Source organism: Pithys albifrons, chromosome 4 (assembly GCF_047495875.1).
Source record: "Pithys albifrons albifrons isolate INPA30051 chromosome 4, PitAlb_v1, whole genome shotgun sequence".
Taxonomy (NCBI): Eukaryota; Metazoa; Chordata; class Aves; order Passeriformes; family Thamnophilidae; genus Pithys; species Pithys albifrons.
This window is the reverse complement of record NC_092461.1, coordinates 37,779,345-37,851,433: the sequence shown is the minus strand read 5'-3', so window position 1 is coordinate 37,851,433 and position 72,089 is coordinate 37,779,345.

Below are 72,089 nucleotides of genomic sequence, written 5' to 3'. Positions count from 1 at the left end.
AGCAGCTCCGCCCCCCTCAGGCTGGGTGTGAAGTGATAATGGCTCCCTGGGCAGCTGCTGCTAATGGCCCATTGTCCTTGGGGAATGAATAGAGGGGGTGGAATACACAGGTTTGATCACCACCACACAGGGTTAGCTGGTCCCTCCAGCTGAACTAGGACATTATCCACCCCTTATTCCACTCCATCTAGTCATTCCCAAATTAACCCCCTTTTTACCTATACATATATATACACATGTATACAATGAAACATTACAAACTCTTCTCGCTCAAAATTAGGTCCCCTTGTGGTACACAACGTGTCTCTCCATCTTTTTGCATTACCCACCAAGTGCAACCAGGTCCTTGAGCAAAGACAATCCCTCGGGTGGGTTTGCCTTTGTTTGAGGTGGGACTAACCCAAACAGTCTTTCCTAACATACCTCTCATATGGACCACAGGGACTTTATCTCCATCTACAGTATTCAAGAGTTCTGATTGGGCAGGGCCAGCTCGATTGATGGAGCCCCGGGTGTTGACCAACCAGGTGGCCTTTGCCAAATGCAGCTCCCAGTGTTTGAAAGTTCCCCCACCCAACGCCTTCAAGGTTGTTTTCAGCAGTCCATTACATCGCTCAACTTTCCCGGCAGCTGGAGCATGGTAGGGGATATGATACACCCACTCAATGCCGTGCTCTCTGGCCCAGGTGTCTATGAGGCTGTTCTTGAAGTGGGTGCCGTTGTCAGACTCTATTCTTTCTGGTGTGCCGTGTCTCCACAGGACTTGTTTCTCAAGGCCCAGGATGGTATTCCGGGCAGTGGCGTGAGATACAGGGTATGTCTCCAGCCATCCAGTGGTTGCCTCTACCATGGTCAGCACGTAGCGCTTGCCTTGGCGTGTTTGGGGAAGTGTGATGTAGTCAACTTGCCAGGCTTCCCCATACCTGTATTTCGACCACCGTCCACCATACCATAGAGGCTTCACCCGCTTGGCCTGCTTGATGGCAGCGCATGTGTCACAGTCATGGATAACCTGTGAGACACTGTCCATAGTTAGATCCACCCCTCGGTCACGAGCCCATCTGTATGTTGCATCTCTGCCTTGATGACCAGAAGCATCATGGGCCCATCGGGCTAGAAACAATTCACCTTTATGCTGCCAATCCAGATCTACCTGAGAGACTTCAATTCTGGCAGCTCGATCCACCTGCTCGTTGTTACGATGCTCCTCATTAGCCCGGCTCTTGGGTACATGAGCATCTACGTGACGGACCTTCACACTCAGCTTCTCTACCCGGGCAGCGATGTCCTGCCACATCTCAGCCGCCCAGATGGGTTTCCCTTTGCGCTGCCAGCCGGCCTTTCTCCAGCGCTCCAGCCATCCCCACAGAGCATTGGCCACCATCCACGAGTCAGTGTAAAGGTAGAGTCTTGGCCACTTCTCTCGTTCGGCGATATCCAAAGCCAGCTGAACAGCTTTCAGCTCTGCGACCTGACTTGATCCACCTTGTCCTTCAGTCGCTTCTGCAACTCGACGTGTAGGACTCCATACAGCTGCTTTCCATTTCCGGCTTGTCCCTACAATGCGGCAGGAGCCATCTGTGAAGAGAGCATATCGCTTCTCCTCTTCTGGTAGCTGGTTATATGGTGGGGCCTCCTCAGCTCGTGTCACCTGCTCCTCTTCTTCTTCAGAGGACAATCCGAAACTCTCACCTTCCGGCCAGTTGGTGATGATTTCCAAAATCCCAGGGCGATTAGGATTCCCTATCCGGGTTCGCTGCGTGATCAGAGCGATCCACTTACTCCATGTGGCATCAGTGGCGTGATGGGTAGAAGGAGCTTTTCCTTTGAACATCCAGCCCAACACTGGTAGTCGGGGTGCCAGGATGAGCTGTGCCTCAGTGCCAATCACTTCTGAGGCAGCTCGAACTCCTTCATACGCTGCCAGGATCTCTTTCTCAGTTGGGGTGTAGCTGGCCTCAGATCCTTTGTATCCCCGGCTCCAGAATCCCAGCGGTCGTCCTCGAGTCTCCCCAGGTACTTTCTGCCAGAGGCTCCAGGATGGGCCATTCTCCCCGGCTGCAGTGTAGAGCACATTCTTCACATCCTGTCCTGTCCTGACTGGCCCAAGGGCTACTGCATGGGTAATCTCCTGTTTAATCTGCTCAAAGGCTTGTTGTTGTTCAGGGCCCCACTGGAAATCATTTTTCTTCCGTGTCACAAGGTAGAGAGGGCTTACAATCTGACTGTACTCAGGGATATGCATCCTCCAAAAGCCCACGGCGCCTAGGAAAGCCTGAGTTTCCTTCTTGCTGGTCGGTGGGGACATAGCTGCTATTTTGTTGATCACCTCTGTTGGAATCTGACGACGCCCGTCTTGCCACTTCACTCCTAGGAACTGAATTTCCTGAGCAGGTCCCTTGACCTTACTTCGTTTAATGGCAAAACCAGCTCTTAGGAGAATCTGGATTATCTTCTTTCCTTTCTCATAAACCTCCCCTGCTGTGTTCCCCCATACAATGATGTCATCGATGTACTGTAGATGTTCTGGAGCCTCACCCTTTTCCAATGCAGTCTGGATCAGTCCATGGCAAATGGTGGGACTGTGTTTCCACCCCTGGGGCAGTCGATTCCAGGTGTACTGCACCCCCTTCCAGGTGAAAGCAAACTGCGGCCTGCACTCTGCTGCCAACGGAATGGAGAAAAAGGCATTGGCAATGTCAATGGTGGCATACCACTTGGCTGCCTTGGACTCCAGCTCATACTGAAGCTCCAGCATGTCCGGCACAGCGGCACTCAGGGGGGGTGTGACCTCATTGAGACCACGGTAATCCACCGTCAGCCTCCACTCTCCACTGGACTTTCGTACTGGCCATATGGGGCTATTAAAGGGTGAGTGAGTCTTGCTGACCACCCCTTGGCTCTCCAGCTCACGAATCATCTTGTGTATGGGGGTCACAGAGTCTCGGTCAGTGCGGTATTGCCGACGGTGCACTGTGGCTGTGGCCAGCGGTACCAATTGTTCTTCAACTTTCAGCAGTCCTACAGCAGAAGGGTCCTCTGAGAGGCCAGGCAAGGTGCTCAGCTGTCTGATTTCCTCTGTCTCCACAGCAGCTATGCCAAAGGCCCAACGCAGTCCCTTTGGGTCTTTGAAATATCCATTCCTTAGGTAGTCTATGCCAAGGATACATGGGGCTTCTGGACCAGTCACAATGGGGTGTCTATGCCATTCCTTGCCAGTCAAGCTGACTTCAGCTTCCAGTACAGTCAGCTGTTGGGATCCCCCTGTTACCCCAGAAATAGAGATGGATTCTGCCCCAACGTATCCTGATGGCATCAACGTGCATTGTGCGCCAGTGTCCACTAAAGCTTTGTATTTCTGTGGGTCTGATGAGCCAGGCCACCGAATCCACACAGTCCAATAAACCCGATTGTCCCTCTCCTCTACCTGGCTAGAGGCAGGGCCCCCCTAGTTCTGGTCATGGTATTCACTGCGCTCTCCCTGTGAATATGACCGGGAGGTTCCTTCAAGAGGATCGGGCATAACATCATCATTGCTATACTGTCTGGAGCCTTGCCCACGAGAGACCGGAGCAGCCTTCAACCTTGAAGAATTGCCTGTGTTAGTTGTGCCTCTTTGCAATTCACGTACCCGAGCTGCTAAGGAAGAGGTGGGTTTCCCATCCCACTTCCTCATATCTTCTCCATGCTCATGGAGGTAAAACCACAGATTGCCGCGTGGAGTGTACCCTTTCTCCTTAGCTGGGAGACGCCTGCTTCTGATGGCGGAGACTCTTGTTTGTTCTGGAGAGATATGGAAGAGTCCTTCCTTAATCTTCTCTTCCAGTTCAGCCAGTTTTGTTTCCACAGCTGAGACATGGGCTCGTAATGGAGCAGTGACAGTGTCTTCATAAATCCTGAGTTTGCTGACCAGTGCACCCACCTTGTCTTCTCCCTCTCTCCACTGCAATGTTGCAAGGTAGCGAGAATACATTTCTGGCCCAAGTCGTGCAAATTTTAACCACATCTGGGATGTGCACTGGACACCATCTGGACTTTTAGGGAATCTCTCATCCTCTGAAAAGATTATCTCCAGTACGGCTAATTCCCTTAAGCACCGGATACCTTGTTCCATCGTGTTCCACTGTCCTTGCTGTACGTGGAGGTCCTCCTTACAAAGATATCTCTCCCTCACGCTTGACAACAGTCGCCGCCAGAGGCTGAGAGTTTCCTGCCTCTTTCCAATGCCCTGATCAATGACAACGTCTCGAGACAGGGATCCCAGCTGCCTTGCCTCACTCCCATCTAGAATTGTATCATTGGCTGCAGCATCCCAGATTCGAAGTAGCCAGGTCAAGATGGACTCATTTGCCTGTCGTGTGAACTCTCTCCGGAGCTCACGCAGCTCTCCCAGGGATAGGGACCGGGTGATTATTTCTGGCTCCATTTCTTCTGCTTGAGATGAAGGTCCTGACTCTTCCTCGTCATGCACTATACGAACTGATTTGGTCTTTGATTTTCTTTTCTGGACAGGGGCAACTGCTATCGGTTTCTGTTGTCCTTCTGGCTCCTCCATGGTTTGCGTGGACATGGTGCTGGTTGATGTATCTCTCTTCCTCTCTGGCTCAGTCATGGTCTGGGTGGACATGGCGCTATTTGATGTATCTCTCTTCCTCTCTGGCTCAGTCATGGTCTGGGTGGACATGGCGCTAGTTGATATATCTCTCTTCCTCTCTGGCTCAGTCATGGTCTGGGTGGACATGGCGCTAGTTGATGTATCTCTCTTCCTCTCTGGCTCAGTCATGGTCTGGGTGGACATGGTGCTGGTGGGTTTGCTCCTTTTCTCCTCCTCCTGATGATGCTGTACCACACCAAGCAGTGTGCGGTAGGCAGTGGCCAGGGCCCAGCAGGTTGCTGTGAGCTGCACATCTCTGGGACTACCAGAGCATCTTCCTTTCACATAGCTTAGCATTTTGGCAGGGTCCTGCAGTTGTTCCGGGGTGAATTTCCAGATCATTTGAGGAGAGAAGGTCTCCAAATACTGGCCCATATCTTCCCACTTCCCGTGCCACTCAACATCATCCGCTCCCAGGGCAGGCCTCCAGCAAGTCTCCTTAGAGAGCCCAGTTCTGACCCTAAACATGGTGTATACAGTACAGAGGAGACAAAGCGACACTAACAGCACTAACAGTAGGATTATGCTGTCCCTAACATCAAAAGGAAGCTCAATATTTTCAATGATTGTTGTAGCAGAGGTGAAAAGGTGGAAGTAACCATCTCCGCCTGTTTTCCCCACAGTCTGGGTGCTATTTTTAATGAGACCCCAGAGGTAACAACCCAAACCAGGACAGGCAGACCAGACTGAATATACATTCACAATGAAATTCATTGCTTCTGATGTTATGACAACATAAACATAGTATATTAATAAAGCAATTTTGATCCTTCTCCCTGGTATTAAAGAGAGCATCAAAACAGGCACATGGTTCCCCATGTGTCGAAATATGAACAGGCCCAGATACACCATCCACATGAATACATCAAGCAACATGGTAGTCAGGGAGTTTCTGTACCCAAATACACAAAATGAAATTGTAGTTCTGACTTCTCTCTCGTGCCCCACGTTGGGCGCCAAAAGATGTGCTGGTTTGAAGGTGAACCAGCAGGGGAAATGAACTCACCACGAGAGAGATTATAAGTCAGAGCTAAAATTTAATAATAATATTACAATAACAACACTGATACACAAGGGAAATTGCTTTCAACTCACAATACCCCAGCAGTATAACCCAGTGTCCTGGGGCACAAACCCAAGGGGGTTTGTTTGCCCTTCTGCTGAGACCCCTGTGGCTCCCCCAAGTCCAGAGCAAAAGGAAAAGAAAAACCTGTTGGTGCAGGCGAGGGCTGTGGTCTGGGCGAGAGCGGTGATCTCCTGCTGTCGAGGTCCTGCTGCTGCTCTGGATCCGACGAGAAGGTCCTGAGGTCTTCTTACCCACCACTTATGTACCCTCAGGGAGCACTCAGTCCCTCCCCCTGGGCGGGGACTCACACAATGGGTGATTAACTCTGGGAGCCAGGGGTTGTTGAGCTGTTGATGGCCCATTAGCAGCTCCGCCCCCCTCAGGCTGGGTGTGAAGTGATAATGGCTCCCTGGGCAGCTGCTGCTAATGGCCCATTGTCCTTGGGGAATGAATAGAGGGGGTGGAATACACAGGTTTGATCACCACCACACAGGGTTAGCTGGTCCCTCCAGCTGAACTAGGACACAGGGGATGCCACCTTTCTATTGATAAAGTAAAATATTAAAACCAGTGACTTTCATCTGATACATGCAGTCATCTAGGTGTGAAAGCAGTCATGCACAGGGGAGACCAGACTGTAAAAAGAGAGTTGGCACTAGAAATGGCTGAGGTTTGATTTGCATACAGCCAAGTAGAACAGACTAAATAAAACATGTATGCAAAAGCAGTGTTTGCACAATAAGAGAAATATAAAAGTCTGGTTTTGCAGACAAGTTTTTTAGGGACGGCAAAACTTATTACTAATAAGTTGTATCACTGTGTATCACTATGACACTTGCTGATTCTGAACTCAACACAATGAACACATTAGTCTAGTTTGTGGATCAGTGCCCTTTTCTATGGATGTTTTGCAAGTTCCTATTAAAGGACATATTACTATCCCCACACAAGCTGGTCACTGTGGCAAAACATGGAAAAGGAACTCCAATAGTACCAGAAGCTGCATACAGTAGTCTCAGGGAGTTTCTAGTTTTTAGGTTCAGTCGTGCCTCTGGTTAATGGGACCATATTTAGTTAAGCCAATTAAAGAGGTCTTCTGACTGTCTTCCTTGTACTTCCTTTTCCCTTGCTTTGCAAGTGGCCTCCTACTAGGCATCTTGTTGCTGCCTAATTTCAGCTGAAGCATCTGCATGGACACAGCGGGACACAAGTCTCTGATTTCCATTCACACACAGAGTTCCTGTTTTTAACAGTGGGGTTTGTGAGATCTTGAACCTCAAAGGAAGAACAGAGGGCTACTTCACAACTGAGGAAAGGGCAGCAGAAAATGTGGTCTGAATTACCATGTCATTCCAAAACACTGGCTTTGGTTGCTGTCAGTTCATCAATACAGCAGTGCCCAGCAGTAAAAAAGGTTCATCTATACTTAGACGAACACATTTGTTATTCATGCTGCCAGGCTGACATCCATCATTGTTTCTGACTGCCACTGCACACGAGGCCCGACATCAGCCAGGCTCCGGTGTTTCATTAATGTTTGATCAACAAAACTATTGATTTTATATTGTATGTTGACTCTGGAGGCTTGCAGTGAAAAAAGTCTCACTTCTACAAGAAACTTCCCACAGTCTACCTAAAGTAAATGCACGTATGGAATAAGGGAATTTTCAGATCTGCTGCTCCACTTTCACCTGCATCTACTGCATCTAAACCATCATACTACATTGCAGAATTAGGTCTCTACAATTTGTTGAACTGAGTTTAGGCCAGAAATTTTGAAACATTATGAGGTGTTTAACAACATGGTTCTCACAGTCCACACAGAGTAAATAAATCCTGCATAGATTTCATATTTGCATGCAGAATTATACATTATGATGTATGAGACATCTGATACCATCTTTACTGTTACAGCACCTTTAAAAGGCATTGAGTTTATGCCCATTTCTCCTAAAGTCCAAATTTGGGCTCTTTGCATCAAGAAAATACTTTTAAAGAATGTGTGGAAGCTTCTACAAGAGTTGTTAGTTTTATTTCCTGGAATGTCTGCCATTAACTGGCTTTTGCACTTGACTTCTTATTTTACACTTAGGAAACTAGACCAGATACTCTTTGTTAATGTTATCAATGTATCTTCACAGTGCTCAACAGCCTATACTGGACAAATATGGAAGAAAATTCAGGAAAAATTGAGTCTTTCCTGGAAAATAACCCAGCTAATCACAGCTGACTGCAGCCTCCTCATGTTTTATCCTGTGGGATACATCACTTGACCAAAGCTGAAAAGATATGCTGGTACACCATTCATGCAAGGGAAACATTTATGCTCTGTTTGTCCTTGGCAAAGACTCTTCTTTCTAGCAAAATAATTGATGCCCACATAAATGCTGACTTGTAATTGTAAAACACATGGTCTTAAATGTCATTTCTAAGTCTGGGGTTACTCATAAGTTCTAGAGACTTTCAGACCATTGCCCTGAGCCAGATGCAAGGCCCAGATTCTTTTAATGTTAAGTGTGATTGAAGGAGAGCATCTACCCTGTTACTGGAGCTGCTAAAACCAATTGCACAAGATGCGGTGTTAGGCATGTTTCAAACATTTCAGGAAGGGATTAGTTAAATGGTATGCTGGGTTTTTTCCTCCAGCTGGGCCCATAAGTAGTGATAGTAAATCCAGACTTTTCACTGACTTTTAGTTATTAGGTCTGCCTTACTCCCAGGAGATAGTTCTCTGCAGAACAGATTATTACAGTTCAGCTTCTGTGTCCATGGGTGGACTCAGTCAGCACGCTGATTTCAATTACAGAAATTAAGTGCTATTGACTTCTCCCAGATACAAGAAGAGGTAGGCATGGGAGGTAGGAGCCAGATAAGAAAGCAGATTGCTGAGTTAACCTTAATCTTCTATCTCCTAAACAAAGAGGTGAAGACACATTTCTTTATTTCATTGCAATCAGCTGAACCCTTATAAATTATGATTTGCAAAAGAAGAAAACATGGTGTGCTTTTGTTCTAGTTTTCTATCATATGAGATGAGAAAATACAAATGTTTTGTCTCAGCAATTAATGTTCTGTCTTACCTACCTTAAAAGGCTCTGTGGTGATGGAGGACTTATTAAGTTGTAACGTTATGAGAGAGAGGCTGTTGTTTAACAAGTACAGGAGCTCAGGCAGCACTAGTGCTTTTCCATGGCTTTGTTTCCCTACTCCTGATAACATATTCCCATGCTGTTAGTACAAAACACTGCACCATAGACGTGATGGAATATAGTCCTCTTTTTTAAGTACTTGGCCATAAAGAGGCCATTGCCTCCTCACTGTGCCTTGCAGTTGGCCAAAATGACAATGTATTTGTTCTCCTTGACAATCTCAGCCCTGCACATGTTTGTGGCTATCTACCTGTTTCTTTGGTCACTACCTTCTCAATACTGATGGATAAAAACAAATTCACAGCTTAATAACTCTTAGCAAAGCAGCAGTGATATGAGAGGTATGAGTGATCACTTAATAGGTAAAATACTTTCTGGAGATTTGCTTTCTACTGTGTCCAAATCCTGTTGAAAATGAGTAGAGATTTATTTCGCTTTCACAGTGATAATCGAAATGTTGATGTTGCTGCCCTCTTTGCATCTATCAAGAAGACTCATAGATTCCTACGTGGTGATGTGTTCTATAGCATTTCTTACACCATCTATTCAGGAGGCAACAAAAATGTTCTCAGAGGGGTTCACACAGTCTATATAACAGAGATGGTAAGGACAGATGTAGAGAAGGGGTTGAGAATATTTAGTGCACACTGTTTCCCTTTGTTGCACTGGCAGAAAAGCCAAACGTTTTCTGTTCAGTGACAGCAGAGGCTGCTGAGCAGGTGGAGAGAGATGTGCAGATGGGGCGATCACACAGGTTTCAAGAGCAATTTCACATCTGTGCTCAAGGCCTTTCTTTCATCACAGCATTTATCTTTTCTTTTGAGCAACCTGACTGCAGAAGGGTTTTGTTTTTTTTGTGGCTCAAGAGTATGATCAAATAATAATGCTTACCATTTACCTCTTCAAAGTCACATCCAAGCAACAGTGACTTCAGTCTCACAACAGTTCTGTAAAGTATGTGAGCTCTTTCTGTATTGTTATTTGCAAAAGATAAAGGAATAGATATAAAGAGGTTCAGTTTCCTCAAAACATTGAGCCAGTTATTGTCATAATCTGGGCTACAGCTTGGCAAATATAATTTACATCTTTATAGAGTATTGCATCATGGCAGAGGTCAGAAAGCTGAGTAGTGGGTGGGTCTGCAGGAATTCTTGTGGAATGAAGAGCTTAAGCAGGTTGTAAACTGTGCTGAGAAGACATCCTGGTGCTCAGCTCCAAAGACAGGTTTGGATCCTGCTCTCCCACTTGAAGGACAAGAAAGCAGAGACAGATATGGGTGTGCGCAGGAAGAACTGGCCTTTGAAGTTCTAGTGCACAGCACAGCTGTGGAGGCTGTAGTGGACTGGAATATTTGGAGGTGGGTTTTCTGAAGTTAGTGGCTACAACTTGCCTAGATCATACTTTTGTTACCTAACTCACATTTCAGATTTTCACATTATAGATTTACTCCACTGTCTGTTAGTATTAGCATTTATTTTCATTCAGAATTTTGCTATTCCCTTATTTAATTGCAGTAATACCAGCTGGTGCTCAGACATGATGCTACTTCTGCCCGGGTGATCCAAAGTTTCTGGTGAATAAAGAGTCTGAAATTTTTTAGAACTTGTTACTGGCAGACAGTCTGATTATAAAGTGATGAAAATTTAGATTAGTTCCAGTGTTTACAAATCAATTTATGCACCTGTGACAAAGCTACAAAATAAAGTCTTCTCCTCGGCATGTGTGTGAATTTCTTGCTGCTACCAGAGATTTTCATGTGCTCAGCTTCTGTACACAGTAGGGTTTCAGTCACTGCAAAAGTTGAGAGAATTCAACTTACTGAAAGCTAAAAGAAAAAGTAAGCTTGATAGAGTGCTATTTTCAAAAACAATCAGGTAAAAAGTAAAGAAAGTTTATGAAACTCGGGAAGCTGTGCCTGACAGCTGAAATACACCAAGGCATTTCAGTTCAACAACTGAGTTATTAGAAGTTTCTGGTATATATATACATGTACATCATGAAAGTCCTGCTAAACATTCCTTTTGGAGGTAAAAGCATTTGCCATTTGCATGTAAATATATTACTCTGTCATGATATTGCTATTTCCATATATATGGAAGCATATATATATGTGTATGTATATGTGGAGATAGCAATATTCTGGCAAATTTTCCCCCAGTACTCTATAAGTGTATAGGAATATATGTTTTAGAAAGGGTAGAGCAGATTTGTATCCTGCCAGTTCCCCAGCAATACACAAAGTAAAATAATGTGATGAAGTGCAAAGATAACAAATTATTATAAATTATGTGGCCAGGTGTATTCCAAATGCCAGTTTAACTGTGCCTGATTTGTTCATGATATTTGTCTCCTGTATTCTTTAATACTTCCTTGTGGTGCAAACTTCATAATTTCCATAAGCAAGCTATTCCAGAACTTCACTTCCCTTACTGTTACAAGTCTTTTTCTGTTGCCAACCCTAAATCACTGTCTCTGATTTAAGACATTTACTTTTTGCAACATCCCTACTGGGCAACAGCAATAATTCATTTCTTTCCTGATGTAAGAGGAAAGTGGGTAGTTCTAAAATAATATTAATTCTTCACAAAAGAATATGAAATTGTTTTCAGCTTTCTTGAGATCTCCTTGGAAATCTCTTTGGTCAGTCAACTGAGTGCTCCAGGAAGAATATTTTTAAGGAATAGGTAAGAGGTACCTAACTCACATGTAAGTCAGTCCAGCAAGTTCATGCAGAGTCATAATGAGAATTTAGGAAAAAAAGCCTCAAGTCCTCTGAGCTTCATCTCCCAGTCATTTTCCCTGTCTATCAAGTATCATGCCAACATTATTCCATCCTCTCCCAAAAATGCATTATGGGATATTGTGCTGCATTCAGTTGCCATTGGATCTAATGTTTGTCTTTGCTTTTCTGATTTTTTCCTGATTTTTCTTCCATCATGTTTGTTCTCGTTCTCAGGAACTTTGCTTTTCTCTGTTTGATTGTGGGGCTCGAGTTCTTTGAAGAACAGGCTTCGAGTTTGACTCTCTCTATATTTCCTTATTCTTTTTAGTTGCACAGCTTATTGTTGGATCTATAATACCTTTCATTAGAAAACTGCAAATTCTCTCAAACACATATCATCTTTAATTCTGTTTCTCAGGCTGTGTTCCATGTCCATGAACAACAAATGACAGGTTGCAGCACTACAATGACATTACTGCCATTTTCTTCCTCACACCATAAACAGACCATGTTCGAGCACTGATTTCTGTGTCACAAACCCCGGTCTGATTCCAGCCTCACAAAATGTAGGTAATATCATGACAAAGTCATATATACTTTGCTTTCTGCAAGTCTCTTTAAAATGCTTCATGCTTGACAGGTGATAAAGGTGACATAGTCACTGATGCTGACTTTTAGGAGATACAAGAACTATAGCAGGCAATTAAAATTTTCAGGTATTGTAGCTTCTGAACATTTACCCAATTCATAAATTCTTACTTGATCCATATCCATTCCTATCACTCCTAATGATCAGTATGACTGAAGTTACTTTCTGCTAAGCATATCTGTTATAAATTAACAGTTCCTGTTTCAAACTGTTTCCCAGCATGCCTTGTCAAAAGCAGAAATGTCTATACTGCTATAAATTACAAAATTCTTTTTTTTTTCCTGTATTAAAGATGAAATCTAAAATACGTCTGCAAATAAATCCCAAGAAACTATTTCAGGAAATCTTTTTTGTTTGGTATTATTCATCTATTAAAATCCAGATTTTGAATATAAGAAAATAGCTAGCTTACTATTGCAGTTGGTGTCCTAATGTCAGAATAAAACTGAAATTATTTAAAACATATTAAGTATACTCTGTGCATGAATTAAGAAGAAATAGTCATCACATTAAAATGAAAAAGCCAATTCTCTTTAATATTGTTTTCTACTTCAAATTATCAAAACTGATAGTGTCCAATTAAATGCTGTAATTTTTATGAAAGTGACTTTTTTCCTGTTGAGCCTAGTCAAACAGTTCATCATGCCTCTTTACATTCTAATAGAACTGATAAAAAGCAAGTGAGATAAACAGGCAGAACTGACTCATCAAACATAATCAGTTGGCTGCAATTAGGCAGTTAAAAATGACTATTATGGTATTTCTCCTTTACGACCTTTTGTTCCTCCTCCTCTGTGTACACTATGTACACTTATGTTCTTCATTCATAGCTGAGGACCTCACTCTTTGAGTTCAGATTTCATTCCACACTAATCCCCTCCTGATGCTGACTGAAGATGACGAGTTTATATGAAGGTAAACAGTTAATAGAAAAACTAAAGATAACAGAAAATGGATTTGGTCAATTGAGCAGAGGTAAAGCAGTAGTGTCTTGCTCTATCACAATTCTTTGGTATTCAGAGGTCTGTGATTTTTTGTTTTATTTTAAGAACAAACATTTGGCATCATGTAAACACACTGACCTAATTTTGTAGTAAGTTTCTGTCAACTTTTGAGATTCTCACCTTCTTTTCTCACTCCTTGATCAGCTGTTATCCAGAAGAGCTTGGGACTATGGTCAGTACGCAATTATTTCCTCAAAGGTGCCCATTTAAAAAAAAAGGAAAACTAGGAGACTTCAAACCCGAGTAACAGACTTAGGGTTCTAGATGATGATCTTTGTATTAAAGACTGGCACTATTGATAGACCCTTCTGTATAACCTGAACCTTGCAAGCCCTGTCCATTTCCCTGAAATCAGTGCTGGACACTTACTATTTCTGTTCAGTTGAGGGAAGCATTGAGATTTGCTTAGATTTGTGGTCAAGTCTCAGTTGCAGAAAAAGAGTAAGTTGTAATGTGGGAGTTTAAAATGGTCTCTTCCCCTTCCTGTGTAACACTGGCTTTTCTTGAGCAGTTGTTTTCATCCAGATTATGTATCCAGGTACTGGTACCATGGAGGCTGGAGGGAATGGCTGAGAGGGGCTGGGAGAGACTGACCACAGCCTCATCCACACCCCTGCAGCACCCCTAGAGGGAGGCAATTCAGGAATGAAGGGAAGAAGCTTGGAATGGGAATAAAATGTGGGGAGATGGTGTGAATTATTTTATTTGTTTGCTTGTTTCTCACTATCCAAACCTATTTTAATTGATAGTGATTAAATTAATTTTCCCCAAGCTGAGCCCCCTTTGTCTGTGATGATAATTGGTAAGTGATCTCCTCTGTCTTTATCTTGATGTAGCTTTTTCATCCTCTTTCTCCTCTGCTGTCTTGAAAGAGCAGCTGGCTGGGCATCTGGAACTTGTCCAAGGTCAACCTGCCACATTGGTTTGCCATAATGTTATATATCTATATTCAGAAGCATCCCTAGTTTCTGTGTCATTATTGCTTTGCACAGAGTTCAATTGCAGCATGTCTTTTAGATCCCAAAGTTACTGGCTGAGAGCTGTACCCTGCTCCTCCTTATAGTCAAAGGAGAGGAGGACAGTCCTCCAGAATGGATCTGGTGATTCAGTGCAACCTACTTCAGATATTCTGAAGTGACTTCCAGAGGAGAGGAAGTGACAGAGAATATATTTCTCTGAACTTCATGCAGAAGGAAGCATTCATTCCCACATTTAAACTGTTTAGAAGATGTTTAATGCCAGATAAGGTAAAAAAATGCCTCTTAAGCTATGACTGTTGGAAAATTTACCATTCCCAGCACCCTCCCCGGTGCAGATATTGAACAACGTGAAAGACTATAGAGCTATTTTCTTAAACTCCCTTATCTTTTTAAAACAGTGCGTGCTGTATTCTTTTTGTTCCCTGAACAATACACAGCATTGTTTAGAAAAGCCTGGGTTGACTTGGGCCAATGTGATGCCAAGGGCCATTCTAACAGTACAGCAATATCAGCAATCGAGGCCCAGAGCACAGGAATGCACCCTCTTACTGTTTGATTTACTAATAACAGGTTTAACTTCAGAGTCAAATTTAATCCCTGAATCAAATTTGCATAAATGTGTTGAGTCAAAGAGGTTTTGCAGGAGACTGTAAAGGTGGGAGTCCTACACGGGAACCACAACACAGGTTGCCCTGCAGGCTCACATCTCCTATTCTGGGGCCAGGCTGCTCAGTTAATTTCTTCCAAGTGGGTGAGTTCCCCTTGCAATCAGCATCTTCCTGTCAGAGAAAGGAAGGGATCCCCACAATTCGGATATGCTATGTTGTTTCCTTCAAAAAACTGCTCCTGATTTGCCCCTCACATCTTAAAATGTTTTTGACATTAAAGCAGTATTTGTAATACTGGGTAAACCTTGTCATTTCAAAACTTTCTCGACTGTTTTCAAACACCTTCAAGTTTCACCCAGAAACTAATCAGAATCTACCAAAAAAGCTTGAAAAATCAATTCTATCCCTGTAACAGAACTTACTTTCATTCGGTATGGGAAGAAGCATGAAGGTGATTTACTGATTTAGGAACTGGGTGGAGTAGACCACAAAGATATAAAATGAAAGCATGTGGTGTGAATTATTTGCAAAAGAGGAGAGAAAGAGGGAAAGAAATGCCTATAGATCTCTATAGATAGATCTGGATATATAAATATATAATGTACCAGTGAAACAAAGCACAGATGATCAGGCCAAACCAAACATTCGCATTAAACATTGCATTTGGCCTCCTTTCAAAACAGGCAGCAGTAACAGCAGGGAGAGATGGCTTGCCAAAATTGCATCAGACACACATTAGGGAAGGAGGAAATGAGTTTACTTGGGCCAGCTGTGACATCAAAGGGGTTGGTCTTGAAATGGGATTGTGGGAAAGGGTTCCCCCTTCGGTAAAGTTTGCAAAGTTCAGCCAAACCTTTATAAAGAGACCCAACTCTAAGAAACACTTGAGTCTTTTTTTAACTTTTCCTTTCCCAAAGAAAAACCATTCTCAGCCAGAAGTGTGAGACTGGGGACTAATATAAAAGGGAAAAGCGTGGATAAAAGGTATAAAGGTTTGTTCTGGAAGAAGAGGATTGTGTCCTAGTTGGAATGCTTCTCCCTCTTACAAATGTACTTATTAGTAACAAGTATTGCTCTGCACTGAAGTGACCGCAATAGTTTTTCATTAGGAACAGTCTCACTGAGATGAATTAGGAAGGCAAAAATATGAGAAAGTATCCACGGGTTCAATAATTTTCCTGAACTGCAGCCAGCCTAATGGAAACTGTAGAGAGAAATTAGAAAACAAATTAAGATGAGCAACTTCTGGCATTACTGAGATCAATGGCAAAAGTCTCACTGGCATGAGGGAGACAAGAACATATATCAGTCCACCAACTGGTCACTCTAAGCCCTTCTCCCACCCACCTTCTTTAAGGCCTGTTGCAAGTTTTCACAGCTATAATTACTTCACAAGGACGTCCAGCTAAACGAAGTCCCTGACTCAGTCTAACTTCACTGATGCCAGAAGATGCCTCAAGCAATGCACTGGCCACATGGCTTCTCTTTGGTACCCTTCAGGTTTGAAGGCACATGGAAAACAAGCTGTATCCAAATACTGTTTTGCCATGGGGCTTGTTTAGTCTTTAACACCATAAACAACTTAAACCCATCTCTGATATATCGCTATTGACTGTGTCCTGGAAACTGAAGCTGTAAAAGTTGCTCATTTAATGGAACATATTCCAATTATACAAAATGTTTTTTCTTGGTTTTCTTAGCACTAATTTTCAAGATATTTATGATGACAAAAAACCTAACAAAACCAACTCATGCTATTCAGAAAACTTCATCTCACTCTTTTCAAGGTAAATTTGGTCAAAATCTGTAATAGTTCTCTCTTTATGCTTAAATAGTATTTAATTTTGGTTTTTGACAAATATTTTCATAAGACCACTTTACTTTGAATCTGCCTAGCTGTACTGTCCTGATGGAGAAGGTATCAATGTATCATAACAAGACCATGTGCAATACACAGTATAGTAAACTCACCAAGTTAACTCAGAAGAGAGCTATAATTTAGGTTTCCTCACTATTAAAGGGTTTCATGTGTGCTGGTAAACTATCAAGTGTCAGGGCCTGATCTCCAACATTCAATCTCCATCACCTGAACCGCTAAATGATTTCAACCTGGATCAGCAGCCACTTCCCCATGTGGCTCTGGATGTAGCTGAGTGTTAGCCCTGGTGAGAATCACTCCCAGTGTCAAATTTAGTATTGTGTTCCCAGTGACAGACAGGATACATACACACTGTAGCATATGGCAGTCTCAAATTCTGACTTGGGATATTTTGAAGGTTCTTTTCAGAGATCAGAAGAAAACGTAACTGTCCCCAAACTAAGACCTCTGAAATTATTATGCTTCAAAAAATTTCCACTGTGGTCTATGCTCTCTGAAGTATTTCAATACAAGAGCTACAGCCTTTCTTTGAGAAGAAGGAAGACACCCACATGGTATCACAACTTCTATTCATCTTTCTTTCCTAGTAGTTGAGTTAAAGACTGAAAGAGGTCTTCCTTCAGTCCTGTGATTCATGACCATCTTCTCTGGTGTTCTAAAGAATTGGCAGGTTATGACTGACTTTTACTGGAAACAGTGTAACATTATCTTAATATTTATATATAAATACATATATATATATATATATATATATATTATTCTTTCTAGTTTCTCCATGGTGGTTATAATCACTCACCCTACTATCTTACAGAAGTCACTTGAATTTTGCTGTGACTTAAGGTCTTAAACATCTCTAACCACAAATCCCTATCAGCCTTCTTGCAGCAGCTGGACCTCAGGGTCCCTCTGCTTCCTCCTTTTATCTCAGATCCTTATGTTAGGTGGGACCAAATGCTGTTTGTTACTCTTTCAATGTAGAGTGTGCGACAAATTTTGTGACCTCACAAAGGACCCAATTATAGAGATTATTCAACATTTATAAAGTGCCTTGATATTTTCAGAGGGCAACCATTATAACACTGTGCACTAATACTTAATTTTACTAATATTATAAATCTCTCCTGTCAATGTTATATCAGTTAAATACAAAATTATTTCAGGTGCCAACCCAAGGACAGTAGCCAGCACTGGTAATTGAAAGTATTGAAACTATTATAATAAATATAAAGAGAAAGGATGAAACTATATAAATCAAACATGCAATGTGGGGAGGTCAGAATAACCAATTTATTTTCACTCAAGGGATATAGCCTTGTGTAATTGGCACTGATGGTTTCTCTGCACTTCACTACTCGTGAATTTTGTGGTCACCCCTCAGTCACAAAGACAAACTGGTCTACCACCATAAGTAATAAGTGAAGTTTAAAATTATTGCTAAACATTTTGTTTCCATTATTGTAGTTGTACTTCAGGTCTTGCGGTAAGAACTTAAAAAAAATAAAGAAAGCCTGGAGAGGGATTTCCCTATTCCTTATCTGACTGCATAATTCTAAATAATTGTCACATTTATCTTGCTCAGTTTTTTCTTTTAGACTGTAGTGGATCCATGGTTGGTCTCCCCTGTGAGAAACAAAGCTCTTGTGCCTTTTGGAGCATGAAATAAATAAACAGCAAAGTATACTGGTACTATATTATCTCATGTCTCATTCTCCAGCTCGGCACTCAGCAGCAGGCTCTGTGTATTTCTGTGTATTGGGAGTTAATTTCTTCATCTGTATTTTCTAATAGGTCTCCTTTCCACGACTACTTTGGGCCGCAGCTTCTGGCAACATAGTTGTGCAGAGGCAGACACCGCAGTTGTTTCTTTGAGAATGACCTCACCATCTTAATATAATAAGTTGGAGAAATACTCATGAAATTCTATGCCCTTCAGCTTTTTTCTGGTATTTATTTTTACAGAGACTTTTGTTTTAGGTTCCACTTTCTTACTGAGAAGCAGGACACTAAATTTCCCAAATAGGCTATTTACATGAAACTGCATTCAAATGGGAAGAGAGGGTCAGTCTTACCTTTTAATATTAAGACAATCAGAACACTTAGTAATGTGCTTTCTTAAGAAACAGAAAGACGTTTTAAAATACTCTAAAGTTTGAAGTTCATATTTTTGAGTCCTTTCCAAATTTTAAATATTGCTGCTTCTCTCTGGTTAAAATTAGGTAAAGTAACTTTGCATTTGCCCTCAGTTGAATAATTAAGTTGTTTTTTCCACTCCATTTAGTAAGCTTGGAAGCTTGGTGTATTTGTTAAACAATTTAAATACAATGATGTCTATAAAATGTATTGCTTGAGTGCATTCCTCTAATCATCAGGGTTTTGAGTTAGAACTTCAAACTATTGCTACACAAGTTGTGTCCCACTAAAACTAAAAACAAGCCGAGTTTCAGCTTCACACATTACTGCATGTGATTCAGAGATGAGCTGGTGAAATGGCATAATGTTTCGTATAAAAAATACAGTCACTGAAATGAAGCTCCTGTTCAAGTAAATGTTAAGTTCCTTGTTTCTAAAGTCAGTATGCTCATGACTCCTCTGCATTTTGTCTAGATCTTAATGCCATTAACACCACCATTGTTCCATGGCCACACAGTCAATGCTGGCCTGGTGAGATGGACATTGACAGTGGGATTTACAGCTACTCATTTGACCCTGCTATTAAGGCATTGCTCTGCAAATCCAGAATACATGGCAGGACCCTTCTATAATATATATAAACAGTGCCAGACTGAAGAGTTAGCAAGCTTAAACTCCACATCAATTCTCATTAGTCTAAGTGAATTCCTTGTAATCTAAAGGACATGTTAATTTAATAATTGCATTTTTTTTGAAGATGAAGGTGTACTACCAGTATTCTGTGAAAACTGCTAACTGCATTATAAGGTTTGACTTTACTAGGTGTAGTGTAACACTACTTTTGTATTTTTATATGAAAAATATATATCCTCTCCTTTCTAGTTTCTCCACAGTGGTTGCAACACAGAAAAAAAGACCAAAATGTAGTCAGTCTGAATTCACCAAATATTTTTTACCCTTCTTCAATTAGATCAATAAAATATGTACAATGAAGATACTGTTCTTTTATTGTCTATTAGCTGAATCGTTAAGACATTTTCCCTGATGTAGGAGAACATGCTTCAATTCGTTCTACAGCCCAAAGTGATTTCAACTTGTTATAGGCAGAAGGTGGATACAGACTTGAATTTCCTTTTTCCCATTTCAGTGTAATGTAGGGTTAGAAGGAGAACTATTGCTCACTATTATTGATGTCCCTTTCACTTTGTGTGAATAATTTACACTTAATTAGAGCTGGACATGGAGCCGAGGTGCTCTACTGCTCAGCTGAAGATCTTAAGGATCAAATCTGAGCTACTACTTGACTCTCAGTGCACATGACTTAACCTCAGGGGCAAAAATATTTTAGTTTGCCTTTCCTGAGAAACTCAATCTACTCATCTTCACACGGACTTCTACATTTCCTTTTAACCCAGTAAGCAAACCTTGCCTCTCTGAAGAACTCCAAAGCAAGCCTAAGCTGGAAGTGCCATTGAGGCTCTCCCAGAATATTCTAAATGACAGACCAGGTTCAGCCTTCATCTTATCTTGGATGTTCACCTACCCAAGTGAGAAGCAAAACAACTGGATAAGGGCTTATTCTGAAACAGGTTTTCCACTGTCTCTGCAATTAAAGCTATTTTCCCATCTGTCAGATATTTAGCAGTTAAGAAGATGTTTCCAATGAAAGGCCAAGTAGTGGTCATTATAATATGTTTTACTGTTTGTGCCTCAGAAATAAATGCTCAAAATTGCAATTCAGTGTCTGAGTCTAGCTGGATTCCAGATGAGTTTTCAGGCAGAGAAAAAAAAATTTACACTGTAAAAGGTACTTCTCTCCTCTTCTAGGAATGACACTCAAGAGCTGTAATTTCCTTGGAGTCTTTTTCCTTGGTACTGATTAACATAGTCCACAGGGAAAACAAACAAACAAACAAACAAAACCAAACAAAACAAAACCCACACAAAAACAAACAAAAAAAACCACCAAAAACCAAACAACACCACAACCTGCAAATTAGAGAGTTAATTGTGCAAAGGAAGTAAAAGTAATTAATTTTTAAATGTTTTCATTAATTTTTAAATCTGTAAATACACAAATTAAGCCCACTTGCTATTCTACCATGTGTTTGCTAGAGCCCAGTCACAGAGGGCACTGTCACAGTGAGCCAGTATCTCTGTAGGAGAGAAATTTGCAGTGCTGCACTAGTGGTCCTTGGACTGTTTCCTTATGGAAAAGCCTGCTAGCATTTCCTTATTAAGCTGACCCTTAAATGATACTTAAGGCTAGACAATGAGCTCATTGTCACTGTGCGTACTTGCACCATAATTTCTGGAATTATTTTAATCTTGCCCAGGGTTAGTATTAATATTTATTCCATCTTATACATAACTTGGTAAAGTAATGCTATACATGTGTTGATTAAGATTTGGTTTCTGGAGTTACATCTTTGTTTCTGACTAAAAGATATTTCAGCCAAAAAACATGCACAAGATCTACCCACAAATAGATTTTCTTTTTGTTCACATGATAAATAAACCCTTTCATTTTCTTTAAAGGAAATTGAAGAGTGTGGAATCTTTTTTCCACTTTTATAGTTTCTCAAGGGCAAAATAACAGAAAAATGTATTCAGATCAGATGTGAAAATCTTATTAGGAACATCTGTGTTAATCAATGTTTATAAAAAACTGTAAATAAATTATACAAGAGGGAAATATTAGAAAAGACAGTTCTTCATTTTCTCACTCTTCAAGCTATTACATAAATAAGACCTGACTCTTCAAATCTGAAGTCATGTGAGTGTTGTCTTTGAAGCTGATGTGTTCACTGAATTAACATGAATAAATTGCTACTCATATGACTCAAAACTTGGATGACTGAAGCTCTGATATAAATATTTTTCTCTCTTGCACATCAAATTGAATAAATCAGAAAAGGGGTTTTTTTCAACTTTCTGAGGACTAAGAAACCAATTTTAGAACTGTTCACTATTCCTGGCCTTGACATCAGCTCCATCCCTAAGGCTGCTCCTACTTCAAAGGCCACTAGCAGCTCACAGAGGTCATCTGATTCATTGGAATCAGGGAACAGAGCATTCTGGCTCTCTCCGTTTGAATCCAACCATCCCATGAGTTAAATGACACGCAAAAGCCTACACAGTGAAATCAGGTCCACTCTAATAGTAAATTCTTTTGTGACAAATTTTTCTCTATCCTTTACCAGGGTGGCTGTTTTACAAAAGTAATTAATTTCTCCTAGCTGAAGTTTAGCTGTGGTTAAAGTCAACTATTTAGTTACAGTTTCAGAAGAACTGGAAATCTCTCTCCTAAGGGGATGTTATGTCTCTCTCGACCAAATATGGGATCATTATTGTGCACTGACCTTCACTAGCCAAAAACAATTTGATGACAAGATATATAGCATGGGAAAAATTTTCCTACCCTCACTTGTTCTTTGGACAATTTTACTAGCCTTGACTCAAGCAGAGAAAACTCTATTGTATAATCTGTAAGAACTCACAAAATAACATGATGTAACCTGATAATTCATAATATTTAACTTGGGTAGATGGACAAAACACAGAGATGTATCTACCATGACTCCACAAATACAAGACATATGATTAGAGTAATGCAGTGATCAAACTTCTATCAATTGTCTTCTACCTGGATTATTTCTGGGATGGATGGCCACCAGGCATTTATAAATTTTTATATGGACCAGCTGGTGATGAAAGGTACCAAAATGGTGTTTTCAACATTTTGTTGGGAACAAAAGTTTACTAAAGAAAGATAGATCCATCAGAGGAAAAATATGAATTATCTGTAAATTCCAAAGATCAACCACTACCACCCCTAAATTGCATCTATGGTAGATTCTTCTAGCATTTGGAAGCTTTTATTTCCCCCCTCAGCAACAGTCTTCAGGTGCTTTCAGGGGCATTTGAAAAGTTATCACTATAAACAATGCTGGCAATGTAATACCCTGTTAATAATTCAATTTACCATCATTTAAAACAACTCAAACTAATCCCTATGTGATTCAAATCCTTTCTACTCTTCAGCAGCCAGGAAGTTATAGAAAGTCAAGAAAAGTACATGCTTATTTTTATTCAAGCACTGTCCTTTAACATTAGTCTTGTTGACTTCCTAGATTTGTTCACAAGCTTACATGTTCAGGTAACTGAAATGAGTTGGTCTCACCTGCCTTTCAACACCCATTTTCCCAGAGGAGTGTTGGACATAACCTGCTGGTGATGCTGGTGCCAGTGCTGAATTTCAGTACCACAGTGATGTACAAACAATGTATGTCTCTAATATATGCATGCATTCAACATTTAATTAAAGGCTCTTAGTTAATTATTGAGATTTATACTGACTGAAACTTTTCCCTTTTCTATGCACAGCCAAAGAAGATGGAGAAGTTTCACTATCTTAATCAAGGATAAGAATCTAGTATGCTGAAAGAATTACCCAGGAACAGACCTTTTCTGATCAGATTGAATCTCTCATGGTGACAGTTTTGTGGAAAAGTCCACCTATAAACTACACCAAGGAGCAAGTGTATTTGCAGAAAGTATTTGGGTGCAACTGGAGATAAAGATAGTGGGCATCTTCCATATGCTGGGGCAAATTGTTGACAGCTGTGTTGTAATTTCACTGCATACTTATCCAGGTTTGGGCTGTTTATCTTGGGTTTGATTTTCCAGTTGGCATTTATTATTTTCCTTCTCCAAATCAGGCTGTCAAATACCCTTAAGATAGACATCCAAAGCTGGTTGTGACTTTTAATTGCCTGGCCAAAACCCCTCATATATTGTGTTTTCTGCTGCAGATATTACTAGTGTCTGTTTCTGAGATAAAAACTTTAATCTTAATTTCCTGGACTCTTGGCTTTTGCTGTATTTCACAACCAGCTCTTACTTTTGAGCTTTATTTCACAATCACTAGCAATAATTTTTTTCTTATTCTTACATTGTCATTGCAGTTTCCACCTCCACTTGTGTAGTGCAGAAGCAAACAATTGAATGGTGCTTAACACAGAAGAGCACTTAGCCTTGAGGTTGATGGCACTTTGCCATCACAGTTCGTACACATTTTAGATACTTATTCTATGCATATACTTTGCAGTGAAGCATTTAGCCTGTGTTGTGTTCATAAATAAGTCATGGTCACTAGAATCCTGGTAGTCACAATTTTAAAATCAATTTTATTTACTGGCAAGTAATGATCAGCTCTCAATTATGAAGCTCAATTAAGGATTGTTGAGACTTCTCAGAACAAAAAGGGAATTATAATCAGTTACAGTCCCATTCTGGACCTTCCAGCCAAGAAAGTTTCAAGCCATGTTATTTGCCTGTACTATTTGTCGACCATGTTCCACTGTCTCCTAGAAACAAATAACCTTGACGCAGTGGAAAATTATGGGATACTCCATATACAAAAAGGAGAAAGCCTGCCTTGCCAGCTTCATCCCAGCTGTAAAACTTTTCAGTGGGTTGGCTCTGTGGTATGCAGAGAGCATAGGCCCTGCTCTGTACATAGGGCCAAGACTCACTGTTCTTAATCCCTCTGCTGCCAGTGTGGAGGGATTCAGTGTCTTCACATCGTGGACTGAGGCCAGGGGCTTGCACCCCAGGGCCCTGTGAGGTGTTTTGGCCCGATTTTTTCATTTCTTTCTTTAAATAATTTTTAAAAAATAAAAATAAAATAATGATTTGTGCTTAGAAGTATTAACCTTCCAATAACCTAAGAAAAAAATAAAAGACGTCCTTTTTAACTTTGTCAAGTAAATTAGCAAGAGGTAAAAAAAGCTCTTAATCCCACATGGAGGCAGATTTGGCTTTCACAGGGAGCACTCAAGGGAGCAGATGACTCCAGGGCCTTTTCTTGGACACCTATGGACATGAACATGACAAGGACTGTTCTTGGCGCCTGGATTCTGAAGTTAAAAATCATCATCAGCTGCATGATCAAGTCTCCCCTAGATTCCCTGGTAAAAGTCTGACATAAATAAAGTGTGTTACCATGGCAGGGAGCCCAAGACTTCTGGGAAGTACACTCAAACAACTGTTGTGCCAGAGAACTCAGCAACACTTCAGGAATGGATGGTGAGCAGGCTATAATTAGGATGTTGAACTACCCGTGATTGTTTGCTCAGGAATTCTTTGGAAACCTCAGACAATAAGAAGAGACTTACAGTGTATTTTTCTGTTCAGGGGCAGAGCACTGCTACCGATCTCCTTCAGGTGTAAGCTAATGATTATTTTGTCATCTGGCCCTTTGTTTTAGTTGTCTTACCCCACTCTGCCCTTTCCACCATGTCCCACATTTTGCTATTTACACAGATTTTAGGTAATTCTGCTCCAAGACAGAGATACTCAGAAGCAAATTTCCTCCTCTTCCTTATGCACTGCACCACTACAAACAGAACTAGTGTCCTGGCAGCAGGACATCAAAGTTTTCTGATGTGTTTCCTGCATATGCTTTGCATTATTGTTTTATCTGTTACAGTCTCTGCTTTTATTTTTTTTTCTTTTCTGTTGTAGGATGGCTTTAGTTTCTATTAATCAAATCTCAGAGGAAAGGCTTAATGAGCAAAAATTGTCATCATGAATATTTAGTCAGGTGGATCCTTTTCTTCCAGTATGACCCTCTTCCCAAACAACAGAAAAATCTGCAAAGGAAGGGCACTCACTCATCAAGTAGTTTCAACCATAGGTGTAGTAATCCCTTGGAATATTTCTTCCATTGTCTTTGGAGGATTTTGTAAGAGTGAAGGGCACAGCTCTGCTCTACAGATTTTCAAGGAAAGCATTCTGTCAAACAGCACTGTGAAAGCTGAGCAGCACAATCCCCCTGTCCCCATCATGCACAGAGATGGAGACACCCATCTGAGAATATGTATGAGAGTGTTTTAAGCAGCAGCATCTAACACAACATGGGAAATTCAGGATGGCACCTCTCAGACTCAGTTTACACAGACATGTTCCTGTAGGGGCAATGGGAAGCAAGCTGAGCTCTCCTGGCCAAGTCTGAATCATCAGCCTCACAACAGCAAAACGCAGTTTTGCCTTCAAAGGAAAGGTTTATGCCAGATCTGGAGAGAAGTTCACGCTGGTGTTGCCTGATGCCTAAATTCCTGTGGAAATAGACACTCAGAAGCAATATTAATGGAGAAAGATAGGTGGTATACCTTTATTGAAAGCTTTCAAGGTGCACACCAGAAGGTCTGTACACACATGGCAGACATCCTTAGGCATTACTGGAGAACCAGGTGTGGATTTGCAAAGCACTGGCTGTACTTTGGTATGGGTGTGGACCAGTACAAAGCCTTTGCAGGGCACTATAAAATATTCATCACTCACTGCTACCTTCTGCAGCAGGAAGGGCTCCTCAGAGGCATATTCAAAGAATCAAAGGATGGTTCTTGCTTTGAATAATTTTCTGTGGGAACCTGGCTCTTTCTTTTGAATGCAGTGGAATCCTAGAGGCAACGATGAGGTAAAGTTCTAGGGAAGTACTTAAAAAATAGTATCATACTCTTGTAATATCTGCCATTAATTTCATCAGGGTTACTTGCAATATGTTCCTGTCCAGTTTATAACCATTATATTTCACACAGTTTTGATGGTTCAGTAAGATTTGTGTCATCATTACAAATATCTTTAATCTAGCAATATCCATGTCTGGTTGTGTGTACTTGCAGCAATTTCAGCGTGTGACCTTTACCTGCTGCTCCCAAGGATATGGTGAGTTTGTATCCATTTCAAAGATCAGATAATTATTAGATGGATCTCTAGGAGTAATTCTGCAATAAAGCCTTTGGTTTTACAGTCTAGGGGCATGACTGAAGAGATTAGAAAATAGTAATTCACACTCTTGATAACTGAGATAGATCTTGAAACAAGCAGCTGTTCTCCCTCCCCTCAATTAGACTTTTTGAATATATATCATACCATTAGTTAACCTTAACAGCACTATCTTCACATGTACTCTGAAGAAATCATCACCTATGTTTCAGGTAGAACTATAGTGAAAAATAAACAACCACAAACAGGGCTTTTATCAAGTCCGTCTTTCATAACATCAAATCAAAACCCACAATGCACAATTCATAAAATCTCAGCATTAGAAAAGAGTGATGAAATTTGCTAATCCATCACTTTGACTGTGTGAGATTGTTTCTGGCAGTGTGTTTGGTAGTGCTCTGATACTGTCTAGACTTACAGAATTAAATGATCGACTGTCTGTGCAGAACAGAGACCATTTTGAGAGTTGTTTGTCTGTATGTGTCAAAAGCATGATGATTTCTGGTGTTTGTCCCACATGCTTTGACAGTGAGGACCATTTCTTTGAATGACAAGAACATGATAAGGTGACAGTTTTGGATAAGCAAAAAGATTCAGATGTTCAGGTTTCTTATTTTATGTTTCACTGCAAATAATTTGCATGTGTCTTGACTTGTGTTCTGTAGTCAAGGAGTTAGAACGTGAGTTTACAGCATCTATCTGCCATGAAGGATCAGCATCTGTTTACATTTAAAGGCCTCTACTACCAACTGCTAAGGGAGATTCACCACCAGCATCTGCAGCCCTACAGTAGGAAAATAAGGCCCATTGGTTTCAAGAAGTTAAGTTGCCATGAAGTGGCTTTAATTTTTTTGAACACTGTTACAAGAGGTAAGTCCCAAGTCATTCTTGTTTAAGATATTCATGTGTTAAAGAAATTATTAGAAATTAATTGTAATAAACTCTTTTGCACTTCTGAGCCTCTCAATTTCTTTTTTTGTGCACAAGATTTGTACTTGTCTATCATAGTGGCAAGACTGTTAAGGGAAAACAGAAAAATTCAATGTTTCTGTGAAAATAGAAATGATTCATAGTGTTACTAGGATGAAAAGCATCTTTCAAATGTTATTCAACTATTAAATACTGTTCCAGTGTCAGACTGGCATCACAACTGAGCATGATTTACTAATTATATATGATGGATCTACTTAGATTTGGTTCCAAAAGACCTGAGTTTAGCACTCTTGAGCACTGGATAGGACAGAGTTCAGTGCTGTGCTGACACTGGATATGACAATCTTGTGTCCCTTCTATGCCATGTCAAATGCCCGAGACTGACCAAACTAACAAACTGGGATAACCCACTCTACTAACTGTGGTTTTAATGGCAGTCCTTGAGGAACAAAGCACAGTGAAAGAAAACTACACACTAGTGTCAATGTATTTCCAAGGACTGGTCAGAATGAAGTAATCTGAAATTTATTCATGTTGTCATAAAGCTTAAGAACAAATCAAAAGGGCTAAGGCAACTGATTCTAATACTAACTGGTTAGCAGAAATAAAGATATAGACCACAGGGACTGCATAACATGTTCATCCCTTTGTGTGTAACTGCAAGAGAGAACTCAGGCTTTGTCCACTCTGGAAAACTTTGAGTTAAGAAAAGTGAATTCTCATCTGTCGTAGGGAAGAACGATGAGGTATTTTCATAACTGAAAGCAAGGGTAAGAGAGTGAAAGCATATATTTTCTGTTGTCATCCTAGATTTCAGCTTTTGTTCTGAACAATTTTCCAGTATAATCTCCAAATACTTTAGCTTTTTTCTTGGCTGAAAAAGACTGATAACCTTGCTCAGTGTTAAAATTCATGAGTAAATCAAATGCACGAAACTACATTTGATGTATTCACATGTTTAGCAATTCCAGTGCCAAACATGAGAGTGGGCTTTGTGATCTGTGAGTTGAAGCCCAAGTGCTGCAGGTCTCTAGTGAGAGAAAGCTCTTCTGTCATTGCAGAAGCCTGTCCTGTAAGAGGATGTTCTGCTCATTGACTAAAAGCTTAGAGAGAGCAAAGGTATGAGAGATGGAGCCATCCAAGAGTTTCCTTCCTTGCTGAATTCACTGGTAGGAGGACAAAGAGTCCAAGGGGGAATAGAAAATATCTGACAGCCTTCACTTGACTTAGAATGAAGGTTGCTCACTAAGATTAACAAATACTCAGATTCCAGCCACCAGTTCTACTGCCCTGTGATGAAGCACCTCAGGCACAGCCTCAAGTTAATTTTTCGGCACCCAAGCAGAAGATGAGATTTACTTACTAGTCTTCACATGAATTTACATTTCGTTCTACTAGTCAGTTTGGGAAAAGAAAGAGAAGCAGAAATCCCTGTGGAAGATACTCTCATACATCACCCTTTTTGTGTTCCACCCCCTTGGTTTGCATCCTGATCAGAAGCCATTTTTCTCTGAAATGGAGACCTCACACTGTGCAAGGTCAGATCCTGATATGAGACCATGATGCTGGGATCAAAGTTACTTCCTCAGTGAGTCTGGCTTATAATTATTGGCATATTGATGAGAAATAAACTGCATTTTAAGGTCCAAAACCCAAAGATGTAATTGTCTCTCCTAATCTCCAGGAAGCCAGGCATAGCTATCAATGCCTTACCCTTATTTAAATAGCATTACACTGTCAGTTTAGGAGGGCTGCCACCCTCATAACCACACAGGCTTCAGTACTGCTGCACAGGGCAGGTCCTGGTGGTTAGCATGAGCAAGGACAAGTTCAGAGGCATGCTCTGAAGTTAACAAATATATCTCTGGGTTGCAAATCTTTATTAGTTTTTAAGTGAGCCAATATACTGTAATGCAAAATGGCATTATCACTAATGAAATAAGATAATTACACTAATGGCATGACCGTTCACATTGTACAAGTTGTAATGAGGCTTCTGGATCAATAAGCAGCTCTTTGGTCACATCACATGTACAGGGTATAACATTTGTGAGAAAGGCCTTTAGGAATTACAGATGGTTGACTCTAAAGATCCTGGAATAATTCTCCTTAAAACTCCAAGTTTTACCCTAGTTACACTAATCCATTATACTACACATTTCATTAAAAAAGGCATACGATTCTATATTAGAAAACCCAGTGAACTAAATGGTGACAGTTTTCTCATTTTTTGTAAATTATAAATTGTTGTTACTCTCTGGAAGAATTAAATGTTATTCTTTTAGCTAGGATGAAAAATTCACTAATTTTATTGGTAAAGTCTTCTTGAAAGGACCTTTCCCAAATGATGAAATATTTTCTTTCTGAAAAAAATATCCTGTGCAAAACAATTCTGAAAAAATATTTCTCTGAAAGGTCCAGTTCAGTAATCAAAGAATTTCTCTGTGCCTCTCTTACTGTCACTGCTACTGGAAAGGAACATGAGGACAAAGACAGTGAAATCTTTTGTCTGCCTATTTCCCTTGGTGGTAATATTTAATTTTTTTTCTTCCAGTGGATAAATTCTGTACAGTCCATAAAACTATGTTCTCCTTCCTCAGGAGCCAGACAAGAAAGAAATAGATATCAAAAGCAACTGGTTGGAAAGCAGCTTTGCAGCTGTGGCCTCTCCTATAGCAGAATACCACAGACACTCTATGCCCAGCTCCACATCAAACTCTGGCAGCAACACAAAGAGGATGAAAAGCCAACAGACTTGTCCTCCTTAGAATTCCCCTGGCTCTTCTTGGTGAGGAGCTGAATACCTAAGGAATCAGAATTAGAGGGAGAAAATGGATGTGGCTAAAGGCAAAACTTTTTGAGCACAGGAACTGTCCCTACAGATCAAGATGACCCAACTTCAATCAGCCAAAGAAGTCTCCAGGCTGCTTTAACTGCAGTCCTGGATAGTCTTGAGATATTGCTATTGATGGAAGCAACATGAATTCCCTTGGCAAATTGCTCATGGGACTTGAGGGCATTTACAGGACTTACTAAGACTCCATTTCTATTGCCAAGCAGCAACAACGGCAAACATAAATAAGGGGTATGACTTGAAATATCCCAGTAAGGATTTTTTTTTCACTGAAGTTCTTCACAATGTACTTTCCACAATGCAGAAAAACTTACAGCCTTCTGCCTGAGGAAGATATTAATAAAAACAATGCTCCAGACATTGTGTGGGGTCTTCATGGAATGCCTGAGAGGCAGAAATGACTTATAAACAACTACTTTATTCAATAATAAAAAATACTAAAATAAGTTCAAGTAGTGTTTTGGTTGATTTTCAAGCCTCTATTTGCCATTATTGAACTGAGTTGGAAGACGATTGCTTAATTGCTGTCCCACTGATCCCATCTCGGAAATGAGATGTGTACCTCATAAGCTTATCCCTCGGAGTCATGTTTTACATAAGTTCCATGTCAACTAGGAGATTTAGATATATAACTGATGCTACATAAGAGGTTACAAAATGAAACCAATGATAAATGGGAATTTCCAGGTTAGTGAAGAAATTCTGTCATAATGAGAAGTGTATTCATCCAGTTTCAAAATATTTTAGTGACATACAATCAGATGTTTTATTTGCATAATATTTTAAATCTAGAATTTTATTCAAGTTTAATGTTATTAATATTCATTTATTATAACATCACTACAGGAAATTTCTATTTAATTATAATTGTTCAAAGTGGAAACAAAATTTGTTCCCATGTCCCTTTTGTTTACACTCTGTGTGTGGAGTTTCCTACAATTTAATAAAGAGGAGGTAGTTTGGTCTAGAAGGACAAATATTAAAATATAAGTAGCAATTCTCTAGTGATTCTGAAATAAAGTTAAAATAATATAATCTGTCATTACAATAAGAGGCTGTAATTAAGTCACATAAAATAGGATGAATAAGGTTCCTAGCTGAAATTAAGAATGTCAAGAAAAACCTTTAAGTCTTTTCCCACATGAAAACAAACCCTGAAGGTTTTTTGGTTTTGAGTTTAATTTATAATTTTTCCGGAGGACTTTCACTGAGATTGAAATTATTTAGGAAGAGTGTCTGTTTCAACAAAGACTGTTCTTTAATGCAGAAAATTTCAGTCGCACTGCCATTAGGAGACACGATCTAAGAAACAATGGCAATGCCTGTAGCATAAGATGTACAGCATAGCTCAGACATCTGAACATGTTCTGCCCTTCTTTGGACCAGGGACATCATGCAGAATTATGAGACAGATGTAAAGAAACCGCTAAATCTCACTCTTAAATTCATTCATGGTGATCAGTAGGATATTTGACTCCAAAATGAACACCTTCATGGTTTCCTCAAGTCTTGCAGTCTTTGCTGTCACCATGCAGCAGAATGGCTGAGCTTAACATTTGGAATAAGTTATAACCTGTGCCACAGCCCCACCTAGAACTTATTTTAACAGCACAAAACAAAAAAAAATCCCAAACCCAGCAGCTAAATTTTACAGTAACCAGATACCAAAACTCACTTCCTTCAGAAGTGAATATAAGCTATAAACACCAATTTGCTCCTTACAAAAGACATAAGCATGTTTACCTAAGGCATGATACTCAAAGCCTGACAAAGTGTAATGTAAGTAAGAAATGTTTAGCAGTCAATGAAATCCTCCATTTGGACAGACCATGAGGAGAAGGTTTGGACTCTTCTCCCTGAGCTCTGCACAACAAGGCTGGCTGACACTGGAGATGAAAGTGCCATATGCAAAGAGATATCTGAGAATATGTCAGTGAAATGCTGAAGTATTGCATGAGAAGGTGGAAATGATTGATTAGTCCATTGTGATTGACTAATATCAGCCATAAAATCAAAACAATTATGATTGTATACACTAAAGAGAGGATCTAGAAGCAAATGCTTAACTCCTTAGCTAAGCATTTTGCTAAGCCAATAGCAAATTCCACATCAAATTATAACCAGTGTGATACTGCTTGTAGGAACTTCTGAAGTCTGTGGCTTAAAGGCTTCCCAAATTAGAGAGCATACTTTTGCATATCACAGCTTTTAGGTACTTTTTCTTCTATGAATTTCTAGTTGAATTTTTAAACAATTCACGAGTTTGCCATCCAGAATACAGTTTGTCAGCCAGGTTATCCAGATTTTCATCAAGACTATCATTACAAGGGCATTCAGCAATTGACCTATATTCTCTGTATAAAACAGCAGAAAGGATAGTCTCAACTGGACAACTCAAAATTTAATTTTTAGGTATCCATCTTTTTAACTGTCCTTGTTAAAAGACATTGCATAGACAATCTAGTACCAGTAACAATTCTATTATTACAATCCACGTCTATGAATCTGAGATGGTTGAATTTTTTTTCCTCTCAAGTTTAAAGACCTTTAAACACACCTACTATTTCAATTATGCCCTATTTCCATAGTGGAATTTAAATTCAGAAAATAGGAATGTGAGGTTCTGTAATTCTAGGTGATTTCTAATTTGAGAAAAAATCGGCTCAGGTCTCAAGCGGGGAAAGCACAGTAAGTCTTGATTGAAGGAAACTAAGCTAATCACATTCTACAGTTATTGAGGACAGTTAAAACATCATGTATAAAATAATGACTGTCTAAATTATCTTACTGAATCCATTTGCCAATCTCTAATATTTTTTTAATTGCTAAACAGAGGAAATAGCTTTGCTATTGTCAACAGCTTGTCTATGCAATAGACTTCAGCAAAAAGTGGTTAAAAATCTATATCAATCAACCAGCTTTGCTTTGGTTTGTTGCTATTTTTTTTCTTTAAAAAACCCCAAAATAAAACAAAAAAACTTTTCAGGTTCCTACTCTTCAAAATAAAATTCAAATTCTGATGTAACATAATTTTTAAGGTGTGTGATATTTTTTGTTGAATATTGCCAAGTAAACAGATTAATGTTTATGACAATTCAGGTCATGAAGCTGAGAAAATAAATTTTTGTAAAATACACAAAAATGAATCCAATCTGACTGGCTGCTGAGCTGCTAAGTCAGTTGTTTCTGTTCCCATGGTAACAAAAGGAGTTACCCCAGGCAGCCCTTCTCACTGCAATTCCTGCAATGTAGACTGGTTCCTGCAATGTAGCAGGTTTAACTTCCTTGGATTTTAAATTTCCTGTATTTCCAGCATTCATTGCCAAGATTATTTTTTCTGTCCTAGCAGATTCAAATGCCTTTCCTGTGATGGCAGATCACTGTGGAGAGAGGATGGTGGGAAGACAGTCTTCAGTTCTAGTTTTTCTCTAGAAAAAACAGACTTTTTTCCACAACACTGGTACCATCACCAGCAGATAAATTCTACATTTCCCATGAGTTTTGCTACCCTTCTTCATTAACTCTGATTCTCTCCCACCACTGGCCTGGCCATTCATCCCCACCAAGGGAGAGTATCTGTAGAGGTCTATCGATTCTATGATTCTAAGACCCCTACAGATACTCTTTTGCTCTCAAATCCTCTCCCAGCTGTGCAGGAGCTGCTTTAATTTCACTGAAAAAGACTATGGTTGCTAACTAAACTGTGGCTGCTTGATAGTTAGGAGAAGACAGAAATAACCACTCTAAAAATGCAGATTCCCACTTCCTTGTCTTAGTTAAATAGTTCTGAACACCTGTATTATAGTTCTTATCATCTGTCTATCTATGTGTGTGAACAATAAGCTGTGTGATAGCCAAGAATGAGATATGAATGCAGATTTTGAAAAATCTTGTCTTTCAGAGGAGCTTGAATTCCAGAAAGTAGTTATTGTACCTAATTAACTCTGTAAGAAAGACACAATTGTCATTTCTGGTTACAAACAACAGCAGAAACAAAAGCATGAACTGAAGAAATTCTGGTTAGCTACTAAAGTTAAAAGTATGGCAACATGAGATTATTCTGATTTTTGGCAAGGGTAACAGAGCTGCACTTTGAGAAGCAGCAGGAACTCATGAGGGTATATTACTTTACCATTCAGTCTCAACAGGCAGTTTGCAAAATCTTGCAAACTTTCCTGTGAGTGATCATCATGTTTTAGTGAATGGTATTTATTGAAATAGCTGGAGGTTAATTTTTAAATCCCTCTGTGTCATGGTGAATTGCACTGGTTGTAACTGGCAATAAGATAATATACAGAGCAGAGTCAGGACTAGCACATGTGGAATTAGTGAAACTTAGTGTGATTTTATGTGTGTTGTGTCATTCTAGTTTTCATCAGTATTAGTGGTATCAGTCATTCATTTTTAGTTTGTTTAAATCTGTTTGGACTTTGGGTGACCCTGTGTGGTAACATTAACTAAACACAGTGTAGGATAATTTTATGAGTTAGGAAGCCACATGCATATCATACATTTTATGCTATAATAATGGCAAAGAACAAAGAAATAGGATTTTCCTTCTTTCCTGCCAAAGATGAACAAGGAAGAACAGAGGAAATGGTGCATAGTTTTAAGGTCTGTTCTTCTTCCTTTTAACTATGTGGGAAACCTTTTTTATGCTTTAGATATTCAGAAATAATAAGTGACTCCTCTGAGAGGTAATATTTCTGGAAATCTAGAGAAACAATCAGTAGCCGCTCAGAAATTTATGTGCCTTTGTTTCAAAATGGCTCTAGTGTGTTTTCTTCTAATGTCTAAGAAGCACAGTTATAATTAGAAGTTTTTGATGCAGGCAACCTGGTCTTCTGGTGGTATTTGCAGGGTTCCACCTCATGTGTTGGTCTGCTCCCCAAACTTGTCATCCCAGACTTATTTTTATTGCTGTTTTTATGTTTCCACCATGTAACATTATTTTGATCTGTATTACAGGCCATAAAACCTGTAAAAACTTTTGCATGTGCAAATTCCTTTGTAATTCTGGAAGCTGATCTTGAAGGATGGTGCACACTGTGCTGTTCCTTCAGTCCCAAGCATGTTCAGCATTGCTCTGTAGTCTTGGCTGGCTGCATTGCCTCAGCTCCCTCTGGAGATGCATTTCTAATTATTTCATTCCAGCAAAATTATACAACTTTCTCCTGTTCCCCCAAAGTAATGGTGCAGAACAGGCCATGAAACAGATTTGATGTTAACAACAAAATTAAATTAATCACAGGTTCTGATTTAAAACAGACAAATCACACCTCAGCCATAAAGCTATCCTTGCTTCACAAAGACTGTGTGAGAATTTTAAAAATAACCTAACAACATAAAGTAAAATCACACTCTGTCCAAGCTGTTGATCCAGGGTTTGAGCATAAACAGGAAAGACAGGTTTTTTATACTTTGATCTAACAGCTTTAATGTGAAAATATGGTGAGGAAAGACCTAATTTGTTGGTTTAGAAAAGTAATGCCACTCATTAATCAGAGCACTGAAGAGAGAAAACATAAAGTGACTTGAGTTGGCTTTTATCACACAGGCCTGATGATAAAATATCCACTTCTACTGGAGGCCCTGCCATCCCAGTTTCACTGAATACACAGTAATTCAATCATGACTAGGAATAATTTATTTGTAACAAGGAAGGTTTCTGTTTCTCCATAATGAGTTGATTATATCTTGTCAGAGGAACTTTAAACCCATCAAATGTCAAATGAATTATATCAAACATATTATTTTCATAGCAGCTGGATCTGAGTAACTGATGAGACTGAGCTCTCTATTTTCATTTTGTAATGTGAATGATAAAACACAGTTTGCAAAATGGAGCCCGTGACACAAATTCATGCAGACCTCTAATTTCCTACCTTTAAAAGGGCAGTTTCAAAAATTTGATCTAGTTATTTATTGAAGTATTAATTCATAATTTGCTGGGAGAGTTGTACACCAGAATGTTCTTCTATAAAATACTTGTGCCTTTTTTTTTTTTTTTTAACATTCAAATGAAAGTAATCTCTGTTCCCAGTGCATGGCCTGATAATGCACTTACTTATCCAAAAATTAAATTTGAGATAGCATTTGATCAGATCTGTCTCTAAAAGCACTTCCTGAAAACAACAGTGTGGCAGGGGGACTGTTGTGGGGCCAGGGGGTGGGAGGAAGCCACAGGAGTAGCTGGCTATCTATCCCAGAGAAAACAGATATGTGGGTGGTCCATGGGGATCAGCTTTATCTCACAGCCCTGACCAGGGCTTAGGGTTCCTGCCTGCTCCACCAGTACATGACATCTACTTATGCTAGACTCCTTTGACCTATTTTGGTGCTCCATCTCACTAAAGCAATCAGGGACAGGAAGAGGAAGATGAGCTTCTTGTGATTGTAACTGGAAGAACCATGAAAAAATAGTGAACAGATTGAACACAATCTGCAGCATCTTCTGGTAGATCATTACACCTGATCTTGATCAGTTTCAGAAGCATGCAGTCCTTGTTTACTGCTACATGAAGCACCCCATTTTGGTAAACATTTTAATATATCAGACAATCTTTGAAGTAGATTAGTTCAGATGAGACTATCATATATATAAGGAACAATTTTCCCTGGATGAGAGTTGGAGAAAGCGAGAGTGGGCTGCTCCCATCCATGCACCTGTCTGCATGCCTGGCTACATGTTCACAGGCACCAGGATCTTCTCTCCACAGCTACATCTCAGCAGATAATATTTGCTTCCTTTTTAAGTAAAAAAAGATCTAGCACTTGTTCAGTATAGAATCCAACATTTAATTATCCCATAGAAAATGGCTGCTGTGAACAGATAGAAATCCTGATCCCTCTGTATGGTCTTGGAAATAGTACCTTTCAAATGGGATTTTTTTGTGCCTAACTCTGTGTCCTTGCAATGCATAAAATGCTGAGCCTCGGAGAAAGAGAGGGAACAAAGGACAGCTGCTGCACATTGGAATGAGTTGTCACTACACATGGGAACAGCACAAACTGCACTTAAAGAGATAAAATTTTCTGCTCTTTTACCATGACCAATAACCTGGGGAGCCCACAGAAAGACAGAAATTCAGAGCTGGGAGGTAGCAAGACTGAGCAAGGCCAAGGTGCAAACTGAAGAGGTGAAGGGCTCTCTTCACTGGCTGCAGGGACTAACTTCATGTGATAGCCAGTGGTTCATTTCTTATTCTTTTGGACATAGCAATCACATTAATGTATATATCAACACATGCTGGCATGTTCCTGCAATTACCTTGACAAGTTGAAAGCAAAGGGAGATCTTATGAGAGCCCATCTCCTTGATACTCTGTAGCCCTTCTCTTTAACACAGTCTGGTATGACACCTGTGCCGGTTTTTCCCTTAATTATGCAGAACTCATCTTCTATTTCACCAGAACTTTGATGAATTCTCATTCAACTGTTGTGCTGAGACCTCTGGCTAGGCAGATTTTGTAGCTGGCTTAAAAGCTGTATTTTATTCAGGGAAAACAAACAATATCTAATATAATTATTTCTATATGGGTAACTATCTCCAAGATATATTTCAAGGTATATTTTCAAGGTATATTCCTACCTTGTTGTAGGAACCAACTTTGTGACAAATTATGCTTTTGACACATCACCCCCTAAGAGTTTGGTAATGGGATTTTGTAAAGATGGTTGAGCAGCAGGAGGCAGCATCAAAGATGTTTCTGGTTCTCATTACAGATGCCTGCAACAATCCCCAGTAAATCCAGGTAATAATTCGCTCAGTATTCAAGAAACATTTTAGAGACTGAAGACAGACCCTGTATACTTGTATCATGCTGAGAGCCACCTCCAAAGCCAAGAGATGAATGTGACAGAGACAAAAAAAGTAAGCAAGTGGGATTTGCTTCTAGAAAACTCACACTCTTGGAAAGGGAAATGAAATAATGTCTGAGTACCATGTTGTGTTTGGGTTTTTTCCCCAAATACTAAGATTCTTCTCCTTTATAAAAGTATACAGAATTCCTGTGCTTCTGGCTACAGAAACACCACTTCTGAAGAGAACCTGGAGGAGGTATTTATTTATTATATGTTTCTGGGTGTGAGGTTCAACCTAACAGTATTTCTCTGTTTTACAAGGAAATGTAAATGTTTTAAATTCATCTCTTCTTGCTTTCAATAATACATTGACAATAAGAAAATATGTCTGGGTGTGGGGTTAATTAATAGGAACTGTTTCACTCATATTAGCACACTAAAAAGTTGCTTATCAGCCTTGACCATCTTACTTAGATACAGAATCAAATATAGTGGTTAGTTTATAAGGCATCATACAGCATCATAAGGTAAAGGAATCACATATGTAAAGAAAGAACAAAATTTCTTCCAGTCCACACTAACAGCACTAAAGAAAAATCAATTATGAAGAAGATATATGTACATTTAATAACTGCTATTCCTGAGCAGAATGCCAGACCTGAAATCCAGTGGCCAGAACTCCTAAGTTGTTACTTTTTTTTTTCCCATTAGAGTAAGGAGATGAAAGAATTTTATTAAAACATTTCTGTTAAGAAAACTGCAATCATATCAGTGTGATCATTCTCTTAGTGAATGGAAATACTCTGGAATTCCCAGAAGTTTAATATTTCAAGAGAAAGTTATAGAATAATGTACTGTTTGAAAACTTCATAAGGACAATATTAAGGTTCTTCCTCTCCTGTTTGATATCTCTTTTATGTCACCATGCTACTTTCTCATCAATGTGTTGCAAAACTTGTACTTTTTTCCTATTTCCCCAGTGAATTTCTCACTTGTATTCTATAAGACCAAACTACCTTTCGCAAGGTGCTGTACCTATGAATGTATCTAGTATTTTTTATTACACTAGTAGACTTGCTTCTTCATTTAGACGAGCGAAAAGTCATAGTAAGTGTGTAGATTTCAGTGAAAGCTGTGCTGTTTCCTACACCCTGAAAGTGAAGTGGGCCTCCTACTTCTAGAGTCAGCCCTTCAGGAAACCTAGACGCCACTACACTTTAACTGTCTAGATCTAACTGAGTTGTGGTTATAGTCAAGTATTTAACAGCATTTCACACTTCTCCTGTCATCTGGAGTACATAACAATGTGTTGATTTTATAAACAGCAACTACTCATTTTTGTGGCTGAGTTTTACTGGACGCACAAGAGAAAGATCTAAGTAAATAAAGCTGGAGACAGGAAAATTGAATGCAAAGGAAGGGCAGGCATTCCTAGGCAAAAACAAACGGTGCCAGGATTTGCTGACTGCAGTGCCACCACACAAGGCCCCCGCATCCACTTCCAGCCAAGAGATCATAAGAACTCACTTTCTTGTGGTTGTTGAAAGTGCTTTTGCTTTGCACATGCTCTTTAAAAGTTCTGCAAATGCCACTTATACTATTAAGTGCACAGGGGGGAGGGTATTTAACTATTCAACTGCAGGATGTTAGCAATGCCAGAAAGTGTTCAAAATCAAAGGAATCCACATGCGTAGACATAAATGTTGAAAGTGTAGTAAAACTACTGAGGCAGACCCTCAAGCAGTGTAAATCCAATGGTTCTGCTGGCTTCAGCAAGCCTATATCAGCCTGGGTTAATTTGGGCTGTGCTCTGGTAAAGACCTCCAGACCAGACACCTGTATCTGTGCTTGACTTGAGCTCTGCTGAAACAACTTTCTCTAAGCTTTTGTCTAAAGTGTAGGTTGACTTACAGTGTGTGATTATTACTGCTACTGGAGCAGCATGCATACTCAGGGAGACCTTTTCTTCAGTGCCTCATACTATACCAAAGGACTTTTAGGCCTATGCCATTGTATGATGAAGGTGCTAGAATACCTCTGTTGGATATAGGCTGTTGGATATAGGCCAGATGAAAAAATGCTCTAGAACATTTATAAACTCAGGTCCTGCTCAGACGTCCTACTAATAACAACTATCATTATTTTGCAGATCTTTTGAGAGTTGTGTGAACATAAAAGTTGTGGATTGAAAACATTTGTAATGTATACTTAAGAATTCTTTCATCCAAATGGGCTACTCAGCCTGGGAAAAGTTGAGCAAGGCCAAGGGTAAGGTCCTGCCCCTGGGTCAAGGCAAGTCCCAGTATCAATACAGACTGGGGGATAAAGGCATTCAGAGCAGCTCTGCCAAGAAGGGGGCAGCAACGGACGGAACAGCCAGTTCCTTATCCATTACCATGTAAACCAGCATGTGGCATTGTTATGCATCACAATAGGCAAGTGAAGACGTCTGCATAAACTTAAAGTAAGAAAGAAAAAGTGACATTGTGGGATTCCCCTGAATGAGGATGCCTACAGTTTAGGTATTCTCAGCTGAGGAAAATCATCTTGGATCCCTTAATAGTCAGTAAAAAGCCTGCCACTGAAATGTACAAAACTACGTCAGTTTAAACAGGTAGTGCTATGAGATCAAATGAATGCCAATCAGCTTCCATTGGCTGATATTGATTACACCTTAGTGAGCTTTAATAGGAGTCAAACAAATAGCTCAGATGCAAAGAGCTTTAATAAGAGCTTTAATAGGAGTCAAATAGGTAGCTCAGATGCAAAGACCTATGCTCTAGACACCTAAAGTAAGCTATATTTGCTAAATATGTACTAATAAAACAGAGACTTTAAATTCATATATCTTAGAGGATAAAAAGATTTTTTTGCCTTTAGTCTCAGAGTTCAGGCAAGTATGAAATCGAGGTGAAGTTTCTGTAATGTACTAGTCCAGTAATAGGTAGATGACTGATTTTGCCTCCATCTTTGGGTCCCATTTCTCCTTATCCCATTTCCATATCAGGACGCAACCTCAGGGATAAAGCAATTTAACTGCCCTTTCCCTTCCTTCATTTACTGCAGTGTTTGGTTCTGATTCACACTGCAAAACTTAAAGTCAAAAATTTAGTTGGAAGTTTTGTGGTTGTTTCTTTTTTTTTTTCCCTAGAGGCACAGTGGTGCTCCAAAGATGGTGTCTCATTCCAGGTTTAAGAATGGAGCTTTCAGAATTCACTCTGGATTGAGTCGCTTAGGGATGGACCCTGTCCTTGTGTGTTGGAAAGACATCACAGAAGTCAACTCACTCTTTTGGGGGCAAACAACTTAATAAAGACCTTAAGGAGAGTAACCCACGGACACTGTAAGTCACACACAGATCTTTGCCACTTAGAGCTGGATTTAAGCTGTTGCATCCACACCAAAATTCTTAAACTTGATGCATAGCTCACACATGAAGCTTTTCCTCTCCTTTTTTTTGTTTGTGGCTCATTGCCAGACAACACAGAAATGTTAGGCAAACTCAGGAAATCTGGTTGGAAATGTGCTGCTAGGTGAGTTTTCAACAGAGTAAGGAGGGGAATACTAGATTTTTTTTTTTAAACACTACATGGATGAGTTTATGGAAAACATTAAAGTCTGTGACACAAGATTCTTCCACTTGTTGTCAATAGAATTCTCTTTGTTCCAGTTGTCTGCAGCTTCTTATCCTTAAAACTCAACTTCTTTTGTTGCCAAAATTTTGGGGTATGAGAGAAGGTTCCACCTTGTTACAGCAATTTAGAAACACCTGTCATCATATATTTTCATGTGGCAGTTACACTGGAACTAATCCCCAGATAATTCTCTTAACACGAGATACTATGAGCTTACCGTACAGATAAGGGTTTTGCATTTCATGTCTCACTAGATTTAGAACTTAATTTTACTTCTGATACTTCCCTAGTATATCTAAATATGTCTCTCCTTGGCATGTTTGGTTTTCAACAATTTTAGGGAAGAAAAATAAACCTACATTTTCTTTTTTTTCCCTCCCCTTAAATAGTAGTTATTCCCACTAAATGATTATCACTGGCCTTCCCGTTGGCCTGGTTGAACAGCCTTTGTAAGCAGCATGGTGCTATTCACTAGTTCTCCATGGCAAGATGAATAGCTGTGTGTTCACATTCACACTGTCTCAGGGAAGAAGAAATCACTTGAACACATGTTTGATTTTAAGCATGTCCATATCCTGTTGTTAACCAGACACCTTCAGTGTTACATACAAGCAAGTGAACAATAGGATAACAAACTTTAATTTAGAAAACAATTTCCATGCGATTAATGTACCATTATCACCTCAGTAATTAAACTTGTTTATTCAAAATCATGTTTCCTTCCTTCTTGATTGACAGTCATCAGCCATTTGAACTCTCATAGATATAACTTTATTTTCTCATACACACTCAGTCTCATTTTTATCTCTGGTTCATGGTATTTTGTGGGGTTTAACCATTATTTTAATTTCTTTTAAAATATTTAAACATGTTTGATTACCCACACTTTTTATTTAATTATAGGTCATGAATATTTCCTATCTGTACAAGGTCTGTATACAGAGGACTAGCTGGTTTAGAGATACATGCGCATTTTGGAGTGCAGAAAGACCTTAAATCCAACCATTTTGTTTAAAGAGCAATAGGTTGTTAAGATCAAATTATCACTGGCTACGAAATGCCATTACTAAGGATGAATATACAACTTCAGTTATACCTTGTGTGCCCATTTTGTGAAATATCATTTAATTACAGAAGAACAGATTTTTTCTTCATGTGCCTTGTTTACTATGCAAAACCAATTATACTCATAGAATCTACATCTTGCATTTTCCTCCTCCAACCTCACTCATCGGTATCTGCTTTCATGCTTGTTTAGCACACCGTCTTCCAACACTGCTCCAAATATAGCTGCTCTGGCTTTTATCTGATTTCTTCACAGACATTGGAACACTATTATTTTTGTGATGCCTTTTAGAAGGACTATCCCAAGCTGTGGATTGAGATCCCTTGAACACATAGACTAAATACCAAATGAACAATGCTATAGACATTTCTTCAGTAAGAAGCAGTTTGGAGAAGAAGCTACTATTCTCCTTCTACGAGTAGAAAAAGTAACAGTAGTTATCATGATTTATCAGCCTCCTGGTGCCTAGATAATTTTTTATGCACCACCTCTCCCAGTCTGTGAAAACCAGTTTCAACTTTACATGATTTCCAGGAGTACGTTTTACTCAAACTCTACACTTATGGTCTTGACATGCATCTTGTCTGTGTTCCATCTACAAACTGCAATGACACAGAAGAAAACACCCCCTTCTTCTTCAGCTTCTCATCTGGCTTCCATGAAAGGAAAGCTCAAGTTGTAGGACAGAAAACAATTGTGAGGTACTCAAAGATTTCTCACCTGGACAGTAAAGTAAGGGAGTCTGGACCAAAACACTGGACTATTCATCCTTCTTTCTTGACAGTGTTACTCTTACTTAACAACCTTTTAATGAGCCCTACTGGCCCTTTCTATAATTTTCAAGACTAATCACCTCATTTATCCCCAAGGTCCCCTGGGTCATTTACCTACTAGAAAACAGTACTATAAGTTTTTTCCCAGCTGGGAACAGTAATGACACACTGCACTACTTCAAGATCAATAAGAAGAATAGTAAGAAACATAGAAGTAGCTGAGTCATGGCAAAGAAACCAACAAAATTCATTAGTCAGCAAAACTGAGTCACTGCTTGTGTTGTTTTGATACTTCCAGAGATATTTCTTGTACTAGTATGCTGCCATCTTTTCTCTGTTGGTCTGGCTTTTATCCCATTTGAAGCTGAAGGAAGATACTTTTCTGTCACAACACCAGGATTTGGGTATCAGACCAGAGGAGGACGGATCACAGCTGATACACACAGACAGAGGAGTCTGGAGCAGAAGTTCTAGGGAGAAGAGTATTCAGCTCATGCTGTGCCAGCTTAGCATGAGCTCTGTAAGGAGAGAGGATTTGGAAAATCACCTGCCAAAAATAAAATTTAGAGCAACTGTTGACTAATATTTTTCATTTATTTATAGCTTAGCTACTTATGCTGGGATTTCCAACATGACAGCAGCAAGAGATCTATCACTAACAAAGCTCACAAACTGCCAAATTTGAAACACTCACTTCAAAATATGGTTTCCATAAAACATGGTTGAATACGGAAAAAACTGTGTATTTTTTCCCACTAATCTTTGTCATGAAAATAACTGAATCACTTTTTGCTAGAACTTGCAAGTAAATCCCTCAGGTATATTCTCAAAAAGAATCTCCTGAAAATTGTGTAGAAACTAAAATAAAATTGCTTCCCATTGGTGAAACTAAAGTACTGAATTCAGAGACCTACAGTATGAAATGTCAGACAAACATGACTATATTTTCAAACATCTAGTCCTCTACACCCCATAAAATGCACATAATGTACATTGTTGACCCATACACACAAACACTTATACATTAACCTACAAGTTTAGATTTCAATTGATCATTTTCTCCCATGTTTTCTGAGTTTCAAGATACAGAAAATAGATGTTTCAGCACTGTACATAATGCTGCAGATAGATGCTTCATGTCAAAGTATATGTGGGTTTCATTAATTTTACAGCAATGCTCTGCAGGAAGGGAATTCTTGCTGGCAGCATTTTGTGAAACCCACTACTCCTCTGAAAGGGCAACTCTGAGACATGAATTGCCACAAAAATGACCCTGGCTTCTGCAAATGCATAAGTAGCCACTATCAAAGAAGTTTTACAGAAGCTATAAATCTTTAAGCTTATAGTTTTCACTGAAAATTATGACCTCTGCAACTTTTGCACCATTTCTCTAAAACAAGTACCACTTTCCACCCCTCTCAACTTCAGATACTGAAAATAATGTGATTCAGAGCTTGGAATGGCCCTACCACTTTTAATGTAAAACTCACCAAGCATCATATATGAGCTTAGTTCAACATTTGTGAGTGTGGACCAAGGGCGGAGATTACACATAGGACTCTTATTTTCTTCATGACATGTTCCCCTTAGTGTCAGGGCCCTGAGCACACCTTTCGAAAGCTAGGAATGATAGCCCTTCTCTTCTTTCCCTTGGGATTGCATTTAAATTGAGGCTTTACCACTGGCTTTCACTTGGTTACATTACCCAATGTCAGAGCTATGTCTCTGCCTGGTTTTGTACTTGCTCTCTTCAGTTTCCTTCACAACAGGTCTTACCAACAAAGGTAGACACAGACAGATGAGATCCTTAACTCCAGAAAGAGGATGCACTCACAGTCTTGAAACTTAGCAAGTAGATGCATTCATTCTGGTAAATTAAGTGAGCAGAGTTTTACACTACTATCTTTAGAATGATCATTTTCTCAAGCTCCATTTGTACGCTCTACTCTTTTGATATTGTGGTCTTTCTAGTTCATTTCTATGCTCATGGAAGCCTTGGCTTTTCCTCAAATCTCTTGTTCTTTATTTTATTGTTGAATGAACATTCACAGGTGTCTGCTGATCCTGCAGGTCTTCATGACTGCTTATAACCAGTATTTTCCCCTTCATTTTCATTAACTTTGCCTGCACAACTAGACAGATTTCAGCTCTCAGCAGTAACCAAACTACTACATTTGTAGGCTAGCAATGTCTTGGAGTTTTTCATGGTTTAGTTTTGTTTCTCTATATTATATTTTAAAGGGAGCTATTTATGGTGGCTGTGAAGCCCAATCCATTGATGATTTAGAGCTGTAACAATATTGATGCAGATGAGCCTCTGTAGATACATTTGATGACATTATGTAAATGTAATCAATGGGCTCAATAAAGCAAAACAATAACAAAATACTGTTCACATTATATATAAGTGCTCATGGTCACATCTATGTGCTTCCTACATAATTACTGTAACTGCGCCCATTTGTATTACTGATCTTCCAGCTCTCTATATGTCATTTCCATAATGTCTGTTTATACAGCCTTATTGAATCCATAACATTTAACTAACTGATTAGGATCTTGACTTATGCCAGAAGATCATGAATCTTCTGAGAGGAAGGAAAAAAGTACACATTACAGCAACCCCAAATTTTCAAATGTTGCTATTCAAAAGATATGGTATGGTATGATTTCAGTCATGAAGGTCATAAAAGGATGACAGCCACACAATATTACTCTGGGACAGCAATGGAAGAAATATAGTTCAATGATTAAGGCAGAAACAGAAGAACAAAACTGGCTAGAAAACAAAAAGTGTATTTGGAAACTGCTACTATTTCAGGATATACTTTTCATAACATACTGTAAGAAAACCCAATATTACTCCATGATCAACTCAGCTGTTAGATGAGTTCATCAGGACACTCCTCCTGATGCAAAATCTCACAGCCATCTCCCTGTGTATGAATGAATGCACAGGGCCTCCAAGTGCAGGTAATCAGTGGGGCTGTGCAGTCTGTCTCACTCTGTCCTAATTGAAATTTATTACTCAAAATGGAACAGATTCTAAAAAAAGGAGTTGATGCCCTAGGCCACCTGCTAGGATGCTCAAGAGGAAAGTGAGGACTTAAAAGTTCACTTGTCCATTCTGGAAAAGCCATAGAACTTATCCAGGATGCCTTATGTTTCACTTCAAACAAAAGCTGTATCTTGACAAAATTTTTGCTACAACAACTGGCACATGCCGAGATCTTTCTCTGTGGGATATCTGAGTTCAAATACAGTCTCTTCCTTTTCTGTAAGCATTTTATATAGATAGTGGAAAGAGATAGCAGTTGACAACTTGGATTAAGAGTTAGCTGGGCTGAGTAGTCCTCTGGAGATAATTATCTCTCCCTGATAGGTATTGAGTCCACTAAATTAGCAGTGTTGACTACACCCATAACTTAGTTGTCTCATTTAGGTAGTTAATGTACTCATGTATGAGTTTCATCTCTCCTTTTATAATGTGTAAGTCTCCCTCTCCCTGACATGGAAGCTAGAAACAATCAATGTAAAAGGGATCAAAAAACAGATGATAGATGCAGTTTATTCTTTATTGGCATCAGACCAGAGTAGCAAAGTACCTTTTAGTGTGGGGAACACAGATAAAATGAACATTGGCTTTTATTTTTACACAGGACATAGTGGGGAGGAGAAGGAAAATGAGACAAAATTCAGAGCAACAAAATTCACAGATTTCTAACAAAATGGAAGAGAGTGCACTGAAAAGGAGAAAAGCTGAACTGGAAGGAGGAAATGAGATGGTGAGTGAACACGAGACAGTACACTTACTCTGATAAAAGCCAAGAAGCAAACTGTTACTGTGTGTTCAGCATCACTTGACTTCAAGTGCCACTAGGAATGTAAACAAAGGGAAGTGTAAACTAAATTTCCATCCCGTTCTTCCAACCTCTTTAAAAAGTATTTGGGTCAAATTTCAGGCAAAGAACTGGATAGACTTTTCTTCTTTACCCGAGTGAGTTCCTCGTTCATTGCACAAGTTGAATTCATGAAGGTAGCCATGTTATTCATTAATATATTCCTTGTGTTTTCTCTGTGAGCTTAATTATCATCTTATCAGCAACTTGGAACTTGACATAAATCTCAAGGTAGAAACTGCTTAAGATGTTCGGACCAGTGATTATTCTTTCTTAAAAAAAAAAAAAGACACAGAGATAAAGAAGTGGGAGAGAGAAAAGAAAGCCACAGAAGACTCTGAAATAGCTGGGGTCAAAGGAACTCTCCTTTCTTCTAATTGTCCCAATAAATTTTAAAGATGTTATTACTCTGTAGTGATTAAGAAATGGTAGAAAGAGATGCAATGCTATAACATCAAGGCCATTAAGCTTAATAGTCCTTAACTGATTGTCATCCCACCCAACAAAAATAGATATGCTGTTCTCTGTTTCCCGTCCCTCCTCCATTACCCTCCCCCCTCACTTGAAGGCTTCTAAAAGCACCTCCAGCCAAACCAAGGGGAATTTATACTTCCTGCAATAAAATCCAAAGAACAGAACAGCTGGCAGCTGAACTTAAGACTGCTAAAACAAACATTGTGACATTGATGTGGGGAGGGATTTAGTTATTATTATAACACAGCGTGGCCGGTTCTGCAGGGAAAAGATGCAAGCAGCGCTTTTTTTTTTTCAGCATGCAAATAAAAGACTTCTAAAAACACCAGTAAAACAACAAAAGCAACATGATTTGCTCTAGAAATAGCATGGAGTGGGAGGGGAGAGGGTGGGAAGCATTGGGTGGGCAAAATTCACCTTGTTGGCTGCCTCAAGTTTAGATTAGAATGACTGAAATTATATGAATAATATTTGCCAGAGATGCTGCTGCAAATAGGCTAGGCAGGATCATTATTAATTCATCTACTCTGACAAGTACAAAATATGCAAATGAATACATTATTTCATAACAATCCTGTATATATCATGCTCAACTTCTCTTATGTAATTAGTCCAGTTTCATGTGATAACTATTAGCAGTCTTCCAGAAACCACCCAGCTTTAACCTGAAGGCTTCATCAAACAGCCCATATCTATACAAACTGAGTGAGTGATGGAGTAACTACTTAAAGGATGGATTGATGACAATGGGTGGTAGATTTATAACAATAGCAAGATTGATACTCCAGTGTTATATGCTTTTTTGGTTATTTTTTCACAGCAAAATATCTCACACTGTAGATTTAAGTGTGACTATCCTTATTTCCCTAAGGCTGAAGGACAACTCCTAAGCTTGTTTAACTACCCCCTGAAATTTGGAATAACCAATACAGATTGTTAAGACAGAGAAATTCCTAGCTGCCACATCTCCCTACTGGGACTAAGCATTTAAATTAGGTAGACTATTAGATAACTACAGTCATACTTTCCAAACATCTCTGCATTGAGAGCACTGATTGACTGCCCTTGACTTTTTCCCAAATCTGATACCTTCCACTGAGTTCTTCAAATGATGTTTTTGTCTGCAGGATCCCATTATAATGAGCACTGTAGCCTTAAACGCTGTGTAGGATTAAATAAATAATCTAAGTTGTTGTTTGCACTTGTTACTCTTTTATGCTGTGTGAAAAGCGACATTATCTGGCATAGTTTTCACTGAGTTGAAGCTATTTTTCTGGATGGAATTAAAAGCTTGAGGTGATATTGCAAGATTGCACATGCTAAAAAATGTTATAGTAATGACACAGAAAATTACCAGTCATCCAAAAAGGTATGGGAAAAAAAAAAAAAGAAAAAGAAAGTGTTTACTTGTTACGTTCCTGAGAAAGTGGGTTCAGGTTTAGGTTAATCAAAGATTTAATCACAAGTGTCAACATCTCAATTGAAGAGAGATAAAAAGCATATGAAATACAGGTTTCCATTGTTTGAAATGCATAGTATAAAAAATAAGTAAGTAAAGTAATAATAAAAACGTTCTTTTTGTTTTCTCTAAGGTGAATCTTCTTGTCCACACCTGTCCCAGAGCTAATCAGTTCTGGTTTCAAGGGAAATGCTCTGCTTCAGATTCCACATATAACAACCTGCCTGTTTGCCACCATCTTCAACTAACAATACTGCAACCAAGTCATTGCACATCTCACAGCCCTCTTCCTTGTAGATATAGTAGAGAGCAAAGACAGACTAATCTTTTAACTATGCAAGAAAAGAGTGGTGGAGCATAGGTTAGTACCCTAGGGAAAAAACAACACCTCTGCTTCCTAGCGAATCAGCAGTCCCCACAACTCCAGATGCTGCTTCTCACACCAGATGGTTCCTTGGTGGTTTTTACCTTTTCCGAACAGGTGTGAAAAATCTGTTTGATGATGAATTGCTCTGGGTTTCATGGTTGAGTTTTCAGTTAAAGAAAAGAAACCCACTAGTGCTTTTTCACCTGAGAAGTTTAGTCAGGGACACTGACATAACCCAACCATTAACCACATTATCTTCCAGGTTCATTGTTTAAAATAGCTTTCTAAGTTTCAAAACAAATACATGGGGCTGAAGCAAGGCTCTTAAAAGAAGAATTCACAATCATGTTTTAATTTATATGTAGCTGAATGCAATAGAGTCCTGGTAGTGTCCACACTGAGAATGATAATTCCCATCACAGACTCTTCTTCTTGTGTCTTTGAATATGAAGCTGATTTTCTGGTTTTGCTTAAGTGTGAGCTTTAAGTTTGGCATTTGTTTCAATGGGGCTAAATGCATGTGGGATGCTGCCTTACAGGCTTGACTTGATTTCTGAAGCAGAATAGGGAAGATTAATCCTGAAATTTACAATTGCCATACAAGCTGGGCACTTTTAAGTCTAAAGCAATTCTGTTATGTAACTACTCAAGAGCAACTACATTATCTCACATCAAAGGTCAGTTTAGCCCCATTGTAGATCCCCATGGAAGAGCTAGGGAAAGCATTCAGGGATACTTTCCCAGAATAGTATTCCAGCTGCCAATAATTTGCAATTTAGTGATGTTTTAAACTAGACTTAGAATTTTTGTACTTAATAGCCCTCAATGGATTTTTCCTTCATGAACCAATCCAGTTCTTTCTGGAACACAGATCCCCCACAGCCTGTGGGGAGCAGTCCTACAATTTAAACAACAAGCTGTGCGAAGAGTTGTCTCTGGACTTGCTTCCTAATACTTTCCTAATACTTATGACATCCTCTTGTTCTTCAAGAGGCGGTGAACTGTCATTACTTTTGTGAACTGTCATTACTTTTTCCTGCACTGCTAATCATTTTACAGCCTTCTGTCATTACTGTCTATTCTCTGGGCTGAAGAGTCGTAATCATGAGAGCTAGCTGTCCATACATTTTCCCATCCATTCTCCAACCTGGTGCTCTTGTGTGACTGACAAAGTGATCTTGCAGATTATGTTTAACCTCTAAGGCAAGATCAGCCTTACCAGAAAGAATTTCAGTAGTCCACATCTTCCTACAGATTTCACTCCAAGCTTTAATTGTTTTATGGAAGTTATAAAAGGGATGATATTCTCAGTTAAAATCTCTCTACAGGTCTTCATGGTCTGTCTTCTGCTGGGATGAGAAGCAAAGATTCACCTATTTTCCAAACTAATACTAGGAAGAGATGAGAGAGATGGAACCTCACTTTCATACGGTACATCAGAATAATCATAGGAATATTTAAGTTTTTAAGAATACACCACTGAAATGGCAAAAAGTCACCTACTGTGTTTAGTTCTATAAATTTCACTGCCTCATCTTTTATTCTATGTGTATTCTATGTGTTGCTTTCTATGGTTTATAGGATGTAAAAAAAAATTAAATCTACTAAAAAAAAGATATTTTTAAAAGATATATTATTCTTTGTTCACAAGCTGTAGGGGATATGTACAGGTATTAGCTGTAAAAGGCCAGTGTAAGCTCCAACAGAAATAAAAAAAAATTAATAACAATTGTTTAACCACTCAATTGTTTCTCTGTGCCAGTTTCTTAGGCCAGAAACTTCAGCTACTCCTGAAAGTGTGACCATATTCTTCCCCATCCAATGAGAGTCTAGTATTTCACACTGTCACTTCCCCACATCCTTAATCATCCTAGATAAATAATTCCTTTTAAAAGGAATTATATATATAGTGTAAATTTTATCCAAATGATACCAGGAAATTGCTTATGATTTTACCAAAAATTATATTCCAGTTCTCATCAATTCTATCTTTTATGGTTAATAACACCTAATGTCTTCCCATCAGCAGATTTTGATCTTAAACCTATGCAACTTTAGCTTCTTTAATAGGAAGATATACTTAAGCCTTGAAGGCTGATCTATAACAGAGGCACCATGATGGGCATAAGGATAAATCATTTAGGGGCTGATTCTGGGGTGGAAAGGAAGGAACATCAAGTGGAGGTCATCACATCTCAGTGCTGTCTAACACCAGCCTATGTCAAAAATAATTCTGCCCCTTGTGGATATTGATCAATAATTACATAAGAAAGCCTTATATGAATATATGCTTATAATCTTTTACATTTACGTCACTTTTCGTACTTTTGCCATGGGCACTTAGAAGGGATGGCTGATTGTTAGGCAACTTCTAATTGCATTTTAAAGGGTATCTTTTGTAGTACTTTTTAATGGCTGATTTTTCACTGGCTACCGTGAGGAATTCTTTAAAAATCTCCTATTCTCTTTTAGCGTATCTCAGGAACATGGGCCAGTCTTTCAGCTGTTTTTAGTTAAATAATCATATGTGCCTAAGCATCCTGCACTTGGTCATGACTATCTTGTGAAAGGAAATAAACAGATGGTCCAGATCCCAAAGAGGTAACGATATCAATTAGAAGGTTGAAGTCAGATGGATGCAAGTAAGCAAACATATAAACTGCACCAGAACTGCAAAATTGCTTCTGGTAGACAATTATAACTTTATTAGGCAAATTCTTTGAAGAAATTAGTATGTGCTTTGCTGACATGATAGTTTTGAAGCTATGTTATTGGCTGTATTGGCCACCACTAAAATATCCACAGTTCCTTTTTGTCACCTAGTTTTGCCATGGAGTATTTGAAGAATAAATTAATCTATGGAAACAGCTTTAGAAAAGCTCTATGGCAGAACATACTTACATTGTTAAGGTGAATGTGATGAGCAAGGCTGAACTGTCCTCTACTATGGGCCTGGGATGGGTTATTTTGTAGGGAAACTGAAGATTCTTGAAGCATGCTTAAGAAAGGTCAAGAAAAGAATTTTTGTAATTATGAATAAAATATTTCAGCAGAGCTCCTTGAATTTAGACAGTAAACTCTGTTGAACTGCTTATCTAAAACCATAATATTTTGCATTACAATGCATTAACACTCAATTGTGTGTTCTGGTGCACATTTTTGCAAGTAGAGACAACGAGAGGTGAGAAATTTCACCTAAGAAAAGGACTGCTGGTTGAAGAATGATTAACCACTAGTGTGCCAGGATTGTGTCTTACAGTCACTCCCCAAAAAGAAATGAAGATGCATGCGCCAGAAAACCCCTTGGTAGCTTTCAGAGAACAGTAAGAGCATTAATTTTTCACTCTGTTTAATATATACTTGCAAGGGAAGTTTCAGCCAGATGTGTGTATTGTTTGAAAGAAGGATACAGAAGGAACATATCCTCATCCTAAGACAGATATGGCCAATTCTGAGGAACAAGAAGAGGGAAAGAGCAATGACATAAAGACAGAAAGGCTCTGTAGAGAGCTCTAGAAAAATTGGAAGGCTGGGCAATCATCCTCCATATGAAGTTTAACAAAAATGCTGGATTCTGCACCTGGAATGGGATAACCCTGGATGTATGGACAGACTGGGGCAAAAGGTGCTGGAAAGCAGCACTGCAGAGAGGGACCTGGGGGTCCTGGTCAAGGGCAAGTAGAATGTGAGTCAACAGTGCCCTGGCAGCCAGGAGGGCCAACTGTGTCCTGAGGGCATCAGGCACAGCATCACCAGATGGGCGAGGGAGGGGATTGTCCCAGTCTGCTCTGCACTGGGGTGGCCACACCTTGAATATCGTGTACGGTTTTGGGCACCACAATGTAAGAAACATAAAGTTATGAGAAAATCTCCAAAGGAGGGCAATGAAAATAGTGAAAGGCCTTGAGGGGAAGCCATATGAAGAGTGGTTGAAGTCACTTAGTCTACTCAGCCTGGAGAAGAGGAGACTGAGGGGAGATCTCATTGCAGTTACAACTTCCTTGTGAGGAAAAGAGGAGGGGAAGGCACTGATCTCTTCTCTGTGGTGACCAGTGAGAGAACCTCAGGGAATCGCATGAAGTTATGTCATCAGGTGGTTAGGTTGCATAGTAGGAAAAAGTTCTTCACCCAGAGGGTGACTGGGCATTGGAACAGGCTCCCCAGGAAGACGGTCACAGCACCAAGCCTGACAAAGTTCAAGAACCACTTGGACAATGCTCTCAGGAAAATGGTATGAGTCTTGTGGTGACACTGTGCAGGGCCAGGAATTGGACTCAATGATCCTTGTGGGTCCCTTCCAACTCAGGATGTTCTATGATTCTATGATCTCTGGCTGATGGGATTCTGAAGAGTCCTCTTCATAAACACAGAAATAAAGAACACAGAAACTGTTTCACAGTTTTTTAAGTTACAGAATTTCAGGAAGGTTATTGTACTAGACATCTCTAGTGGTTTTCTTACACTGCGTACCATTTGAACTTAGTCTACAAGTTTTTAAGTTAAGGGCAGTCTCTAATTAAATACTACCCCTTCTGGGCTTGAACCACTGAAAACTATTTTTAAGACCAGTGATAAAATTAAAAATGTAGAGGATGCTGATTTTTGGATGAAGTGATCTGTAGCCATTTCATTTGGGTTATATCTATATAAATATTTTAGTAGGAAAGTTAACATTTTATTTTTTGGAACATCTTCCTTTTTCATACACAGGAGTTCATTAATGGATATTGTGTACCTCCAGAGGAGGCCCACACCATCATCAATATAGAAGCCTCCAGGGAGCAACCAGAGACACCACACAGGTAGTCTTGTGTAACAGGAGAAATGTTAAATGTGAAGCTAAACTCTTGAAGACAGTCTAGTCACATGAATTAGTTTCTCTTCTACCCACTCCATTAGGGACCTCATAAGACAGTTAATTAGGGTCTTAAAGTATGGCTGATTGTGTGAGAAAGGAAGGAAAACACTGTTGGGAACTGCACTCCTCTGCAGCTAGGAATCACTGTACTAGCATCAAGCCAGGAACTCTTGTATCTCTGTATACATTCACATGGTTTTACCGTTCTTTACCTTTGAGGAGAAATCAATGGCTGCATTTTTTGCCCCTGAATAATATTTCTCTTCACGAATTTTAAATAATGTTTATGGAAGACAATTAACATTGATTTCAGTGAATTTGGATCTGAGGACAACTGTCTACCTGTCTTAACAGGAGAACAAGGGGCACATGCTCTTTTGCCATTCCTGCACTGAGGTAGAAATCTTGTTAATCTTATGTACATGTGGGCAGGACAAAGCATGGTGAGAGGAGAGGCTGCCCTGATGATAGTAATGGCTATAACCACTTAAGTTTCATCCTTTGTAGCCTAAGTATTAAAGGCAATCCTTGTTTTCCAATATGATCCACATGACAACAGTTGTTAAATTTCCATTGTATTTGGCATGAGAAATAATTTAACCTGGAACATGACTTTGCCAGCCATAGGACCCGAATACTACTTTAATGACACTCTTTTCAAAGCCAAATTAGAGACACAGCCCAGAGCTAACTGCCAGACTTATCTCACACTCAGGGTCCTTTTGTTCTCCCATGTCTGCACAATAGCCATAGTGGCTGGACTCATGTCTAACAAGGACTGGCATTGGAGTAGCTGCAATTGTGGCAGCATATTCACTCCCAAAACAGATGCATTTGTCTCCTCTGTGGAAATTGGTCCACTGACCAGAGGCAACCTCTAGGATGTTGGCCTTTCAGACTGAGACCTTTGAAAAAGCTCAGTTTAAATAAACTATTGTTATATAATGAATTAAAGGCTTTGGAATACCTACTGGTTTTGACACAAAGACTAGGAAAATTTGTGAGGACTTTTAACGAAATAGAAGATATAGAATGGTCCCTTCTGATTAGAAAATAAAAATGAAGTAGTGAGAAACAAGTCTTTTCTTCCTTAAAGCCTCCAGATTCTAACCTGCTGGGAAGGAGGAAATGTTCTAAATTCTTCCCTGGTTAAACTGCTGCAGCAGAAGGGGAAGATCCTGACCAAAGGGACATGGAGAGTCCTGCATTAGACATTTGTGAGTGGGAGGCAGCATGGCCAGATGTTCATAAAAGTGCAGCTTCCAAACTGAATCCCATGAAACCAAATATCTAATTTCATTTGGTTTTCTTTTTCCCCTGTTGACTGAGCAACAGGATCTACCAAGAGGATGATCCCATACTGCAGGGGGCTGGGGTTCAGCAGCTAAAGAGCTCTTCCATCTCTGACTGCAGTTAATCCTCAAGCTTTTATGTAACAAAGTACAAGAGACTGCAAGCTGTGGATCAATGTATCTTCATACATGACCTATGTACGATCCCATGTCAGCCCAGTGCAGGGTATGGTCAGACCCAACTTGGAGAAAATCAGCTCCTGTACCAGATCAGGTCAGTACAATATTTTCCTTGCCTTTTCCCTGTTATCCAGACTGAGGAATATGTCTGTCCACAGTGCTTCCACAGTATCTGTAGCTGCATGTTCTCCTTGTCCAGGCAGAAGCTTGGAGACACTAGTGCTCCTCAGACTTCATGTAAAAACCAAAGACAATTTCAATTTCTGGATCCTACTCCAGAGACCTGGCTCCTAAATGTCAAACATTAAGCACATTACTTCTAGACTACCAAGCTTCCTTTCAAACCTGGCCTTAAGCCACTTTGAGATCTGAACAGGGATCTTATTTAGCAGCCACCTCAGTCTCAGTCTTTTTTGCTCCATGATGTACATGGGATCTAGGAAAGCACTTGGCATGGTTTTGCATCATGTGGAAGCAAGGAAATGATTCCACTAATGCAAGTCCACACCCTTAGAAGCTAGAGCAGTCATGCACACAGAGTCTGCCATTTCCCTGTTTTGCCTCCCTCACATGGAGGGATGAACCCACAGGGTTCTTCTCATTGGGAGTTGAACAATACATAGAGCCTTGCCATGACTAACTGCAATGAGGCTGCTATCATCCCACATTCATTCATTATAGCCCATTGCAATTAAGCATGTGTTCATATATATATGTATGACACAGTGTGCATGAAAATGTCTTCCTTTGCGTGTTGCTAGTCCCTGGCTCATAGGGTTTAAACTATCTCTTCTGCCTCTTTAGACAGACACTGTTCCCTGTCATTTTCTCTAACAGCTGTGGGCCACATCCTGTTTCATAGATGTTTGGATCAGCTGTTAGGGCTGATCTGCTGGAGCTGGAATGGGGCCTCTTGGCTCAGCTACAAATGTCCTCACATATCTTGGTTAGAGCTACTCCTAGACAAGCCTTGCATTAACTCTCAGGATGAAGGAACGAGTTTTGAAGTGAATTAATCATATCCTTGGGAAACCAAGGAAAAGAATCACTAAAATGATGGATTGCTCTGAAAGTGAGTTTGGGTTGTGCATGCATGTCACCACAGATGTATTTCTTACATCTGTGCAACAACTGTTACGTATTTCAGGTAGGAACCCTGGTTTGTCAAAGCCCAGCAAAATGAGGTTGGTGGAGATGTAGTGCTGAATTTTCAAATTCAGTGAAATAAGACTGGTAACAAATTCTCCAACTGATTTAAATCATGTAAGTTTGTTACAGCCAGTCTTTGTAAATCAGGTTTGCAGGCTAGTCAGGGAAGAATGTGTGTGAATGGGGAAGAAGACCAGCTGAGGCAGAAGACAAAATGGGACCCTTCCAATTTTCACCTCTTGAAGTGTATTAAAACCAGGCCAGAGTTGTTATCAGTGAGAGCACAGGTGAAGCAGGACAGCTGCATGCTCCCCATGATACCGTGGAACTCCGCCACTGTGGAAATTACCAGGTAAAACAACACAGCATGTCTTTGCACAGGTAGCCTGTAAAACAAGAATAGAGTGCAAGTCAAGATTGTGATGTCTTCCAGTATAAAACAGTGGAGTTTAAATCCCACCATTCTTAATAACTTTGTTACTTTGCCAATACATTCACGTAATGTGCTTATCCTAGAGCTTCAAACTGACTCCCAAGGCCTTACCAGGTGTCTAAAGCATTAGCTGTCAACTCTCCAGCTGTCAAAACATGTAACTTCACCTCTGACAGTTCCTTTGATGCAGTTTAAAATCTGTCAGTGCAAAATTCTGTGGCATGTTGGAAAATGGCAATGCAAGGACTGCAAAACTTATGTTGAATTCAATATGAACATCAGTAACCAAGGACTGACTTCCTCAATTTTAAATTATTTCTGTCTTTGTGTCATCATATCATTAACATCTATTGCTAGGAGGAGGTGAAGGTAGTCACTGCCACTCATCTGGGAGCTGGAAGTTGCAAGCCCTCCCACATACACAGGAGAACAGTTGGTCAGACATGGCAGCACTCATCCCTAATCTGTGTGTTTCATGACTTGATGGATGAGAGCTGGGAGCTCTCAGCTCTGCCTTGCTGAGAGGTACTTCAGGGAATAATGGAACTGGGGATGAGAAAACCTGCAGAGAGTAGATTGGGGGTTCCTCTTATAATTTCTCTTTCCTCTCTTCAAGAAGTATATGCATTTACTGTGCCTGTGGCAACGTAATCCACGACTGTGCAGAGCTGAAAGCAGCAGCATTGCAGAGTCATTTGTGTGCACACATGCATCTGGGAGTTGCTGCCTACTAGTCTCGTCTGCTGATGTTACTGACATCATGGCATGGGTCCGTCAGCAGCATGCCAACTTGTTCTTTTCCCTCTGTCTTCCCTGCACAATGCAGATGTGGCATGAGGCCCCTTTCTGCCAGGGGCAGCATGCTGCATGAACAAAGCAGGGTGGAGCGTGTCTTCACCGAAGGACAGAGATGAGTGGGGTGGTTAGCAGAAGGCAAAAGAGGATGAAAAAAATCTCTGCTCAATTTCTGATTGTTTTGTTGTGGTGGTGGTGGTTGCTGCTGTCTGTGTCTCTGTCTTCAGATTCTAAGCATGGCCTATTTTACCTTCTGTGCTTGTGCAGTGCTTAAGACTGCAGCCACATTATGCAATCACAACAATAAGGATAGTGGGATTAAATGTGAAGCTTTAATATGCTCCATATCAAGCAAGCCTGTGTCCATGCAGAATCACCAGTGAAGGCACATGTAGAAAGACACATATGCACTTGGTAAGTTTTATCCAAGCAAAAAGGGACCTATAGAGAACTGACTTGAAGCAAAGCAGGATAGCAGCAAAGCCCACGCATGTGGTCAGCAGTAAAACAAAGAGGCTCTGGGAGTTGAATAAAGCCCATTGTTTTTCTTCCACCAATTTTTTTTTATTTTATGTTTGTTTCTAGTGGCAGAAATACAAATGTGTGAGGCCCTTTGCAACCTCGGTCATGCCACAGACAAAGCAACTGGATAGAGATGAAGGGAAGGGTGATGGCTCACAAGCAAGTCCAGGGGCAATTCTTCATTTCCCAGTAGGACAAGTTTTAAATCTAAAGGTCATATACCCACACGTGTGGGTACACATATGAAAAACAGATATTTCAGGTGCTTTCCTTTATGTAACCATGAGCTCTACCCAAGCGTAGGCTGGATCAGAGCCAGTCGAGCGAAAGAACATAATGAGGAAACTTGCAGAGGATGATGCTTCTAATCCTGGCAAACTTTTCATTGTTCTGATTTTCTCAGCCCTGAACCCTCCCAGCTAGCACTTACTCACTTACCGTCTGCTCACAAAATGAGCTTTCCCCCAGTTCTTCAAACGACAAACCTCTCTTCCACCACCAGAGCCTGACTTTGATCTTGGGGCTCTGCAGGGCACTTACCCAGACAAAAGTGCATTCAGAGATGTCCACACCTGTTCATGTCTTAAAATTCCACATCTGGTTATTTCATACTGCATCAGCTGTATTCTTCCTCCTCTCACTGCCTCCTTCTCTCAGAGCTGGCACTCCCAGCCCCTTGGAGTGCAGAGCACAGCTGAACCCATGATATGGTGGCTTTCTGATTTTAATGCCTGGACACTGCTGCTGTTTCTCCCCTTACTTATTAGCATTGCTTTTCTACATGCTCAGAAGAGATGGCTGCAACATGCTTTCTCCTTCTCCCTTGCCCACCATCTATATCATCATCCAGGGATTTGAAATTTAGCTGTTAGATTGGTGCATGTCAGAAACAGACCTCCACAAGCTTATCAAACAGGGACCAGTGTTCCCACTCCTGTGCTTTTCAGAGATTTTTCTTTGAGATTAGCCAACACCCTCATAGCATTTCATTACCAGGTGTTTTTTCAATGTCTGCTGTTACCTTCAAACACTGTAAAGAGAGGGATTTCTCTTTCTTCTTTTCTGTTTGCACACAGCCTCCACTCACACATTCTATTATTTTATGTCCATTAGAGGCTGGCAATGGCACACTTTTGGTAAGTGATCATTTACATGTCTTCCAGTATAAATCAGTGGAGTTTAATAATTGCATAATTAGTCTGTGTCATGTCTCTGAAGGCACATTCTTTTTGCCATTGATTGTTCTTCTTTGAGTTGTTGTTTTCTAGTACCTTCCTCAGTAAGACGGTAATTGCCTGGTAAAATTTTCCAGATTAAAAGAAGCATGAAACACAGAATGTTTCAAGAAATAGTCCCATGTATAGATCTTTGTCACTTTGACATGAATGTGGCTTTACATTCAAGGTTTTGCCCACCCTTAAATCTGCACTTCTGTTGGCACACTGGCTTCTGGTTGGAAGATCAGTCCTGAGTTTGTTTCTTTGCCAGTTCTAAGACAGTTTTCCACTATATTCTCCAAGACTCCAAGCAGTACAGTCATCTCAACAGCTGGTCCTCCGAATGCACTTTCATTCAGACATGTGTTTTCCCAACTGTTTTGAATCAAAAAATGACACCTTCTGCAGGAAGTCTTAGGACAATTTTCTGCAATGCTGCCCAAGTGGCATGTCATTTAAAGGCAAATAATGATCAGGATGAACATTGAAAGCACTCTTACTTCTTCCATTTTGTTTGCAGCTGTGGAAGTGAGGTGTTTGTTTCATTTTTATATTTTTGCAGCCATTTAATGGATTGTGTTGATGAGACTTATGTGCCACCTCTGGTTGATGAGCTACCAACCAAGTAAAGCAATTTAAATCAGATTTCTACACGTTATTCTTTTTAGATGCTTTGTTCTTCTAGAAAGAACTATCCTTGAAGAGTTTGCAGAGTTACCGTTCTCTCTTTCAGTTTGGGGGGTTTTTTTAGAGTTCTTCCAAAAACTTGACATTTTAAAATTACTGTTATCAGGAAGGGAGATAAAATATCATAAATAAAATCTTTGTGATGTGTTAGAAAAAATAATATGACTCTGACAGCAGGTTAGCAACGTGATGACATAAAAAAGACAATCTTTGTTAACTAGCTCCAGCACAGTCCACATATGTGAAACTCTTAGAGTTGAACAAAGCAATTTTGTCCCTCTGAAAAAAAAACCCCAATACAATTGGGCTGCAGGATTTTCATGTGTGTTGATTCACAAAAACTGTACACTGGAAATTATAAAAATACACTTACTGTAGTCCCACACTTGGGACATTTTGACAGAAAACATATGAACAGCTCCTGGAGCTGGACTTATGTTCATCTCTCTTACCAAAGCAGATCTTCAGCCTCTCTTCAGAGCACCTTTTTTTTCCCAGGACAGAGTCTGGTCTCTACCCAGAGGGAATCCAGTCCTGCCTACAGATGACAGAGCAAAGAGCAGCAGAATTCTCTTGACCTACACTGACAGAAGTGTCTGGTGATGGTTCACACAGGTTTCTTGGTGTAGGCTGGGTGTATCACTGGGATGTGTAGGAAGTGAGAGAGCTCTTTCTGGACAGTGCAGATGGATTGCAGGGGGGAACTGGCAGCTCTGGAAGAGAAAATCTGAGCTAGAGTATGTTATGCCTTTGATAAAGAAGCTTGAATTCAAGAGGAGAGTGACAGTAAGCTGACAAAAATTAGTAACATGTCTTCTGCAACTAAGTAGCAATTGGTTTTATCCCCTTTGCAAATTTACAAAAAGGACAAAGGTGCTGTGGATCTGCTGGTGGGAGAGCAGAATCACTTCCAGGAGATCATATTGCAGTAACAGACAGTATATTTCAGTGACTGGCCAACAAGAAGCTGCTTCCCTGGCTGCCACAAATAGTTTAGAAGTCAAAAAATCTTCCTTGTTTTTATTTACCTTAACTGAATGCTTATCAATGTGAAAACAACTTTAGAGGCATCAGCCAGTCTCCTGTTAAAGGTTCTACACTGTTGTGTGGTTGGGGCTGCAAACGCAACTACAAGGCTGTCAAAAATGCCAAACCACAGGATCAAAGTGCTTGGGACTCTTCTGGGAGCACCCTACTCTACAGGTCACGTGGCACACAGAAAGTAGCCTGAAATCAGGGAAAGGCCTCAGCAGGAAGAGGATGAAGGTTTGCCGTTCCCTACTCTGTAAACTACTGTTACCCTTCAGCGATCTCTGATCTCACTACAAGAGATGGAAGGGAGGGAAGTACCGGGAGGACTCTTTGTTCCTCTTAATGCTATCTCAGTTCTTCATCTGAAATGCAGAAACAAGTTTAATTCAAAGACAAGTTGTGTGAACTCCATATGTGTTCCTAGTCCCAGAATCAAGAATATTCTCAGGTAAGAATTAAATTACAAAGCATCATGGAAAAAGAGAGTGCAGTTACACTGCTGTTAGCAAAGTTAGAACCTGATACTCTTTATAACCTGATATTGCAACTCCTCCCTGAAACAGTTCTCTTCATTGGAGACAGAGGACAGACAGGATTTCTATTTATCTAGTCAGTTTCCTCTGATATGATGGGATTGGCAGTGGTGTCACTGTAACACTCTGAAGATTAATAAGGAATGTTTAATAAAGTACAGCAGCACTAAGAGATGCAGTGCTATGACACAGCTGGTCCACAGCTCTACCTGCTGCAGAAACTTGGGCAGGGAAAGGGAGGGGAAGGGGTTTTGTGCTGCATTTTCCAGAGCTCATAATAAGGATCATGACACCGAGAAGCAACTCTTTCAGTGGGTGTATGTAAAGCTGAACAGCGAAGTTCCTGTTTCTGTTCCTGTTTGTTTCTGTGTGAACTTTTTAAAATAAATCAAGATGACCAGATACTGAACCCATCAGCTGCACGAATCAGTTACATTTATGTATGGGAGTCTGTGTCCCCCTTTCACACTTTTGCATCTAGGGCAGAATTTAATGGGGCATTCTTTGGCCTTGTTCAGGTTCTGGGTCCACTGTGCCAGGCATTCACTGAGAGCCAACCTTCAAAGAGATGTGGAGGGTGTGATGGAATTGGAGAACGAAGATGATGAAGGGTCTAGAGGGGAAGCCGTATGAGAAGCCACTGAGGTCACTTGGCTTCTGTAGCCTGGCAAAGAAGACACTTAGGGAAGACCTCATACAGTCTACAGCTTCCTTATGAGGGGAAGCAGAGGGATGGGAACTGATCTCTTCTCTGGTGATCAGTGAGTGACAGACTCAAAGGAAGGGCATGAAGCTGTGTCAGAGGAGGTTTAGGTTAGATATAAGGAAAACATCCAAAAGAGGTGTTTGGCCATTGGAAGATGCTCCTCAGGAAAGTGGTCGCAGAACTGACAGAGTTCAAGGAAAGTTTGAACAAGGCTACCAGGCATATGGTATGATTCTTGTGGTGGTCCTGTGCAGTGCCAGGAGTTGGACTCAATACTCCTTGTGGGTCCCTTCCAACTCAGGATATTCTACGATTCTATTCTATTCTTCCCACAAGGAGCCTAAATGAAAAAGTCCCAAGTTACAGATAGGTGTATGCAGTGTGAATCTGAGTGAAAATCGACGTTTGGATCTTTGTGAGAGGCAACGGAGCTTATAATGACAGTTACCAATGTCACAAGTATGGGACCATGCTTATCATTATAAAATCATAGAAAGTCCTGTGTTGGAAGGGATCTTAAATATCACTTAGTTCCAACTCCCTGCCATGGTCAGGGACACCTTCCTCTAGACCAGGTTACTCAGAGCCTCATCCATCCTGGCCTTAAACTTTTCCAGGGATGGGTCATCCACAACTTGTCTTGGTAATATATTTCAGTACCTTACTACCACCACAGTAAAGAATTTATTTCAAATATCTAATCTAAACTGACTCTCCTCTAGTTTAAAGCCATTCTCCCTTGTCCTGTCAGTATATGTCCTTGCATGTAGTGATACAAGGGCAAGAGAAAACAACTTGTATTTTCAGGATGGAGGGGGAAAGTGTGGTCCATATTAAGAGGCACCACAGTATTCCACAGAGACAAAATAAGCCAGCTATCTCCAATTGATATTCATAAGGAGTGATTTTGTCAGGATGTGGTGGGATCACTCCCCCTTGTTCCATAGCCACACAGCAGGTGCTGTAACTTTCTGGCATGTGGTTGGAATCACTGGAAGACCTATGGCCAAGAGTCGGCACATTTAGAACCTATTATTCCCTTTTCTACTTCTGCTGAACTAGAGCTTTCTGGAACAGTATGAATTAATTCCCAACAGTTGTGAATCCTGCATAATTCATTTATTGATATGCCTGTAAAAGGCATTAAAATTTAAGAGTCTGAAATAAAAATGAGAGTAATTGCAACTGGTTTTAGATTCCTTCCTATTCTGCTCTACCATTTCATTTTTACTGCCATTTAAATGCCGCAATGTTTAATTGAAAGCCCTGAATTGCTGATTGCTGGTACAATGCAACTTCTCAGTGGGGAAAAATACATCCTTTGTAAATTGTTTGGAAATGAAGTGGTATCTTTGCTATGCACAATTCAGATACAGATGTGGAAAGTCAGAATTAAAGCAGTGATAGTGCCTATAATTTCTGGCTTAATGAAGATTCATAGGACTCATTTTAATGAGCACACTGTGAGAGCTGTGGGAACTCTGGCATGTATGGGGAACACAGCGCACATTTCACCAAAACTCTTACCATGGTGGGTCAAATAGCAATTAGTAGCCTTTAGAAATTTATTAATTTGTTTAACCATAACTACAGAAATTGCACATAGCAAATTCCTGCAATAAAACCCCAAAAACCAAAAAAAACTCACCACACTTACAATTAAACAGAAATCAGACATAAGATTACTTGGAAAAGTTGCACCCTATAGAAATTATGAATCCATCCAGAAGCCTGTTGGTCACACCATATGAGAGGTGCTCTACACCTGTAGCAGAACATTATAGGACACTATTGTGCAAAGTGCTATACCCAGAGGCAATAAGGTAACTCTTCCCTAGCAAGAGTAGGAAAAAGGAGGTGAGATCAACTGAGGAGGCTTGTGCTGCCAGCACAACACACATGATCAGGGAGCTAAATGGTGAGTTTATACAGTAATCCTAGTGATTCCCGACACACTCCTGCAATTAATTTATGGTGGAATTGAGCTGTTTGGGTTGTTTTTTTGCATTGTTCCAGATCCAAAATTTTGGTCAACATTTGCAAAAAAGAATAGATATCTGAGCTAGATTCAAAGCTGACTCTGATTAGTCTGTGGTTTTGGTCACTCCTTCAACCTTGCTGAATTTGTGCTTGGAAAAAAAAACCCATAAAATTCAGTGCATATCAGTTGTTATGTATTTTCCTTTTAAATTTATAAATCTTGGCTTCACCTGAATACAAACCTGATGAAGGGCATGGGAGGTGATATTTTTTGATATCTCTGGGAAATAAAACCACTGATACTTTCACATAGCTCTAGTTTCCAGCCACTGTTACGTTTTAATGATATGATCAATAACCATATAGATAGAAAGGACACTTCCTACCACACAAAATACAATAGCTTGAAACATGAGAAGTGGTTTCTGCATCCCTTTAACTGGTGGTTAACCTCATTGAATTACTGCACCTGCCAAGGCTGTGAGAACTAAATACAGCTGGTGGCAGCGTCTGGCCAACTGAACCCAACCCTATGTTAATCTGAGCAGATGAAAGCAACCACATGGCAGACTCTGGCATGACGTGATGAGACTCTGCTTCATCACAAGCTGGAGTGATTGGTCCCGAGGTGCAGAAACCAGGGCAAGATACAGCTAATTGCCTCTCTCTCCTCATTTAATCCATCCCTGACAAATCCACAAAATCAGTGAGTAATTCAGGGTGAAAGGGACTGTGTTCAGGAAGTTTCAGGAGGCCCAGGAAGTTAATTTAACCTCAAGGCTTCTCAGAGCAGTTGATTTGTCAGGTGGAGAAAAGAAAGGAAGAAAGAGCCTTGGGGGATACCTTGGTTTGGCACCCCTTAACCAGAAGCTTTATTTCCTTCCATGCTTTGCCCCAAAATGCTTGCTTTCACAGCAAGAACCATGTAAAAGGCTGAGCTAGTGAATGATTTTCTTTTTATACAGAATTTCTCCTGTACCTTTTGCAAGGTCCCAAGAATATCTTGCTTGAGCACAAGATGGACAGGAGAGTGATGCTGAGTTAGACAGACCATTATTTTGACCCTTTATGCAGTTCAACTCTCACTGACTCTTCTGAGAGCTCATCAAATTTACATTTTTGAAATCTGAAACAGAAGACTCTTAATAAGTATAAGGAATGCAGCCAGCCTGTCCTTCTTCCTCCAATGCTGCATAATTGCCTATATAATTTTCTTGGAATATATTCAGTTTTAAATGGCATAAATTTAAGGTTACCAGGTGTCTAAAGTACCCTCAGTTCTACAGCAGATGAGGGAATGAAATAATGCACACTTTCACAGCAACCAGCCCTCAAAAAACATATGGGCCCATACATGAATATATGATGTCATATACCAGATGTTTAGAATTACATTCTTACACTGTGAGATGTATCATTTCATGTATATGCAGATTATGTAAAGATATTAGGCATAAATTATACAGACACAATAGGAGGCATCACTGAGAGAATTCAGATTAAGTCAAACAGTATTAGTCATGTGTTTACTGTTCACAGGCCTGGTTTTTTGATGTTTCTGAATCAAAGCAGTCATCCATGCACAGCTTTCTTCCTCTGACATGTATACGTTAGAGAGAATGCATAACACGGATGTGAATCCTTGTTGCCCTTCCCTGTTCTTCTCACACTGAACTCCCTGACCACACTGTTTACAGTTAAAAGATTACTTAACACTATTTCAATTTCTAACTCTTTATGAATACTGAGGCTGTATTTGTTTTGTCAGAGCAGGAAAATCCTCAGGATTATGTCTCAGGTTGGAGAGATGCAAATCACTGCAATGTACTCAAAATGAGACACCTAAAAAACAAGTTTGTTATTTCCCAGATTGCCACATTTAAGTCATGAGAATGAGGTATAAAACACATGTGGTGGGAGCAAACAAACTCTGGATGTCCCCTCTAACCTGAATTATTCCATGACTTATGATCTTGTCATTTTAGGGGCCAAACAGCTAAATTGGATGACTGCAGCATGAAAACCAAAGAATTAAGCTTTTCCTTGAGTATCTTTTGTGTCATGTGGCTCCCACTATTTTCTTCACTTTATACTTCTACTTCCCTGCAGCATAATCTTGCAGATTTGCTTAACTGGTATTTCTCAGGTAGAGGAGAAGTTCTATGGGAAATGGAAGTTTCAAGACAGGTAAGATGACATCCTGTTTCTCTTAGGTGCTCTAAAGCTGTCAGGGTGCATTAAAGATTTTCCACCTTCAGCAGTCAGGACTCAAGAGAAGGAGAACAAGGTTCTCAGATGCTCATTTCTGCTCTCCATGCCCACCTTTGGAGTAGCATTGGCACCACCAGTGCAGGAAGCAGCACAGGTTCCCTGCACTGTGGATGGCTGTGCCTCTATCTCCGAACTGACATCTCAGCAGTCACACCTAAGTTTTGGCTCCATCTGTAAATCTCAGCCATATAACTGGTTTAGACCACAGTTGAAGAGGAAGTTTCTTGAAGTACAGTCATGGGACAAAGTTGCAGCCGGGAGAGTTTCCAGAGAGGCTACAAATAAGTGTAATATTACAGTCTTTTTCATTTAAGGTGTTAACCAGCAACATGAGAAACCAACCTCCTTCTAAGGTAGGTTGATGAAACTTTTCAGGTTAATCTCAGGCCATTAAACAAAAAAGTCCAACATTTTAATATCACAGAAATTTCAAACCTGACACTCAGTTTCAGCCTACCCTGAAAGCACCTAAGTGTTTTTACAGGGAAGCCCCTCCTCCAGCAACATTTCTTTTTCTAGCAATATGTAAAGTGACCTGGTGATCTGCAGAGCCTCATCTGCATGCACAATCTCTGTACCATTCTGTTCCCAAAGCCCTGAGACCCAAGGTGGTGAGCAGTCTGACAGCAGGGCTGACACCCCCTTCTACTTCGCCACCCAGTTATTACAGCCTCCCTTCACACCAGGAGAAACATGACCTTTCACTCTCAGTCCAAAGAAGGAACTTGATACCATGACTCAGCTCTACAGAGTTCTCGAGTCACCAGACTGGTTTCTAAGGAAGACAGTGATATGACCCTACACTATAATAATACATACCACAGAAGTATCTAGAAGATGAGGAAATTGCTTGATTTTCACTGCATAAGGCCTAGGTGATGTTCCCTGGTTAGATACTCAGCTAGTACACTCCAGGCTCCTTTAGAGCAATGCAAACCTTAATTCAATATTAGATCCATGCTATCCTGAAGGCAAATATTGGTCTGTAAAGAAAAGGAAAGTAGCAAAAAGTACTTTTCAGGTAACATGTATTAAATGTTGACACAATATCAGGCAAGCATGGATTAACCTCAAAATGATCCAACAATAAAAATTTCAGTTCAAATTAACAAATAAGAATTTTCTATTTAGTTGGTCCAATTAGTAACTAAAGCAGAGCAAGGTCCCTTCGCCCAGAACTGGATTTTATGTAACACTTTTTTCCACCTTTCAAGTTCTGATATAAACTAGGAAAACTCAAATCTTTAGTAATGATGCCTCAGGTAGCTTAGTAGAAGTCTCAACAAAATTACCCCTCTTTCCAGGTGTTTGTCTGGCATAAATCTGAGAAGTTTCTTGTCATTTTGGAAGAAATAAACCACAACTGAAATGCCATCAACAGATTAACTTGTCTATTGCAAAGTCTTTTTTTGCTGTGTGTCACACTAGGAAAATAGCAGGAGCAGTAGTAATAATTATAATAATAGAAACTCTAAAGACTGGTGGAAGTTGCATTTTAGTGCTACCAGCAGCTGGTATAGGAAGCAAGATAGTCAGAAAGGGAAACATCTCATCAAAATACTGTTAACAGCTTGTGCTGGACTGCTCTTTCCAGATGCCATGGAACTAAATGGCAGTTGCTAAATATTACAAAGGGAGAGAAACCGAAGTTGTTGAGTTTTCTAAGCAGTCAGCACACCATTTGCTTTACAGTGATTTTGAAATAGTAATTATCTAAACACAGGTAAAAAAACCCACAGCGCTACTGTAATCAGAGTTTAGATTGTATTAAGTTCATGGCACTAGAAAAATATCTTATTCAGAGTTTTGTTCAGAACATAGAGAAGTTCTGTCAGAACAGATGGTCAGAGATAGTAAAAGCTACACAAGGAGATTATAAAACAACAATGTTACTGACTCTTAATGGACTTCAAACTCCTGGCTTCTGCAGATGCCACCTTTCTTCCATACTGCAAAATCAATTTACGGTCCATTCAGTACTATATAGGCAATTCCACAATGTCCGGTAACATTGCTCAAAATGGCAAAGCCTTTGAAAGAAACTTATCAAGTGTGACTGCCCTGTGTAGCTGGCTTTTAGACGTGCTAAAGTGGCACTTAGAGCTGCATCTGCAATTAGAAGTGACTACAAATAATGTGATTACAGTCTCTGCAGAAAGACAAATGGTCAAAAAAAAATCAGAGAAGAGAAAAGATCCTTTTCTGACCTCCTGCTGAAGGTGTCAAGCTATGAGTTGAGACTCATTCTCTCTTAACTGATTAAGGAGGAAAGGCCTGGCAGCTCTGGACAAGAGACAGACGCGGTGGCTCATTGTTGAGTGTAGATGTCAAACAAGTAGCAATGGTGTTGTTATGCCCTTATAGTAGAGAGTCTAGATGCAGCCTATGTAGTCTGAAGCTCAGCTGTGAATCAGTCTCCTACAGATTTCGAAGAATTTTTAAAAAATTGGAAGTTCTGAACCTGAGTGAGACAAATAAAGTCACAAAGGAAACCTCTGGCAGAACGGAAAGTGGATCAATTCTGTCCTCATGCAATGCCTTCCTCCATGACCACCTTCCTTATTTAAAGATGGTTATTAATAATTTTAGTGATGAAAATATGTTAACACAACAAAGGCATGTCATCAGCAAAACTTGTAGTCAAAAATCATATAAGTAAGAATTTTTTTGTACACTTTGCTCCAGAAAGATTACACTGGTCATCCAGCAGAAAAATATCCACACAGTATTCATCTCATTAATATATAGCACATAATTTGTATGTTTTACAACAAATATTTTGGACAGATGCCAGTCTTTGTGTCAAGTATTCAGGAATCTACCACAGAGCACCACAGAGGTCCCAGTGATCTATACTGCCTCAGGTACACACAAATATTTTTATGATGAGTTTCTTGGTTATAAAGCCTAATAGTACCAGGGAGACACTTTGTCTTATCAGCTTTAAGTAAATCTTTTTGAGACAGGTAGGTCAAGCTCTTCCTCTTTGTAAAGACTTTTTCCACACCCCATATACTCTTTAGACTTCTTTGGATTATAACCATGCTCAACAGGATTTCAGCTAACATACAGTTGTCTAAAAAGTAGCATCTTACTCAAACTACCTCTATGTTCAGCTCAAGAAATTCACCTCGACGCTAGATAACTGGTGTGAATCACACCATTGAGGTACTGGTCTATCCGGGGACTGCAGAAGGAGCTTGGACAGCAGATTTTGAGTAGACATCAAATGTTTCCATCAAGACAGAGCCTGTCCTTTAAGTGGAAACAGTAATCCAGTGGCAGCTAAAATATACCCTGGTAGTTTATCTTCCAGCCCTGCCTAGAGGAGCAAACATTATTTCCCGCAGAGATCATGGCTGGCTCTCACTTCCTAATGGCTTGCTCTGGCAGGAACACTTGTACCCAGCCTTAGATAAAAGACTGAAGCTGACAGGGAAGAAAAAACTGCAAAAGCCAGACTGCTCACATTGCATTTGTGAGGCAGCAAAGTTAATTGCTGTGTAATTACCACCCAAGTAAATTGTTTAATGTGGTAAAATGTGACCAGGGTTGTTACTTCTGCTGCAAGCAGTGGCTCATGATGCCATCTGCAACCCATCAACAGATCACATAGTGAATTTGCCACAGATGTAAAGCAAACCCTCAACATCTCCAAGCATGTTGTTAAAAACCCCCATCAAGTGAATACTGACATTTCTGTTGTTTCAGATGTCACTGTGGCTATTTACACAGGGCTCACTGATGCCGCACTTGTTCATGTTGATGAGGAAAGAATATGGTTAGTTAAGAGAAGGGCAGGCTGGCAATGGCTCTGAGGTTAGAAGAAAAAAAAATAAAAGGGGCATAAAAGACAAATCAGTGTTCAACCATAGCTGGAAATACAGCCATGTCATGTGGAGAGGGGAGTGATGAGGGGGAAAGGAATGTGGTCTGTCATGAATGCAGCTTTCTGGCAATTTACTGTGGGATTGTGAGCCATTCCTATAAACAGCAGGCAACTGCTGGATCAGCTACTGACTCCTTCTGGGTGCAATGTACTCAGTGCTCAATGCCAGCGGGTGAGAATGCCAGGTCAGTTGTAACCACATCAGGCGCCAATGCTCGAATTTGTAAAGTTGAGCTAATGCACTGAAAAAGGAGCAAAATCCAACAGCATGGGGATGCAATGCAAACTGCTCATGGACCTGCAGCATCTTTTGCAGGGCATTGTCAGGGGAGCCAGGGCTCCCTAGGAATCATAAGGTTTGGGCACAGACTGCTGCTGTCAGCATTGTGGGACTTACACTATACATGGGGAAAAGCTTTGTATCTTATTTTACCAGTAGCATTACATTACCTGCAATCTCCAGTTCAAAAGGTCATTGTAAAAAGAAAAAAAAAGAAAAAAAAAAGTGACATTTTCAATCTGTGCTTCAAAACCCTTTCAATCTGTGCTTTAAGACACTGACCAGTTTCCTCTTGCTGCACTTCTTATCCCCCCACCACAGATAACTTGTCCTGTATAAGTGCTTGTATTTTATTGTGGTTTTTTATACT